Source organism: Carcharodon carcharias, chromosome 9 (genome assembly GCF_017639515.1).
Source record: "Carcharodon carcharias isolate sCarCar2 chromosome 9, sCarCar2.pri, whole genome shotgun sequence".
NCBI lineage: Eukaryota > Metazoa > Chordata > Chondrichthyes > Lamniformes > Lamnidae > Carcharodon > Carcharodon carcharias.
This window is the reverse complement of record NC_054475.1, coordinates 62662726-62734030: the sequence shown is the minus strand read 5'-3', so window position 1 is coordinate 62734030 and position 71305 is coordinate 62662726. Positions and strand designations below refer to the sequence as shown.

The 71305-nt window shown below is 43.6% G+C and overlaps 1 protein-coding gene across 1 annotated transcript; it reads right to left on the bottom strand.

The window, feature by feature from the left end:
- Positions 1-50165: 50165 nt before the first annotated feature.
- On the bottom strand, positions 50166-52537 carry LOC121282422 (protein SSUH2 homolog). Its single transcript, XM_041196137.1, has 2 exons — positions 52533-52537; positions 50166-51213 (listed from the first exon to the last, which is right to left on the bottom strand). The coding sequence occupies exons 1-2, from the start codon at positions 52535-52537 to the stop codon at positions 50166-50168; spliced, it is 1053 nt and encodes a 350-aa protein (XP_041052071.1).
- Between the last annotated feature and the right edge of the window lie 18768 nt (positions 52538-71305).

Below are 71305 nucleotides of genomic sequence, written 5' to 3'. Positions count from 1 at the left end.
ACTGACACTGGGCCATAGACTCTGCCTCACACTGACACTGGGCCATAGTCTCATCCCCACGCTGACATGAGGCCATAGACTCTACCCCACACTGACACTGGGCCATAGACTCTGCCCCATCCTGACATTGGGCCATAGACTTTGACCCACGCAGACAGTAGGGCAAAAACACAGCCCCACGTTGACAGTGGGCAATAGACTCTGCCCCACGCTGACAATGGGGCATAGACTCTGCCCCAGGCTGACAATGGGACATAGATTCTTTCCCACACTGACACTGGGTCATGGACTCTGCCCCACGCTGACACTGGGCCATAGACTCTACCCCACGATGACACTGGGCCATAGACTCTGCCCCAAGCTGACAGTGGGCCATAGACTCTGTCCCACACTGAGACGGAGCCATAGACTCAGCCCCATGCTGACACTGGGCCATAGCCTCTGTCCCACACTGACACTGGGCCATAGATTCTGTCCCACACTGACACTGGGCCATAGACTCAGCCCCACGCTGACACGAGGCCATAAACTCTAGCCCACACTGACAGTGGGCCATAGACTCTGGCCCACCCTGACATTGGGCCATAGCCTTTGCCCCACGCAGACACAAGGGCAAAAACAAAGCCTCACGTTGGCACTGGGCCATAGACTCTGCCCCACGCTGACAATGGAGCATAGACTCTGCCCCACGCTGACACTGTGCCATAGACTCAGCCCTACATTGACACTGGGCCTTAGACTCTGTGCCACACTGACACTGTGCCATAGACTCTGCCCCACCCTGACACTGGACCATAGATTCAGTCCCACACTGACACTGAGCCATAGACTCCAGCCCATGCTGAAACGGGGCCATAGACTGTACCCCACACTGGCTCTGGGCCATAGTCTCTGGCCGACGCTAGCACTGGGCCATAGACTCCGCCCCATTCTGACACAGGGCAATAGACTCTGCCCCACGCTGACATTGGGCTATAGACTCTGTCACACAGTGACACTGGGCCATAAACTCTGTACCACTCTGACACTGGGCCTTTGACTCTGTCCCACACTGACACGGGGCCATAGACTCTACCCCAAACTGTCACTGGGCCATAGACTCTGTATCATGCTGACACTGGGCCATAGACTCTACCCCATGCTGACACTGGGCCATAGAGTCCACCCCACACTGACGCTGGGCCATAGGCTCTGCCCCACACTGACACTGGGCCATAGAATGCGCCCCACACTGAAACTGGGCCATAGACTCCACCCCACACTGACACTGGGCCATAGACTCTGCCCCACACTGACACGAAGCAATTGACAGCCCCATGCTTACACTGGGCCATTGACTCTGTCCCACACTGACACTGGACCATAGACTCTACCCCACACTGACACTGGGCCATAGACTCTTCCCCACCCTGACATTGGGCCATAGACTTTGCCCCACGCAGACACTAGGTCAAAAACACAGCCCCACGTTGACAGTGGGCAATAGACTCTGCCCCATGCTGACAATGGGACATAGATTCTGTCCCACACTGACACTGGGCCATGGACTCTGCCCCACATTGACAATGGTCCATAGACTCTGCCCCATGCGGGCACTAGGGCATAGACTGGCCCCACGCTGACACTGGGCCATAGGCTTTGCCCCACGCAGACACGAGTGCACAGACTCTGCCCCCCGTTGACACTGGGCCATAGACTCAGCCCCACGCTGACACTGGGGCATATTCTCTGCCCTACACTGACACTGGTCCATAGAATCTGCCCCACGCAGACACTAGGGCATAGACTGACCCCACACTGACACTGGGCCATAGACTCCGCCCCACGCTAACACTAGGGCATAGACTCTGCACCACGCTGACACTGGGCCATAGACTTTGCCCCACGCAGACACGAGTGCATAGACTCTGCCCCCCATTGACGCTGGGCCATAGACTCTGCCCCATGCTGACACTGGGGCATATTCTCTGCCCTACACTGACACTGGTCCATAGACTCTGCCCCACGCAGACACTAGGGCATAGACTGGCCCCACTCTGACACTGGGCCATAGACTCCACCCCACGCTAACACTAGGGCATAGACTCTGCACCACGCTGACACTGGGGCATAGACTCCGCCCCACTCTGACACTCGGCCTTAGACTCTGCCACACACTGACACCCTGACATTGGCACTGGGATTTGGACTCTGCTTCCAACTCGCTCCCTGACAATGAGACTGCTCCATAGACTCTGCCTCCCACTCACTCCCTGACTTTGACACTGAGTCATAGATTCTGCGTCACGCACTCTCCCAGGCACAGACACTGGGCGATAGACTCTTCCTCCTACACCCTCTCTTTCATTCACACTGGGCCATAGACTCTGCTTGCCACAATCTCGCTGACATTGACACTGAGTCTTAGACTCTGCCTCCCAATTTGTCCTTGACAATGGCACTGGGCCATAGACAGTAGACGTGGGTACAGTCCTCAATTAAATTCACAATGGAAATAGATAACACAGGTATCGATATCAGGGTGGAGGAAATTAACATAGGGAGAATGGAGGTATTAGTGGGTTTAGCAGCCTTAAAAGTGGATAAATCTGCAGGCTGTTGAAATGTATCCCAGGCTGTTGAAGGAGGCAAGGGAACAGATATCAGGAGCCCTGGCAGTAATTTTCAAATCCTCTCTGGCCACAGGTGAGGTGCCAGACGACTGGAGGACTGCGAACGTTGTCCCATTATTAAAAAACAGAGGAAGGGATAAACCTGGAAATTACAGGCTAGTCAGTCTAACCTCGGTGGTGGGAAAGTTACTAGAAAGAATTCTGAGGGGCAGAATATATCTACATTTGGAGAGACACGGTTTAATCAGGGATAGTCAGCATGGATTGATTAAGGGAAGGTTGTGTTTGACAAATTTGATCGAATTTTTTGAGGAGGTAACCAGGAATGTTGATGAGGATAATGCATTTGATGTGGTCCACGTGGACTTTAGCAAGGCTTTTTATAAGAATCCTCATGGCAGAAAGTAAGAGTCCATGGGGTCCAAGGCAAAGTGGCACGTTGGATCCAAAATTGGCTGAAAGGCAGGAAGCAGAGGATGATGGTAAAGGGATGTTGCTGTGACTGGAAGTCTGTTTCCAGTGGGGTCCCGCAGGGCTTGGTGCTGGGGCCCTTGCTGTTTGTGGTGTACGTAAATGATTTGGACTTAAATGTAGGGGGTATGATCAAGAAGTTCGCAGATGACATGAAAATTGGTAGGGTGGTAAATAGTGAGGAGGATAGCCATATACTGCAGGAGGATATCAATGGCCTGGTCAGATGGGCAGAGCAGTAGCAAATGGAATTCAACCCAGATAAGTGTGAGGTAATGCACTTGGGGAGGGTTAACAAGGCAAGGGATTACACTATGACTGGTGGGACCCTGGAAAGTACTGAAGACCAGAGGGACCTTGGTGTGCTTATCCACAAATCCCTGGAGGTAGCAGGGCTGGTAAATGAAGTGGTTAAGAAGGCATATGGGAAACTTGCCTTTATTAGTTGAGGCATAGAATACAGACCAGGGAGGTTATGCTAGAACTGTATAAAATGCTGGTTAGGTCACAACTGGAGTACTGCGTGTAGTTCTGGTCACCACATTATAGGAAGGATGGGATTGCACTGGAGAGGGTGCAGAGGAGATTTACCAGGATGCTGCCTGGGCTGGAGGGTCTGAGCTATGAAGAACAATTGGATAGACTGGGGTTGTTTTCCTTGGAGCAGCAAAGATTGAGAGGGGACCTGATAAGATTATGAGGAGCATAAATGGGGTGGATAGGAAGGCACTTTTTCCATTAGTAAAGGGGTCAATAACCAGGGGGCATAGATTTAAGGAAACAAGTAGAAGGCTAAGAGGGGAGTGAGGAGAAAATTTTTCCCCCAGCAGATGGTGGGAGTCTGGAACTCACTGCCTGAGGTGGTTGAGTCAGAAACTCTGGTAACACTTAAGAAGTATTTAGATATTCACTTGCATTGCCATAGCCTCCAGGGCTATGGGCCAAGCGCTAGGAAATGGGATTAGTGTAGTCAGATTTTTGTTGACCGGCACAGACACGATAGGCTGAATGGCTGCCTTCTGTGTTGTAAACGTCTGTGAGTCAATGATTCTACTCAGCCTCCCATTCTTTTCCTGACACTGGGACATAAACTCTGCCTCCCATTCTCTCCCTGATACTGACACTGCTCCATAGACTGTACCCTCCACACTCTCCCTGACATGGATGCTGGGTTATAGACATTGTCTTGCACTTTCTCTCTGACACTGAAACGGGGACATAGTCTCTGCCTCCAACTCTCTACCTGACATTGACACTGGGTCTTAGACTCTGCCTCACGCTCTCTTCCAGACTCTGACAATGTGCCACAGAATCTGCCTCCCACACTCTCCATGACACCCACATTTGAACATGGACTCTGCTTCCAACTCTCTCCCTGACAATGACACTGGGCCATAGACTTGGCCATCCACTTTCTCTCTGAAATTTATCATAGGCCATAGACCCTGCCTCCCACACTCCTCCTGACACTGACACTGAGATATAGACTTTGCTTCCTACATGCTCCCTGACATTGACCCTGGGCCATAGACTCTGCCTCCCACTCTCTCCCTGAGTGTGACACTGGGCCTTGACACTGCCTCACACTCTCTCGCTCATGCTGACACTGTGTCATAGATTCTGTCTCACACACTGTCCCTGGCATTGACACTGGGGCATGGAATCTGCATCCCTTTATCTACCGAAACTGACACTGGGCCATAGAACCTGCCTTCCACTTTCTCCCTGACACTGATTCTGGGCCATAGAATCTGCCTCTCACTTTCTCCATGACACTGACACTGGGCCACAGACTCTGCATCCCACTCTCCCTCTGAGAGTGACACTGGGTCATTGTCACAGCCTCACGCTCTCTCTCCCTGATGTCAGCACTGTGTCTCAGACCCTGCCTCACACACTGTACCTGACATTGACACTGGGGCATGGAATCTGCGTTCCTTTATCTACCGACACTGACACTGGGCCATAGAACCTGCCTTCCACTTTCTCCATGACATTTTTATTTTATTCATTCATGGAATGTGGGTGTCGCTAGCTAGGCCAGCGTTTATTGCCCTTGTTCAGAGGGCATTTAAGAGTCAACCACATTGCTGTGGGTCTGGAGTCATGTGTAGGCCAGACCAGGTAAGGACAGTAGATTTCCTTCCCAAAGGACATCAGTGAACCAGATGGGATTTTACAACAATTGACAATGGTTTCACGGTCATCATTAGACTTTTATTTCCAGACTTTATTGAATTGAAATTCCATCACGGTGGGATTCGAATCCAGGTCCCTAGAGCATTACCCTGGGTCTCTGGATTACCAGTCCAGTCACAATATCACTACACCACTGCATCCCAAAATTGATACTGGATGATTGACTCTGGCTTCCACTTTTCTATGACATTGACACTGCGAGATAGACTCCACCTGACATTGATTCAGGGCCAAAGACTCTGCCTCCCACTCTCCCCCAACATTGAAACTTGGCCCTAGACTCTGCCTCCCACTCTCTCCCTGACAGTGACACATGACCTTGACACTGCCCCACACTATCTCACTGATGTTGACACTGTGTCACAGACGCTTCCACACACACTGTTCCTGACACTGATACTCGGACATAGACTCTACCTTCCACTCTCTCCCTGACACTCACACTGGGACATAGACTCTGTGTGGCACTCTCTCCCTGACACTCACGCTGGGACATAGACTCAGCCGCCCACTCTCTCCCTGACACTCACACTGGGACATAGACTCAGCCGCCCACTCTCTCCCTGACACTCACACTGGGACATAGACTCTGTGTGGCACTCTCTCCCTGACACTCACACTGGGACATAGACTCTGTGTGGCACTCTCTCCCTGACACTCACACTGGGACATAGAATCTGTGTGGCACTCTCTCCCTGACACTCACACTGGGACATAGAATCTGTGTGGCACTCTCTCCCTGACACTCACACTGGGACATAGACTCTGTGTGGCACTCTCTCCCTGACACTCACGCTGGGACATAGACTCAGCCGCCCACTCTCTCCCTGACACTCACACTGGGACATAGACTCTGTGTGGCACTCTCTCCCTGACACTCACACTGGGACACAGACTCTGTGTGGCACTCTCTCCCTGACACTCACGCTGGGACATAGACTCAGCCGCCCACTCTCTCCCTGACACTCACACTGGGACATAGACTCTGTGTGGCACTCTCTCCCTGACACTCACACTGGGACATAGACTCTGTGTGGCACTCTCTCCCTGACACTCACGCTGGGACATAGACTCAGCCGCCCACTCTCTCCCTGACACTCACACTGGGACATAGACTCTGTGTGGTACTCTCTCCCTGACACTCACACTGGGACATAGACTCAGCCGCCCACTCTCTCCCTGACACTCACGCTGGGACATAGACTCTGTGTGGCACTCTCTCCCTGACACTCACGCTGGGACATAGACTCAGCCGCCCACTCTCTCCCTGACACTCACACTGGGACATAGACTCTGTGTGGCATTCTCTCCCTGACGCTCACGCTGGGACATAGACTCTGTGTGGCACTCTCTCCCTGACACTCACACTGGGACATAGACTCAGCCGCCCACTCTCTCCCTGACACTCAAACTGGGACATAGACTCAGCCGCCCACTCTCTCCCTGACACTCACACTGGGACATAGACTCTGTGTGGCACTCTCTCCCTGACACTCACGCTGGGACAGACTCAGCCGCCCACTCTCTCCCTGACACTCACACTGGGACATAGAATCTGTGTGGCACTCTCTCCCTGACACTCACACTGGGACATAGACTCAGCCGCCCACTCTCTCCCTGACACTCACACTGGGACATAGACTCAGCCGCCCACTCTCTCCCTGACACTCACACTGGGACATAGACTCTGTGTGGCACTCTCTCCCTGACACTCACGCTGGGACATAGACTCAGCCGCCCACTCTCTCCCTGACACTCACACTGGGACATAGAATCTGTGTGGCACTCTCTCCCTGACACTCACACTGGGACATAGACTCTGTGTGGCACTCTCTCCCTGACACTCACGCTGGGACATAGACTCAGCCGCCCACTCTCTCCCTGACACTCACACTGGGACATAGACTCTGTGTGTTACTCTCTCCCTGACACTCACACTGGGACATAGACTCAGCCGCCCACTCTCTCCCTGACACGCACGCTGGGACATAGACTCTGTGTGGCACTCTCTCCCTGACACTCACACTGGGACATAGACTCAGCCGCCCACTCTCTCCCTGACACTCACACTGGGACATAGACTCTGTGTGGCACTCTCTCCCTGACGCTCACGCTGGGACATAGACTCTGTGTGGCACTCTCTCCCTGACACTCACACTGGGACATAGACTCAGCCGCCCACTCTCTCCCTGACACTCACACTGGGACATAGACTCAGCCGCCCACTCTCTCCCTGACACTCACACTGGGACATAGACTCTGTGTGGCACTCTCTCCCTGACACTCACGCTGGGACATAGACTCAGCCGCCCACTCTCTCCCTGACACTCACACTGGGACATAGAATCTGTGTGGCACTCTCTCCCTGACACTCACACTGGGACATAGACTCTGCCACCCACTCTCTCACTGACATTGCCTGAGACTGAGTCAGGCAGTTTTCACCCTTTGCCACATGTTTGACCGCAAGTTGAGCTTCTGACCCCTCTCCAAGACATCTTCTAACATTCAGGCTCCAGCCTCTGAAACTAAAGTTCAAGCCCATGAACTTGGCTGTTTATATTGAACTTTTCTATGAGTGTTTGATGGGGACAGTGTAAAGGGATCTTTATTCTGTACTTAACCCCATGCTGTACCTGTCCTGGGATTGTTTGATGAGGAGTGTGTAGTGGGATCTTTACTCAGTATCTAACCCCGTGCTGTATCTGTCCTATGAGTGTTTGATGGGGACAGTGTAGAGGGAGCTTTACTCTGCATCTAACCCCATGCTGTACCTGCCCTGGGGGTGTTTGATGGGAACAGTGTAGAGGGAGCTTTACTCTGTGTCTAACCCCTTGCTCTATCTGTCCTGGGAATGTTTGCTGGGGATGGTGTAGCGGGAGCTTTACTCTGTGTCTAACCCCGTGCTATGTCTGTCCTGGGAGTGTTTGCTGGGGATGGTGTAGAGGGAGCTTTACTCTGTATCTAACCCCTTGCTGTACCTGTCCTGGGAGTGTTTGATGTGGACAGTGCAGAGGGGGCTTTACTGTATCTAACCCAGTGCTGTACCTGTCCTGTGACTGTTTGATGGGCACAGTGTTGAGGGAGTTTTACTCTGTATCTAACCCTGTGCTGTACCTGTTCTGTGAGTGTTTGTTGGGGACAGTGTAGAGGGAGCTTTACTCTAACCTATGCTTTACTTTCAATAACAATCAGATAATTTGTGTTTATTTTGTGAATTAAATATGATAAATTGTCCAATGATCATTATGAAAGAAAGTTATAAAACAATGAGCCATTAAAGAGGTATTTGGGCCAAGGATGAAAGGCTTGATCAAAGAGGCTTGATTTAAAGAACCTCTCAATGGGATTAGAGAGGCAGAGATGTTTGTAGTCCAGAGCTTTGTGCCTTGACAGCTGAACATGAATTCACCACTGATGGAATTATTAAAGTAGGGCATGACTGTGATGTAGCTTGGCTGTTAGTGAGACGTGCCCTCTCTGCAAGAAGCTTTGTGCATGCCCAGAGACTCACCCGTTGTACACATTGCCTTTGGGTGGCTGTGGTGGGGAAGAGATTGTCCTTCACCTCCTCCTGGAAAGCACCTTTGCAAAGATGATCTGGAAAGAGGTGCAGTGGTTTTTGTCGAGGTTTATCCCAAGTGGTTCCTTGACGTGGGACTCTGATTCACACCAAGGTAATCATCAGCTGCTACTGGAGGGCCACCAACTTGGTGAAAGAAGCTCTTTGATCTACCCGACAGCTGTTGGTCTTCCAGGCAAAGAGTTGTCCATAACCGAGTGTTACAGACTGGAACATTCCAAAATCCGGGTCCACATGCAGAGGGACGCACTAAAGCTTGGGGCAGCCTCCGCAAAGGAGCAATGGGGAAAGGTCACCATCTAACGCCTTTCAGTCATAGCAACCGAGGAGCTGTAAACTGGGTAAAACTGTAGGCCTGACATGGAATGTGTATTGTAAATATCAAGAGTATTGCAATTGTGTTGAGATACCTGAAAGCAGAACATGCTGACTGGAGAAAGGTTGTACTCTATTGCACTTCCTGTAACATTCAATTTGAAATGTCTTGATTTGAACTTTTGAAAATTTTCTGAATAAAATACATTTTTGGAAATAAAGATCAGGCACAGTCAAAGAGACCAGGATTAAAGGAGCGCAGATATCTTGGAGGATTCTGGAGCTGGAGGAGAATATGGAGATGGAGAGCTAAAAAGTCATGGAGGGATTTGAAAACAATGATGAGCATTTTAAAATGGATCCCTTGTTTAACTGGGACCCAATATAAAAGCAAAATGCTGTGAAGTGTGGAAATCTGAAATAAAGAAAATGCTGGAAAAACTCAACAGGTGGCAGCATCTGCGGAGAGAGAAAAAAAGTTAATGTTTCAGGTTGTGATCTTTCATCTCAACCCAATTGATGAATGGAAGGGGAGGGGTGGAAAATTTAAGCAATGTGACAGAGGGGTAAGGCCATAAGACAAAGGGGCAGAAGTAGGACATTCAGCCCATCAATCTGCTCCACCATACAATGAGATCATGGCTGACCTGATAATCCTCAACTCCACTTTCCTGCCTTTTCCCATTAACCCTTGATTCAATTACTGATTAAAAATCTGTCTATCCCAGCCTTGAATATACTTAATGACCCAGACTCTACAGCCCTCTGTGGTAAAGAATTCCACAGATTCACTACCCTCTGAGAGAAGAAATTCCTCCTCAACTTTGTCTTAAATGGGTGACCCCTTACTCTGAGATTATGTCCTCTGGTCCTAGACTCTCCCCTAAGGGGAAACAACCTCTCAGCATCTACCCTGTCAAGCCCCCTAAGAATCTTATATATTTTAATTAGATCACCTCTCATTCTTCTAAATTCCAATGAGAAATGGCCCAACCTACTCAACCTCTCATCATAAGAAAATCCCTTCATACCCAGGATCAACCTAGTGAACCTTCTCTGGACTGCCTCCAGCGCCAGTATATCTTTCCTTAGATAAGGGGACCAAAACCATTGACGGTATTCTAGGTGTGGTCTAACTAGTGCCTTGTATATTTTTAGCAAGACGTCCCTATCTTTATACTCCATTCCCTTTGAAATAAAGGTCAACATCCAATTGTCTTCCCTATTAACTGTTGAACTTGTATGTTAGCTTTTTGGGATTCATGTATGAAGACCCAAATTCATCTCTGCTGCAGCTTTCTGCAGCCTTTCTCTATTTAGGCAGTCTTAATAAGAGATAAGAAATAGGAAGTCTTAATAAGGGCACAAATACATTGTTGCGAGCTTACCTTGGGGTCAGACATGAGACTGAGATTGAAAAGTATCTGACTCAGCCTCAGATAATTGCCTTGAAGTTGGGAGGTGGGGGGCAAGGCAATGTCTAGGGAACGGAGCTTGGAGCTTGGGCTGAAGACAACGGCTTCAGTCTTATCCATATTTATTTGGAGGAAATTTCTGCTCATCTAGCACTGGACAAACAGCCCAGCACTGGTTTTGGATGATGCTGCCAGGGGCTAGTAGGTAGATGAGAAATAGGAAGGGGATAAGGATAGATCCTGTGGAACTCCAGAATATTGGTGCAGGAGTGGAAGAGAAGACTTTGTAGGTGATTCGTTGGCTATGATTGGATACATAAGGATGGAACAAGGTGAGTGCAGTCCCATTAAGATGGACAATGGAGAAGGATGTTGTGGTCAAATGTTGGGAGTGCTTGCTGTGACAGCGCAGAGGGAGCATTACTGTGTAATATAACCCACGTTGTACCCCCAACTGGAATCTCTTGTGCCTCAACTGCAAAGTGCTCCATCATTCACTCTGCTACTTGAATGAACACCAAGTCCACAGTAGTAGAAAGCAGGAGAGAAAAAAGCAACAGCATCACATTTAACTGAGTCATATAAACAAAAATAGATTTAAACGTTCTTACTGGAAAGAGAAGCAGATCAGGCTGGAATTATCGTGAGCAGTTGGGCAAATGCTGCTTCAAAACTATCAAGGAGTAGGTCTCAAGAAGCTAACACAATGATCTGTGGGATGTTGCTGTGGCCTCATTGTGATTCATTTCAAACATGTGTGGCATTGTGAGGTCAGCAGCTGGCATGGATGCCCTGCAATGTTTTCTGGGAGTTGTGTCTGTCAGGTGACCCCAACAGCACGAGGAAAGCACCCGAAGAATTCTGCTGCACCCCCTCCTGCCTTTACTGTGTGCCTCAGCTCCCCATGGCTGCTCTCCTCCTGCCTCATGAGGACCATGCTCACATGTGACCCTCCCTCCCCCATCAATAACTTCGCTATCTGAATGTTTTAACATGATTTAAAAAGTCAGTCCTTTCTTTGTATCATTTTTTGTGGGAGAGTAATTGAGAGAGTAAGAGAACTCTTGATCTTGTCTACAGACACACAACAGGTATAGGGGTCATTCAGGTTAGCGATAAATATTTACTGTGCTATAGACTGAGCTTATAATACAGAGACAAAGGCTGATAAGCTGTATAGACACCTAAAAATATGGCCTCAGCTAAATGTACAAACTATGTTTGACATAAGCTCAGGTCAAGGTTGTATGTCAGGATGATAACTGAAGCAGGTCCCCTCTAACTTCACATCATTCTCAAGGGTCAGAGTAAATGGAGCCCCAAGGAGGGTCTGGAGGGCAGGAGCTGGGGGTCAGAAGTTGGTCATTCTTGTACTGGTCCGCTTTTTCTGTTATCAGAGTGTCTTTGATTATAGCTGCAGCAGCAGGTTGTATTCCTTACATGTCATTTATTATAAATAAAAAAATCAAATCAGCTACTGGAAAGGCTGTTATTACAAAAAAAAAATCTGTTTGAAAAAGCAGAGTTTATTGTAATCAGTGACAAAGAGGGGGGCTCTCATCTCTAACCTCGAAGAAAGCTGCTCACAAAGACTGAGTGATCTCTGTGTTGGGATGACCCCCAACTTTCCAGGCTGCAATTTAAATCTGGTACCAAGCCAATGGAATATCCTGCTGCAGGAGCAGTGATCACAGTAAGCTGCTGGGCAGCCAATCACATTGAAGTATTCACACAGATCAAACCAAGAGCTTAAAACAAATTGGGCCTAACAGTGGGATTGTCTTTTAGTTGAGGCTAACAGTGGAAGTTGTTGTTGTAGTTGGGGCTAACAGTGGAAGTTGTTGTTGTAGCTGGGGCTAACAGTGGAAGTTGCTGGGGCTAACAGTGGAAGTTGTTGTTGTAGTTGGGGCTAACAGTGGAAGTTGTTGTTGTAGTTGGGGCTAACAGTGGAAGTTGTTGTTGTAGTTGGGGCTAACAGTGGAAGTTGTTGTTGTAGTTGGGGCTAACAGTGGAAGACGTTTTTATCGTTGAGACAAAGAGTGGAAGTTGTGGTTTTAGTTGAGACTGACAGGGGCAGTTGTTGTAGTTGAGACTGACAGAAGAAGTTGTTGTTGCGGTTCAGACTGATATGAAGTTGTTGTTGTAGTTGAGGCTAACAGTAGAAGTTGTTGTTGCATTTGAGACACAAAATTGTTGTTGTAGTTGAGGCTAACAGTGGAAGTTCATGTGGTAGTTGAGGCTGACAGAGGAATTTGTTATTGTGGTTCAGACTGACGTGAAGCTGTTGTTGTAGTTGAGGCTCACAGTGTATGTTGTTGTTTTAAATAGACACAAAGTTGTAGTTGTAGTTGAGAATGACAGTGGAAGTTGTTGTAGTTGAGGCTAACAGTGGATGTTGTTGTTATAGTTGAGACACAAAGTTGTTGTTTTAGTTTAGAATAACAGTGTAAGTTGTTGTTGTAGTTGCAGCTAATAAAGCAAGTTGTTGTTCTAGTTGACACTAAAAGTGAAAGCTGTTGTAGTTGAGGCTAAAGGTTGGAAGTTGCTGTCGTAGTTGGGTCTAACAGTGGAAGTTGTTTTAGTTGAGGCTAAGAGTGGATATTGTTGTAGTTGAGGCTAACAGCGGAAGATGTTGTTGTAGTTGAAACTAACAATGAAAGTTGTTGTTGTAGCTGAGACGAACAGTGGAAGTGTTGTTCCAGTTGGGGCTAAAAGTGGAATTGTTGTTGTACTTGAGACGAACAGTGGCAGTTGTTGTTGTAGTTGCAGCTAACAGTGGAGGTGTTGTTGCAGTTGGGCCTAACAGTGGTGGTTTTTGTTGGAGTTGGGACAAACAGTGGAAGTTGATGTTGTAGTTGAGAACAATAGTGGCAGTTGTTGTTGTAGTCGCAGTTAACAGTGGAAATTGTTGTTGTTGTAGTTGGGGCTAACTGTGGACATTCTTGTTGTAGTTGAGACTGAGATGAAGTTGTTGTTGTAGTTGAGGCTAACAGTGGAAGTTGTTGTTGTAGTTGGGACTAATAGTGGAAGTTGTTGTTGTCGTTGGTGCTAACAGTGGAAGTTGTTGTTGTAGTTGAGACTGCCATGATGTTGTTGTTGTCGTTGGTGCTAACAGTGGAAGTTGTTGATGCAGTTGAGGCTAAAGGTTAGAAGTTGTTGTGGTAGCTGGGTCTACCAGTGGAAGTTGTTGTTGTAGTTGAGACGATCAGTGGAAGTTGTTGTTGTAGCTGTGGCTAACAGTGGAAGTTGTTGTTGGAGTTCAGGCTAACAGTGGAAGTTGTTGTTGTAGCTGAGACGATCAGTGGAAGTTGTTGTTGTAGCTGTGGCTAACAGTGGAAGTTGTTGTTGTAGCTGTGGCTAACAGTGGAAGTGTTGTTCCAGTTGGGGCTAAAAGTGGAAGTTGTTGTTGTAGTTGAGACAGACAGTGGCAGTTGTTGTAGTTGCAGCTAACAGTGGAGGTGTTGTTGCAGTTGGGCCTAACAGTGGTGGTTTTTGGTGGACTTGGGAGAAACAGTGGAAGTTGATGTTGTAGTTGAGAGCAACAGTGGCAGTTGTTGTTGTAGTCACAGTTAACAGTGGAAATTGTTGTTGTTGTAGTTGGGGCTAACTGTGGACATTCTTGTTGTAGTTGAGACTGAGATGAAGTTGTTGTTGTAGTTGAGGCTAACAGTGGAAGTTGTTGTTGTAGTTGGGACTAATAGTGGAAGTTGTTGTTGTCGTTGGTGCTAACAGTGGAAGTTGTTGTTGTAGTTGAGACTGCCATGATGTTGTTGTTGTCGTTGGTGCTAACAGTGGAAGTTGTTGATGCAGTTGAGGCTAAAGGTTAGAAGTTGTTGTGGTAGCTGGGTCTACCAGTGGAAGTTGTTGTTGTAGTTGAGACGATCAGTGGAAGTTGTTGTTGTAGCTGTGGCTAACAGTGGAAGTTGTTGTTGGAGTTCAGGCTAACAGTGGAAGTTGTTGTTGTAGCTGAGACGATCAGTGGAAGTTGTTGTTGTAGCTGTGGCTAACAGTGGAAGTTGTTGTTGTAGCTGTGGCTAACAGTGGAAGTGTTGTTCCAGTTGGGGCTAAAAGTGGAAGTTGTTGTTGTAGTTGAGACAGACAGTGGCAGTTGTTGTAGTTGCAGCTAACAGTGGAGGTGTTGTTGCAGTTGGGCCTAACAGTGGTGGTTTTTGGTGGACTTGGGAGAAACAGTGGAAGTTGATGTTGTAGTTGAGAGCAACAGTGGCAGTTGTTGTTGTAGTCACAGTTAACAGTGGAAATTGTTGTTGTAGTTGGAGCTAACTGTGGACGTTTTTGTAGTTGAGACTGAGATGAGGTTGTTGTTGTAGCTGGGACTGACATGAAGTTGTTGTTGTAGTTGGGGCTAACAGTGGAAGTTGTTGTTGTAGTTGAGTCACAAAGTTGTTGTTGTAGTTTAGGCTAACAGTGACAGTGCTCGTAGTTGCGGTTAACAGTGGAGATTGTTGTTATAGTTTGGAATAACAGTGGAAGTTGATGTTGTAGTTGAGACTAACAGCGTCAGATGTTGTTGTAGTCATGTCTAACAGTGGAGGTTGTTGTTGTAGATGCAGTGAACAGTGGAAATTGTTGTTGTAATTGGGCCTAACTTTGGAATTGTCTTTTACTTGAGGCTAACAGTGGAAGATGTTGTAGTTGGGGCTAACAGTGGAAGTTGTTTTTGTTATTGAGACTAACAGTGGAAGTTGTGGTTTTAGTTGAGACTGACAGGGGAAGTTGTTGTTGTAGCTGAGACTGACTGTGGAAGTTCATGTAATAGTTTAGGCTAACAGTGGAAGTTGAGACTGACAGAGGAATTTGTTATTGTGGTTCAGACTGACATGAAGCTGTTGTTGTAATTGAGGCTAAAGGTTGGAAGTTGTTGTCATAGTTGGGTCTAACAGTGGAAGTTGTTTTAGTTGAGGCTAACAGTGGATATTGTTGTAGAACAGCGCAAGATGTTGTTGTAGTTTAGGCCAACAGTGGAGGTTGTTGTTGTAGTTGAGTCGAACAGTGGAAGTTGTTGTTGTAGCTGAGACGAACAGTGGAAGTTGTTGTTGTAGGTGTGACTAACAGTGGAAGTGTTGTTCCAGTTGGGGCTAAAAGTGGAATTGTTGTAGTTGAGACGATCAGTGGAAGTTGTTGTAGTTGCATCTAATAGTGGAGGTGTTGTTGTAGTTGGGGCTAACAGTGGATATTGTTGTTGTAGTTGAGGCTAACAGTGGAAGATGTTGTTGTAGTTGAAACTAACAATGGAAGTTGTTGTTGTAGTTGAGTCGAACATTGGAAGTTGTTGTTGTAGCTGTGGCTAACAGTGGAAGTGTTGTTCCAGTTGGGGCTAACAGTGAAACTGTTTTGTAGTTGAGACGATCAGTGGAAGTTGTTGTTGTAGCTGTGGCTAACAGTGGAAGTGTTGTTCCAGTTGGGGCTAACAGTGAAACTGTTGTTGTAGTTGAGACGATCAGTGGAAGTTGTTATAGTTGCAGCTAATAGTGGAGGTGTAGTTGTAGTTGGGCCTAACAGTGGTGGTTTTTGTTGGAGTTGGGACAAACAGTGGAAGTTGATGTTGTAGTTGAGAAAAACAGTGGAAGTTATTGTTGTAGTCACGGTTAACAGTGGAAATTGTTGTTGTTGTAGTTGGGGCTAACTGTGGACATTCTTGTTGTAGTTGCGACTGAGATCAAGTTGTTGTTGGAGTTTGGGGCCAACAGTGGAAGTTGTTGATGCAGTTGAGGCTAAAGGTTGGAAGTTGTTGTAGTAGCTGGGTCTACCAGTGGAAGTTGTTGTTGTAGTTGAGGCTAACAGTGGAAGTTGCTGTTGTAGTTGAGATGAACAGTGGAAGTTGTTGTTGTAGTTTGGACAAACAGCAGAAGTTGTTGTAGTTGAGGCTAACAGTGACAGTTCTGGTAGTCGCGGCTAACAGTGGAAATTGTTGTTGTAGATCAAGCAAACAGTCGAAGTTGTTGTAGTTGGTGCTTATTGTGCAGGATTTTGTTGTAGTTTGGACTAACAGTGGAAGTTGATGTTGTCGTTGAGATTAACAATGGCAGATGTTGTTGTAGTCATGGCTAAAACTGGAGGTTGTTGTTGTAGTTGCCACGAACAGTGAAAATTGTTGTTGTAGTTAGAGACTAACAATGGAAGTTGCTGTTGTAGTTGAGACGAACAGTGGCAGTTGTTGTTGTAGTTTGGACAAACTGGAAGTGTTGTTGCAGCTGGGACTTACAGTGGAAGTTGTTGTTGTAGTAATTGGAACTGGCATGAAGTTGTTGTTGTAATTGGGCCTAACAGTGCAAGTTGTCTTTTAGTTGAGGCTAACAGTGAAAGTTGTTGTTGTAGCTGGGGCTAACAGTGGAAGTTCCTGTGATAGTTGAGACTGACAGAGGAATTTGTTGTTGTGGTTCAGACTGACATGAAGCTGTTGTTGTAGTTGGGGCTAACAGTGGATGTTGTTGTAATACAGACACAAAGTTGTTGTTGTAGTTGAGAATCAGTGGAAGTTCTTGTTTCAGTTGAGACTAACAGTGGAAGTTGTGTTTGTTGTTGAGAAAAACAGTGGAAGCTGTGGTTTTAGTTCAGACTGACAGGGGAAGTTGTTGTTGTAGTTGAGACTGACAGAAGAAGTTGTTGCTGTGGTTCAGACTGATATGAAGTTGTTGTTGCAGTTGAGATGCGTCGTTGTTGTTGTAGTTGGGGCTAACAGTGGAAGTTCTTGTGGTAGTTGAGACTGACAGAGGAATTTGTTTGTTGTGGTTCAGACTGATATAAAGCTGTTGTTGTAGTTGGGGCTAACAGTGGATGTTGTTGTATTTGAGACACAACGTTGTTGTTGTATTTGAGACTAACAGTGGAAGTTGTTGTTGTAATTTGAACTGACATGAAGTTGTTGTTGTGATTGGGCCTAACAGTGCAAGTTGTCTTTTAGTTGAGGCTAACAGTGAAAGTTGTTGTTGTAGTTGAGGATAACAGCGAAAGTTGTTGTCATAGTTGGGGCTAACAGTGGAGTTCCTGTGGTAGTTGAGACTGACAGAGGAATTTGTTGTTGTGGTTCAGACTGACATGAAGCTGTTGTTGTAGTTGGGGTTAACAGTGGATGTTGTTGTAATATAGACACACAGTTGTTGTTGTAGTTGAGAATCAGTGGAAGTTCTTGTTTCAGTTGAGACTAACAGTGGAAGTTGTTTTTGATGTTGAGACAAACAGTGGAAGCTGTGGTTTTTGTTCAGACTGACTGGGGAAGTTGATGTTGTAGTTGAGACTGACAGAAGAAGTTGTTGCTGTGGTTCAGACTGATATGAAGTTGTTGTTGTAGCTGTGGCGAACAGCGGAAGTTGTCTTTCAGTTGAGGCTAACTGTGGAAGTTGCTGTCATAGGTTGAGGTTAACAGCAGAAGATGTTGTTGTAGTTGAGACTGACATGAAGTTGTTGGACTTGGGCCTAACAGTGGAAGTTGTTGTAGTTGATACACAGTTGTTGTTGTATTATTTGAGATCAACAGTGGAAGTTGTTGTGGTTGGGGCTAACAGTGGAAATTGTTGTTGTAGTTGGGCCTAACAGTGGAACTTCTAGTTGTAGTTGAGACTAACAGTGGAAGTTGTTGTTTTAGTTTAGACAAATTGTGGAAGCTGTTGTTGTAGTTGAGACTAACAGTGGAAGTTGTTGTTGTAGTTGAGACTAACAGCAGAAGTTGTTTTAGTTGAAACTGACGGGTGAAGTTCTTGTTGTAATTGGGACTGACGTGAAGTTGTTGTTGTAATTGGGTCTAACAGTGGATGTTGTCTTTCAGTTGAGGCTAACTGTGGAAGTTGCTGTCGTCGGTTGAGGTTAATAGCAGACGATGTTGTTGTAGTTGAGACTGACATGAAGTTGTTGTTGGGGTTGGGGCTAACAGTGGAAGTTGTTGTAGTTGATAAACAAAGTTGCTGTTGTTGTATTTGATATGAACAGTGGAAGTTGTTGTTGCAGTTTGGACAAACAGTGGAAGTTGTTGCAGTTGGGGCTAACAGTGGAAATTGTGTTTGTGGTTGAGACTGACATGAAGTTGTTGTAGGAGTTGGGACTAACAGTGGAAGTTGTTGTTGTAGTGGAGACGGGCAGCGGATGTTTTTGTTTTAGTTGGTGCTAATAAAGGAAGTTGTTGTAGTTGACACTAATCGTGAATGTTGTTGCATTTGAGGATAAATTTGTAAGTTGTTGTTGCAGTTGGGGGTAACAGTGGAAGTTGTTGTTGCAGTTGGGGCGAACAGTGGAAGTTGTTGTTGAAGTTGGGCCGAACAGTGGAAGTTGATGTTGAAGTTGGGGCGAACAGTGGAAGTTGTCTTTTAGCTGAGGTTAACAGCGGAAGATATTGTTGTAGTTGAGAATGACATGAAGTTGTTGTTGTAGTTGAGACTGACATAAATTTGTTGTTGGGGTTGGGGCTAACAGTGGAAGTTGTTGTAGTTGATACACAAAGTTGCTGTTGATGTATTTGAGATGAATAATGGAAGTTATTGTTGCAGTTTGGACAAACAGTGGAAGTTGTTGCAGTTGGGGCTAACAGTGGAAATTGTAGTTGTAGTTGAGACTGACATGAAGTTTTTGTAGGAGTTGGGGCCAACAGTGGAAGTTGTTGTTGTAGTTGAGACGGGCAGTGGATGTTTTTGTTTCAGTTGGTGCTAATAAAGGAAGTTGTTGTAGTTGACACCAATAGTAAAAGTTGATGCATTTGAGGCTAAATGTGTAAGTTGTTGTTGCAGTTGGGGTAACAGTGGAAGTTGTTGTTGTAGTTGGGGCGAACAGTGGAAGTTGTTGTTGAAGTTGAGGCGAACAGTGGAAGTTGTTGTTGAAGTTGGGACGAACAGTGGACATTGTCTTTTAGCTGAGGTTAACAGCGGAAGATATTGTTGTAGTTGAGAATGACATGAAGTTGTTGTAGTTGAGACATACAGTGGAAATTGTTGCTGAAGTTGAGATGAGCAGTGGAAGTTGTTGTTGTAGTTTGGACAAACAGTGGAAGTGTTGTTGCAGTGGGGACTAACAGTGGAAGTCATTGTTGTAGTTGAGGCGAACAGTGGAAGTTGTTGTTTTAGTTGACACTGACAGGTGCATTCTTCTTGTAGTTGGGACTGACATGAAGTTATTGTTGTAATTGGGTCTAACACTGGAAGTTGTCTTTAAGTTGAGGCTAACTGGAAGTTGCTGTCGTTGGTTGAGGTTAACAGCAGAAGATGTTGTTGTAATTGAAACTGACAGGTGAAGTTCTTGTTGTAAGTGGGACTGACATGAAGTTGTTGTTGTAATTGGTTCTAACAGTGGAAGTTGTCTTTAGGTTGAGGTTTACAGTGGAATTTGCTGTCGTAGTTGAGGTTAGCAGCGGAAGATGTTGTTGTAGTTGAGGCAATCAGTGGAAGTTGTTGTTGTAGTTGAGACTGACATGAAGTTGTTGGAGTTGGGGCGAACTGTAGCAGTTGTTGTTGTAGTTGAGACTGACATAAAGGTGTTGTTGGGGTTGGGGCGAACAGTGGAATTTGTTGTTGTAGTTGAGACTGACAGAAGAAGTTGTTGCTGTGGTTCAGACTGATATAAAGTTGTTGTTGTAGTTGTGGCGAACAGTGGAAGTTGTCTTTTAGTTGAGGTTAACTGTGGAAGTTGCTGTCGTAGGTTGAGGTTAACAGCAGAAGATGTTGTTGTAGTTGAGACTGACATGAAGTTGTTGTTGTATTTGAGACTAACTGTGGAAGTTGTTGTTGTAGTTGTGACTGACATGAAGTTGTTGTTAGGGTTGCGGTTTACAGTGGAAGTTCTTCTTGTAGTTGAGATTGACATGAAGTTGTTGGAGTTGGGGCTAACAGTGGAAGTTGTTGTAGTTGATACACAAAGTTGTTGTTGTTGTATTATTTGAGACCAACAGTGGAAGTTGTTGTGGTTGGGGCTAACAGTGGAAATTGTTGTTGTATTTGGGCCTAACAGTATAACTTTTTGTTGTAGTTGAGACTAACAGTGGAATTTGTTGTTTTAGTTGAGATGAATTGTGGAAGTTGTTGTTGTAGTTGAGACTAACAGCAGAGGTTGTTGTTTTAGTTGAAACAGATAGGTGAAGTTGTTGTTGTAATTGGGTCTAACAGTGGAAGTTGTCTTTTAGTTGAGGCTAACTGTGGAAGTTGCTGTTGTCGCTTGAGGTTAACAGCAGAAGTTGTTGTTGTAGTTGAGACTGACATGAAGTTGTTGTTGGGGTTGGGTCTAACAGTGGAAGTTGTTGTAGTTGATACACAAAGTTGCTGTTGTTGTATTTGATATGAACAGTGGAAGTTGTTGTTGCAGTTTGGACAAACAGTGGAAGTTGTTGCAGTTGGGGCTAACAGTTGAAATTGTAGTTGTAGTTGAGACAGGCAGTGGATGTTTTTTTTTCAGCTGGTGCGAAGAAAGGAAGTTGTTGTAGTTGACACTAATCGTGAAAGTTGTTGCATTTGAGGCTAAATGTGTAAGTTGTTGTTGCAGTTGGGGCGAACAGCGGAAGTTGTTGTTGAAGTTGGGCCGAACAGTGGAAGTTGTTGTTGAAGTTGGGCCGAAGAGTGGAAGTTGTCATTTAGCTGAGGTTAACAGCGGAAGATATTGTTGTAATTGAAAATGACATGAAGTTGTTGTTGTAGTTGAGACATACAGTGGAAGTCGTTGTTGTAGTTGAGGCGAACAGTGGAAGTTGTTGTTTTAGTTGAGACTGACAGGTGCATTCTTGTTGTAGTTGGGACTGACATGAAGTTGTTGTTGTAATTAGTTCTAACAGTGGAAGTTGTCTTTTGGTTGAGGTTAACATTTGAATTTGCTGTCGTAGTTGAGGTTAACAGCAGAAGATGTTGTTGTAGGTGAGGCGATCAGTGGAAGTTGTTGTTGTAGTTGAGACTGACATAAATTTGTTGTTGGGGTTGGGGCTAACAGTGGAAGTTGTTGTAGTTGATACACAAAGTTGCTGTTGTTGTATTTGAGATGAATAATGGAAGTTATTGTTGCAGTTTGGACAAACAGTGGAATTTGTTGCAGTTGGGGCTAGCATTGGAAATTGTAGTTGTAGTTGGGACTGACATGAAGTTATTGTTGTAATTGGGTCTAACACTGGAAGTTGTCTTTAAGTTGAGGCTAACTGGAAGTTGCTGTCGTTGGTTGAGGTTAACAGCAGAAGATGTTGTTGTAATTGAAACTGACAGGTGAAGTTCTTGTTGTAAGTGGGACTGACATGAAGTTGTTGTTGTAATTGGTTCTAACAGTGGAAGTTGTCTTTAGGTTGAGGTTTACAGTGGAATTTGCTGTCGTAGTTGAGGTTAGCAGCGGAAGATGTTGTTGTGGTTGAGGCAATCAGTGGAAGTTGTTGTTGTAGTTGAGACTGACATGAAGTTGTTGGAGTTGGGGCGAACTGTAGCAGTTGTTGTTGTAGTTGAGACTGACATAAAGGTGTTGTTGGGGTTGGGGCGAACAGTGGAATTTGTTGTTGTAGTTGAGACTGACAGAAGAAGTTGTTGCTGTGGTTCAGACTGATATGAAGTTGTTGTTGTAGTTGTGGCGAACAGTGGAAGTTGTCTTTTAGTTGAGGTTAACTGTGGAAGTTGCTGTCGTAGGTTGAGGTTAACAGCAGAAGATGTTGTTGTAGTTGAGACAGACATGAAGTTGTTGTTGTATTTAAGACTAACTGTGGAAGTTGTTGTTGTAGTTGTGACTGACATGAAGTTGTTGTTAGGGTTGCGGTTTACAGTGGAAGTTCTTCTTGTAGTTGAGATAGACATGAAGTTGTTGGAGTTGGGGCTAACAGTGGAAGTTGTTGTAGTTGATACACAAAGTTGTTGTTGTTGTATTATTTGAGACCAACAGTGGAAGTTGTTGTGGTTGGGGCTAACAGTGGAAATTGTTGTTGTATTTGGGCCTAACAGTATAACTTTTTGTTGTAGTTGAGACTAACAGTGGAATTTGTTGTTTTAGTTGAGATGAATTGTGGAAGTTGTTGTTGTAGTTGAGACTAACAGCAGAGGTTGTTGTTTTAGTTGAAACAGATAGGAGAAGTTGTTGTTGTAATTGGGACTGACATTAAGTTGTTGTTGTAATTGGGTCTAACAGTGGAAGTTGTCTTTTAGTTGAGGCTAACTGTGGAAGTTGCTGTTGTCGCTTGTGGTTAACAGCAGAAGTTGTTGTTGTAGTTGAGACTGACATGAAGTTGTTGTTGGGGTTGGGTCTAACAGTGGAAGTTGTTGTAGTTGATACACAAAGTTGCTGTTGTTGTATTTGATATGAACAATGGAAGTTGTTGTTGCAGTTTGGACAAACAGTGGAAGTTGTTGCAGTTGGGGCTAACAGTTGAAATTGTAGTTGTAGTTGAGACAGGCAGTGGATGTTTTTTTTTCAGCTGGTGCGAAGAAAGGAAGTTGTTGTAGTTGACATTAATCGTGAAAGTTGTTGCATTTGAGGCTAAATGTGTAAGTTGTTGTTGCAGTTGGGGGTAACAGTGGAAGTTGTTGTTGAAGTTGGGGCGAACAGCGGAAGTTGTTGTTGAAGTTGGGCCGAACAGTGGAAGTTGTTGTTGAAGTTGGGCCGAAGAGTGGAAGTTGTCATTTAGCTGAGGTTAACAGCGGAAGATATTGTTGTAATTGAAAATGACATGAAGTTGTTGTTGTAGTTGAGACATACAGTGGAAGTCGTTGTTGTAGTTGAGGCGAACAGTGGAAGTTGTTGTTTTAGTTGAGACTGACAGGTGCATTCTTGTTGTAGTTGGGACTGACATGAAGTTGTTGTTGTAATTAGATCTAACAGTGGAAGTTGTCTTTTGGTTGAGGTTAACATTTGAATTTGCTGTCGTAGTTGAGGTTAACAGCAGAAGATGTTGTTGTAGGTGAGGCGATCAGTGGAAGTTGTTGTTGTAGTTGAGACTGACATAAATTTGTTGTTGGGGTTGGGGCTAGCAGTGGAAGTTGTTGTAGTTGATACACAAAGTTGCTGTTGTTGTATTTGAGATGAATAATGGAAGTTATTGTTGCAGTTTGGACAAACAGTGGAATTTGTTGCAGTTGGGGTTAACAGTGGAAATTGTAGTTGTAGTTGAGACTGACATGAAGTTGTTGTTGGAGTTGGGGCTAACAGTGGAAGTTGTTGTTGTACTTTGGACAAACAGTGGAAGTGTTGTTGCAGTGGGGACTAACAGTGGAAGTTGTTGCAGTTGGGGCTAACAGTGGAAATTGTAGTTGTAGTTGAGACTGACATGAAGTTGTTGTTGGAGTTGGGGCTAACAGTGGAAGTTGTTGTTGTAGCTGAGATGAGCAGTGGAAGTTGTTGTTGTAGTTTGGACAAACAGTGGAAGTGTTGTTGCAGTGGGGACTAACAGTGGAAGTCATTGTTGTAGTTGAGGTGAACAGTAGAAATTGTTGTTTTAGTTGATCCTGACAGGTGCATTCTTGTTGTAGTTGGGTCTGACATGAAGTTGTTGTTGTAATTAGGTCTAACAGTGGAAGTTGTCTTTTAGTTGAGGTTAACAGTGGAATTTGCTGTCGTAGTTGAGGTTAGCAGCGGAAGATGTTGTTGTAGTTGAGGCAATCAGTGGAAGTTGTTGTTGTAGTTGAGACTGACATGAAGTTGTTGGAGTTGGGGCGAACTGTGGCAGTTGTTGTTGTAGCTGAGACTGACATAAAGTTGTTGTTGGGGTTGGGGCCGAAAGTGGAATTTGTTGTTGTAGTTGAGACTGACAGAAGAAGTTGTTGCTGTGGTTCAGACTGATATGAAGTTGTTGTTGTAGTTGTGGCGAACAGTGGAAGTTGTCTTTTAGTTGAGGCTAACTGTGGAAGTTGCTGTCGTAGGTTGAGGTTAACAGCAGAAGGTGTTGTTGTAGTTGAGACTGACATGAAGTTGTTGTTGTATTTGAGACTAACTGTGGAAGTTGTTGTTGTAATTGTGACTGACATGAAGTTGTTGTTGGGGTTGCGGTTTACAGTGGAAGTTGTTCTTGTAGTTGAGATTGACATGAAGTTGTTGGAGTTGGGGCTAACAGTGGAAGTTGTTTTAGTTGATACGCAAAGTTGTTGTTCTATTATTTGAGACCAACAGTGGAAGTTGTTGTGGTTGGGGCTAACAGTGGAAATTGTTGTTGTAGTTGGGCCTAACAGTGGAACTTCTTGTTGTAGTTGAGACTAACAGTGGAATTTGTTGTTTTAGTTGAGATGAATTGTGGAAGTTGTTGTTGTAGTTGAGACTAACAGCAGAAGTTGTTGTTTTAGTTGAAACTGATAGGTGAAGTTGTTGTTGTAATTGGGACTGACATGAAGTTGTTGTTGTAATTGGGTCTAACAGTGGAAGTTGTCTTTTAGTTGAGGCTAACTGTGGAAGTTGCTGTTGTCGCTTGAGGTTAACAGCAGAAGATGTTGTTGTAGTTGAGACTGACATGAAGTTGTTGTTGGGGTTGGGTCTAACAGTGGAAGTTGTTGTAGTTGATACACAAAGTTGCTGTTGTTGTATTTGATATGAACAGTGGAAGTTGTTGTTGCAGTTTGGACAAACAGTGGAAGTTGTTGCAGTTGGGGCTAACAGTTGAAATTGTAGTTGTAGTTGAGACGGGCAGTGGATGTTTTTTTTTAGTTGGTGCGAATAAAGGAATTTGTTGTAGTTGACACTAATCGTGAAAGTTGTTGCATTTGAGGCTAAATGTGTAAGTTGTTGTTGCAGTTGGGGGTAACAGTGGAAGTTGTTGTTGCAGTTGGGCCGAACAGTGGAAGTTGTTGTTGAAGTTGGGCCGAACAGTGGAAGTTGTTGTTGAAGTTGGGACGAACAGTGGACGTTGTCTTTTAGCTGAGGTTAACAGCGGAAGATATTGTTGTGATTGAGAATGACATGAAGTTGTTGTTGTAGTTGAGACATACAGTGGAAATTGTTGCTGAAGTTGAGATGAGCAGTGGAAGTTGTTGTTGTACTTTGGACAAACAGTGGAAGTGTTGTTGCAGTGGGGACTAACAGTGGAAGTTGTTGCAGTTGGGGCTAACAGTGGAAATTGTAGTTGTAGTTGAGACTGACATGAAGTTGTTGTTGGAGTTGGGGCTAACAGTGGAAGTTGTTGTTGTAGTTGAGATGAGCAGTGGAAGTTGTTGTTGTAGTTTGGACAAACAGTGGAAGTGTTGTTGCAGTGGGGACTAACAGTGGAAGTCATTGTTGTAGTTGAGGTGAACAGTAGAAATTGTTGTTTTAGTTGATCCTGACAGGTGCATTCTTGTTGTAGTTGGGTCTGACATGAAGTTGTTGTTGTAATTAGGTCTAACAGTGGAAGTTGTCTTTTAGTTGAGGTTAACAGTGGAATTTGCTGTCGTAGTTGAGGTTAGCAGCGGAAGATGTTGTTGTAGTTGAGACTGACATGAAGTTGTTGGAGTTGGGGCGAACTGTGGCAGTTGTTGTTGTAGCTGAGACGGACATAAAGTTGTTGTTGGGGTTGGGGCCAACAGTGGAATTTGTTGTTGTAGTTGAGACTGACAGAAGAAGTTGTTGCTGTGGTTCAGACTGATATGAAGTTGTTGTTGTAGTTGTGGCGAACAGTGGAAGTTTTCTTTTAGTTGAGGCTAACTGTGGAAGTTGCTGTCGTAGGTTGAGGTTAACAGCAGAAGATGTTGTAGTTGAGACTGACATGAAGTTGTTGTTGTATTTGAGACTAACTGTGGAAGTTGTTGTTGTAATTGTGACTGACATGAAGTTGTTGTTGGGGTTGTGGCTTACAGTGGAAGTTGTTCTTGTAGTTGAGATTGACATGAAGTTGTTGGAGTTGGGTCTAACAGTGGAAGTTGTTGTAGTTGATACACAAAGTTGCTGTTGTTGTATTTGATATGAACAGTGGAAGTTGTTGTTGCAGTTTGGACAAACAGTGGAAGTTGTTGCAGTTGGGGCTAACAGTTGAAATTGTAGTTGTAGTTGAGACGGGCAGTGGATGTTTTTTTTTAGTTGGTGCGAATAAAGGAATTTGTTGTAGTTGACACTAATCGTGAAAGTTGTTGCATTTGAGGCTAAATGTGTAAGTTGTTGTTGCAGTTGGGGGTAACAGTGGAAGTTGTTGTTGCAGTTGGGCCGAACAGTGGAAGTTGTTGTTGAAGTTGGGCCGAACAGTGGAAGTTGTTGTTGAAGTTGGGACGAACAGTGGACGTTGTCTTTTAGCTGAGGTTAACAGCGGAAGATATTGTTGTGATTGAGAATGACATGAAGTTGTTGTTGTAGTTGAGACATACAGTGGAAATTGTTGCTGAAGTTGAGATGAGCAGTGGAAGTTGTTGTTGTACTTTGGACAAACAGTGGAAGTGTTGTTGCAGTGGGGACTAACAGTGGAAGTTGTTGCAGTTGGGGCTAACAGTGGAAATTGTAGTTGTAGTTGAGACTGACATGAAGTTGTTGTTGGAGTTGGGGCTAACAGTGGAAGTTGTTGTTGTAGCTGAGATGAGCAGTGGAAGTTGTTGTTGTAGTTTGGACAAACAGTGGAAGTGTTGTTGCAGTGGGGACTAACAGTGGAAGTCATTGTTGTAGTTGAGGTGAACAGTAGAAATTGTTGTTTTAGTTGATCCTGACAGGTGCATTCTTGTTGTAGTTGGGTCTGACATGAAGTTGTTGTTGTAATTAGGTCTAACAGTGGAAGTTGTCTTTTAGTTGAGGTTAACAGTGGAATTTGCTGTCGTAGTTGAGGTTAGCAGCGGAAGATGTTGTTGTAGTTGAGACTGACATGAAGTTGTTGGAGTTGGGGCGAACTGTGGCAGTTGTTGTTGTAGCTGAGACGGACATAAAGTTGTTGTTGGGGTTGGGGCCAACAGTGGAATTTGTTGTTGTAGTTGAGACTGACAGAAGAAGTTGTTGCTGTGGTTCAGACTGATATGAAGTTGTTGTTGTAGTTGTGGCGAACAGTGGAAGTTTTCTTTTAGTTGAGGCTAACTGTGGAAGTTGCTGTCGTAGGTTGAGGTTAACAGCAGAAGATGTTGTAGTTGAGACTGACATGAAGTTGTTGTTGTATTTGAGACTAACTGTGGAAGTTGTTGTTGTAATTGTGACTGACATGAAGTTGTTGTTGGGGTTGTGGCTTACAGTGGAAGTTGTTCTTGTAGTTGAGATTGACATGAAGTTGTTGGAGTTGGGGCTAACAGTGGAAGTTGTTGTAGTTGATACACAAAGTTGTTGTTGTATTATTTGAGACCAACAGTGGAAGTTGTTGTAATTAGGTCTAACAGTGGAATTTGTCTTTTAGTTGAGGTTAACAGTGGAATTTGCTGTCGTAGTTGAGGTTAACAGCCGAAGATGTTGTTGTAGTTGAGGCGATCAGTGGAAGTTGTTGTTGTAGTTGAGATTGACATAAATTTGTTGTTGGGGTTGGTGCTAACAGTGGAAGTTGCTGTAGTTGATACACAAAGTTGCTGTTTTTGTATTTGAGATGAACAATGGAAGTTATTGTTGCAGTTTGGACAAACAGTGGAAGTTGTTGCAGCTGGGGCTAACTGTGGAAATTGTAGTTGTAGTTGAGACTGACATGAAGTTGTTGTAGGAGTTGGGGCCAACAATGGAAGTTGTTGTTGTAGTTGAGACGAGCAGTGGATGTTTTTGTTTCAGATGGTGCTAATAAAGGAAGTTGTTGTAGTTGACACTAATAGTAAAAGTTGTTGCATTTGAGGCTAAATGTGTAAGTTGTTGTTGCAGTTGGGGGTAACAGTGGAAGTTGTTGTTGCAGTTGGGGCGAACAGTGGAAGTTGTTGTTGAAGTTGGGCCGAACAGTGGAAGTTGTTGTTGAAGTTGGGCCGAACAGTGGAAGTTGTCATTTAGCTGAGGTTATCAGCGGAAGATATTGTTGTAATTGAAAATGACATGAAGTTGTTGTTGTAGTTGAGACATACAGTGGAAGTCGTTGTTGTAGTTGAGGCGAACAGTGGAAGTTATTGTTTTAGTTGAGATGAGCAGTGGAAGTTGTTGTTGTAGTTTGGACAAACAGTGGAGGTGTTGTTGCAGTGGGGACTAACAGTGGAAGTCATTGTTGTAGTTGAGGTGAACAGTAGAAATTGTTGTTTTAGTTGATCCTGACAGGTGCATTCTTGTTGTAGTTGGGTCTGACATGAAGTTGTTGTTGTAATTAGGTCTAACAGTGGAAGTTGTCTTTTAGTTGAGGTTAACAGTGGAATTTGCTGTCGTAGTTGAGGTTAGCAGCGGAAGATGTTGTTGTAGTTGAGGCAATCAGTGGAAGTTGTTGTTGTAGTTGAGACTGACATGAAGTTGTTGGAGTTGGGGCCAAATGTGGCAGTTGTTGTAGTTGAGACTGACATAAAGTTGTTGTTGGGGTTGGGGCCAACAGTGGAATTTGTTGTTGTAGTTGAGACTGACAGAAGTTGTTGCTGTGGTTCAGACTGATATGAAGTTGTTGTTGTAGTTGTGGCGAACAGTGGAAGTTGTCTTTTAGTTGAGGCTAACTGTGGAAGTTGCTGTCGTAGGTTGAGGTTAACAGCAGAAGATGTTGTAGTTGAGACAGACATGAAGTTGTTGTTGTATTTGAGACTAACTGTGGAAGTTGATGTTGTAATGGTGACTGACATGAAGTTGTTGTTGGGGTTGCGGCTTACAGTGGAAGTTGTTCTTGTAGTTGAGATTGACATGAAGTTGTTGGAGTTGGGGCTAACAGTGGAAGTTGTTGTAGTTGATACGCAAAGTTGTTGTTGTTGTATTATTTGAGACCAACAGTGGAAGTTGTTGTGGTTGGGGCTAACAGTGGAAATTGTTGTTGTAGCTGGGCATAACAGTGGAACTTCTAGTTGTAGTTGAGACTAAAAGTGGAATTTGTTGTTTTAGTTGAGATGAATTGTGGAAGTTGTTGTTGTAGTTTGGACTAACAGCAGAAGTTGTTGTTTTAGTTGAAACTAATAGGTGAAGTTGTTGTTGTAATTGGGACTGACATGAAGTTGTTGTTGTATTTGTGTCTAACAGTGGAAGTTGTCTTTTAGTTGAGGCTAACTGTGGAAGTTGCTGTTGTCGGTTGAGGTTAACAGCAGAAGATGTTGTTGTAGTTAAGATTGACATGAAGTTGTTGTTGGGGTTGGGTCTAACAGTGGAAGTTGTTGTAGCTGATACACAAAGTTGCTGTTGTTGTATTTGAGATGAACAGTGGAAGTTGTTGTGGTTGGGGCTAACAGTGGAAATTGTAGTTGTATTTGAGACTGACATGAAGTTGTTGTAGGAGTTGGGGCTAACAGTGGAAGTTGTTGTTGTAGTTGAGACGGGCAGTGGATGTTTTTGTTTCAGTTGGTGCTAATAAAGGAAGTTGTTGTAATTGACACTAATAGTAAAAGTTGTTGCATTTGAGGCTAAAAGTGTAAGTTGTTGCTGCAGTTGAGGGTAACAGTGGAAGTTGTTGTTGCAGTTGGGGCGAACAGTGGAAGTTGTTGTTGAAGTTGTGGCGAACTGTGGAAGTTGTTGTTGAAGTTGGGACGAACAGTGGAAGTTGTCTTTTAGCTGAGGTTAACAGCAGAAGATATTGTTGTAATTGAGAATGACATGAAGTTGTTGTTGTAGTTGAGACATACAGTGGAAATTGTTGCTGAAGTTGAGATGAGCAGTGGAAGTTGTTGTTGCAGTTTGGACAAACAGTGGAAGTTGTTGCAGTTGGGGCTAACGGTTGAAATTGTAGTTGTAGTTGAGATGGGCAGTGGATTTTTTTTTTTAGTTGGTGCGAATAAAGGAAGTTGTTGTAGTTGACACTAATCGTGAAAGTTGTTGCATTTGAGGCTAAATGTGTAAGTTGTTGTTGCAGTTGGGGGTAACAGTGGAAGTTGTTGTTGCAGTTGGGCCGAACAGTGGAAGTTGTTGTTGAAGTTGGGCCGAACAGTGGAAGTTGTTGTTGAAGTTGGGTCGAACAGCGGAAGTTGTCATTTAGCTGAGGTTAACAGTGGAAGATATTGTTGTAGTTGAGAATGACATGAAGTTGTTGTTGTAGTTGAGACATACAGTGGAAGTCGTTGTTGTAGTTGAGGCGAACAGTGGAATTTGTTGTTTTAGTTGAGACTGACAGGTGCATTCTTTTTGTAGTTGGGACTGACTTGAAGTTGTTGTAATTAGGTCTAACAGTGGAAGTTGTCTTTTCGTTGAGGTTAACAGTGGGATTTGCTTTCGTAGTTGAGTTTAACAGCAGAAGATGTTGTTGTAGTTGAGGCGATCAGTGGAAGTTGTTGTTGTAGTTGAGACTGACATAAATTTGTTGTTGGGGTTGGGGCTAACATTGGAAGTTGTTGTAGTTGATACACAAAATTGCTGTTGTTGTATTTGAGATGAAACATGGAAGTTATTGTTGCTGTTTGGACAAACAGTGGAAGTTGTTGCAGTTGGGGCTAACAGTGGAAATTGTAGTTGTAGTTGAGACTGACATGAAGTTATTGTTGTAATTGGGTCTAACACTGGAAGTTGTCTTTTAGTTGAGGCTAACTGGAATTTGCTGTCGTCGGTTGTGGTTAACAGCAGAAGATGTTGTTGTAATTGAAGCTGACAGGTGAAGTTCTTGTTGTAATTGGGACTGACATGAAGTTGTTGTTGTAATTGGTTCTAACAGTGGAAGTTGTCTTTTAGTTGAGGCTAACTGGAAGTTGCAGTCGTTGGTTGAGGTTAACAGCAGAAGATGTTGTTGTAGTTGAGACTGACATGAAGTTGTTGTTGGGGTTGGGGCTAACAGTGGAAGTTGTTGCAGCTTATACACAAAGTTGCCGTTGTTGTATTTGAGATGAACAGTGGAAGTTGTTGTTGCAGTTTGGACAAACAGTGGAAGTTGTTGCAGTTGGAGCTAACAGTGGAAATTGTAGTTGTAGTTGAGACTGACATGAAGTTGTTGTAGGAGTTGGGGCTAACAGTGGAAGTTGTTGTTGTAGCTGAGATGAGCAGTGGAAGTTGTTGTTGTAGTTTGGACAAACAGTGGAAGTGTTGTTGCAGTGGGGACTAACAGTGGAAGTCATTGTTGTAGTTGAGGTGAGCAGTAGAAATTGTTGTTTTAGTTGATCCTGACAGGTGCATTCTTGTTGTAGTTGGGACTGACATGAAGTTGTTGTTGTAATTAGGTCTTACAGTGGTAGTTGTCTTTTAGTTGTGGTTAAGAGTGGAATTTGCTGTCGTAGTTGAGGTTAGTAGCGGACGATGTTGTTGTAGTTGAGGCAATCAGTGGAAGTTGTTGTTGTTCTCGTTGAGACTGACATGAAGTTGTTGTAATTGGGGCGAACTGTGGCAGTTGTTGTTGTAGTTGAGAATGACATAAATTTGTTGTTGGGTTGGGGCAAACAGTGGAATTTTTTGTTGTAGTTGAGACTGACAGAAGAAGTTGTTGCTGTGGTTCAGACTGATATGAAGTTGTTGTTGTAGTTGTGGTGAACAGTGGAAGTTGTCTTTTAGTTGAGGCTAACTGTGGAAGTTGCTGTCGTAGGTTGAGTTTAACAGCAGAAGATGTTGTTGTAGTTGAGACTGACATGAAGTTGTTGTTGTATTTGAGACTAACTGTGGAAGTTGTTGTTGTAGTTGTGACTGACATGAAGTTGTTGGAGTTGGGGCTAACAGTGGAAGTTGTTGTAGTTGATACACAAAGTTGTTGTTGTATTATTTGAGACCAACAGTGGAATTTGTTGTGGTTGGGGCTAACAGTGGAAATTGTTGTTGTAGTTGGGCCTAACAGTGGAACTTCTAGTTGTAGTTGGGACTAACAGTGGAATTTGTTGTTTTAGTTGAGATGAATTGTGGAAGTTGTTGTTGTAGTTGAGACTAACAGCAAAAATTGTTGTTTTAGTTGAAACTGATAGGTGAAGTTGTTGTTGTAATTGGGTCTGACATGAAGTTGTTGTTGTATTTGGGTTTAACAGTGGAAGTTGTCTTTTAGTTGAGGCTAACTGTGGAAGTTGCTGTTGTCGGTTGAGGTTAACAGCAGAAGATGTTGTAGTTAAGACTGACATGAAGTTTTTGTTGGTGTTGGGTCTAACAGTGGACGTTGTTGTAGTTGATACACAAAGTTACTGTTGTTGTATTTGATATGAACAGTGGAAGTTGTTGTTGCAGTTTGGACAAACAGTGGAAGATGTTGCAGTTGGGGCTAACAGTTGAAATTGGAGTTTTATTTGAGACGGGCAGTGGATGTTTTTTTTTTAGTTGGTGCGAATAACGGAAGCTGTTGTATTTGCCACTAATTGTGAAAGTTGTTGCATTTGAGGCTAAAAGTGTAAGTTTTTGTTGCAGTTGGGGCGAACAGTGGAAGTTGTTGTTGAAGTTGTGGCGAACAGTGGAAGTTGTTGTTGAAGTTGGGACGAACAGTGGAAGTTGTCTTTTAGCTGAGGTTAACAGCGGAAGATATTGTTGTAGTTGAGAATGACTTGAAGTTGTTGTTGTAGTTCAGACATACAGTGGAAATTGTTGCTGTAGTTGAGATGAGCAGTGGAAGTTGTTGCTGTAGTTTGGACAAACAGTGGAAGTGTTGTTGCAGTGCGGATTAACAGTGGTAGTCATTGTTGCAGTTGAGGCGAACAGTGGAAGTTGTTGTTTTAGTTGAGACTGACAGGTGCATTCTTGTTGTAGTTGGGACTGACATGAAGTTGTTGTTGTAATTAGGTCTAACAGTGGAAGTTGTCTTTTAGTTGAGGTTAACAGCGGAATTTGCTGTCGTAATTGAGGTTAACAGCGGAAGATGTTGTTGTAGTTGAGGCGATCAGTGGAAGTTGTTGTTGTAGTTGAGACTGACATGAAGTTGTTGTTGGGGTTGGGTCTAACAGTGGAAGTTGTTGTAGCTGATACACAAAGTTGCTGTTGTTGTATTTGAGATGAACAGTGGAAGTTGTTGTTGTAGTTTGGACAAACAGTGGAAGTGTTGTTGCAGTGGGGACTAACAGTGGAAGTCATTGTTGTAGTTGAGGCGAACAGTGGAAGTTGTTGTTTTAGTTTACACTGACAGGTGCATTCTTGTTGTAATTGGTACTGACATGAAGTTGTTGTTGTAATTGGTTCTAACAGTCGAAGTTGTCTTTTAGTTGAGGCTAACTGTGGAATTTGCTGTCGTCGGTTGAGGTTAACAGCAGAAGATGTTGTTGTAGTTGGGACTGACATGAAGTTGTTGTTGGGGTTGGGTCTAACAGTGGAAGTTGTTGTAGCTGATACACAAAGTTGCTGTTGTTGTATTTGAGATGAACAGTGGAAGTTGTTGTTGCAGTTTGGACAAACAGTGGAAGTTGTTGCAGTTGGGGCTAACAGTGGAAATTGTAGTTGTAGTTGAGACTGACATGAAGTTGTTGTAGGAGTTGGGGCTAACAGTGGAAGTTGTTGTTGTAGTTGAGACGGGCAGTGGATGTTTTGTTTGTGGTGCTAATATAGGAAGTTGGTGCAGTTGACACTAATAGTAAAAGTTGTTGCATTTGAGGCTAAATGTGTAAGATGTTGTTGCAGTTGGGGGTAACAGTGGAAGTTGTTGTTTAAGTTGGGGTGAACAGTGGAAGTTGTTGTTGAAGTTGGGGCGAACAGTGGAAGTTGTTGTTGAAGTTGGAGCGAACAGTGGAAGTTGTTGTTGAAGTTGGGACGAACAGTGGAAGTTGTCATTTAGCTGAGGTTATCAGCGGAAGATATTGTTGTAATTGAAAATGACATGAAGTTGTTGTTGTAGTTGAGACATACAGTGGAAGTCGTTGTTGTAGTTGAGGCGAACAGTGGAAGTTATTGTTTTAGTTGAGATGAGCAGTGGAAGTTGTTGTTGTAGTTTGGACAAACAGTGGAAGTGTTGTTGCATTGGGGACTAACAGTGGACGTCATTGTTGTAGTTGAGGTGAACAGTAGAAATTGTTGTTTTAGTTGATCCTGACAGGTGCATTCTTGTTGTAGTTGGGTCTGACATGAAGTTGTTGTTGTAATTAGGTCTAACAGTGGAAGTTGTCTTTTAGTTGAGGTTAAGAGTGGAATTTGCTGTCGTAGTTGAGGTTAACAGCGGAAGATGTTGCTGTAGTTGAGGCAATCAGTGGAAGTTGTTGTTGTAGTTGAGACTGACAGAAGAAGTTGTTGGAGTTGGGGCGAACTGTGGAATTTGTTATTGTTGTTGAGACTGACAGAAGAAGTTGTTGCTGTGGTTTAGACTGATATGAAGTTGTTGTTGTAGTTGTGGCAAACAGTGGAAGTTGTCTTTTAGTTGAGGCTAACTGTGGAAGTTGCTGTCGTAGGTTGAGGTTAACAGCAGAAGATGATGTTGTAGTTGAGACTGACATGAAGTTGTTGTTGTATTTGAGACTAACTGTGGAAGTTGTTGTTGTAGTTGTGACTGACATGAAGTTGTTGTTGGGGTTGGGGCTTACAGTGGAAGTTCTTTTTGTAGTTGAGATTGACATGAAGTTGTTGGAGTTGGGGCTAACAGTGGAAGTTGTTGTAGCTGATACACAAAGTTGTTGTTGTATTATTTGAGACCAACAGTGGAAGTTGTTGTGGTTGGGGCTAACAGTGGAAATTGTTGTTGTAGTTGGGCCTAACAGTGTAACTTCTTGTTGTAGTTGAGACTAACAGTGAATTTGTTGTTTTCGTTGAGACGAATTGTGGAAGTTGTTGTTGTAGTTGAGACTAACAGCAGAAGTTGTTGTTTTAGTTGAAACTGATAGGTGAAGTTGTTGTTGTAATTGTGACTGACATGAAGTTGTTGTTGTATTTGGGTCTAACAGTGGAAGTTGTCTTTTAGTTGAGGCTAACTGTGGAAGTTGCTGTTGTCGGTTGAGGTTAACAGCAGAAGATGTTGTTGTAGTTGGGACTGACATGAAGTTGTTGTTGGGGTTGGGTCTAACAGTGGAAGTTGTTGTAGCTGATACACAAAGTTGCTGTTGTTGTATTTGAGATGAACAGTGGAAGTTGTTGTTGCAGTTTGGACAAACAGTGGAAGTTGTTGCAGTTGGGGCTAACAGTGGAAATTGTAGTTGTAGTTGAGACTGACATGAAGTTGTTGTAGGAGTTGGGGCTAACAGTGGAAGTTGTTGTTGTAGTTGAGACGGGCAGTGGATGTTTTGTTTGTGGTGCTAATATAGGAAGTTGGTGCAGTTGACACTAATAGTAAAAGTTGTTGCATTTGAGGCTAAATGTGTAAGATGTTGTTGCAGTTGGGGGTAACAGTGGAAGTTGTTGTTTAAGTTGGGGTGAACAGTGGAAGTTGTTGTTGAAGTTGGGGCGAACAGTGGAAGTTGTTGTTGAAGTTGGAGCGAACAGTGGAAGTTGTTGTTGAAGTTGGGACGAACAGTGGAAGTTGTCATTTAGCTGAGGTTATCAGCGGAAGATATTGTTGTAATTGAAAATGACATGAAGTTGTTGTTGTAGTTGAGACATACAGTGGAAGTCGTTGTTGTAGTTGAGGCGAACAGTGGAAGTTATTGTTTTAGTTGAGATGAGCAGTGGAAGTTGTTGTTGTAGTTTGGACAAACAGTGGAAGTGTTGTTGCATTGGGGACTAACAGTGGACGTCATTGTTGTAGTTGAGGTGAACAGTAGAAATTGTTGTTTTAGTTGATCCTGACAGGTGCATTCTTGTTGTAGTTGGGTCTGACATGAAGTTGTTGTTGTAATTAGGTCTAACAGTGGAAGTTGTCTTTTAGTTGAGGTTAAGAGTGGAATTTGCTGTCGTAGTTGAGGTTAACAGCGGAAGATGTTGCTGTAGTTGAGGCAATCAGTGGAAGTTGTTGTTGTAGTTGAGACTGACAGAAGAAGTTGTTGGAGTTGGGGCGAACTGTGGAATTTGTTATTGTTGTTGAGACTGACAGAAGAAGTTGTTGCTGTGGTTTAGACTGATATGAAGTTGTTGTTGTAGTTGTGGCAAACAGTGGAAGTTGTCTTTTAGTTGAGGCTAACTGTGGAAGTTGCTGTCGTAGGTTGAGGTTAACAGCAGAAGATGATGTTGTAGTTGAGACTGACATGAAGTTGTTGTTGTATTTGAGACTAACTGTGGAAGTTGTTGTTGTAGTTGTGACTGACATGAAGTTGTTGTTGGGGTTGGGGCTTACAGTGGAAGTTCTTTTTGTAGTTGAGATTGACATGAAGTTGTTGGAGTTGGGGCTAACAGTGGAAGTTGTTGTAGCTGATACACAAAGTTGTTGTTGTATTATTTGAGACCAACAGTGGAAGTTGTTGTGGTTGGGGCTAACAGTGGAAATTGTTGTTGTAGTTGGGCCTAACAGTGTAACTTCTTGTTGTAGTTGAGACTAACAGTGAATTTGTTGTTTTCGTTGAGACGAATTGTGGAAGTTGTTGTTGTAGTTGAGACTAACAGCAGAAGTTGTTGTTTTAGTTGAAACTGATAGGTGAAGTTGTTGTTGTAATTGTGACTGACATGAAGTTGTTGTTGTATTTGGGTCTAACAGTGGAAGTTGTCTTTTAGTTGAGGCTAACTGTGGAAGTTGCTGTTGTCGGTTGAGGTTAACAGCAGAAGATGTTGTTGTAGTTAAGACTGACATGAAGTTGTTGTTGGGGTTGGGTCTAACAGTGGACGTTGTTGTAGTTGATACAAAAAGTTGCTGTTGTTGTATTTGATATGAACAGTGGAAGTTGTTGTTGCAGTTTGGACAAACAGTGGAAGTTGTTGCAGTTGGGGCTAACAGTTGAAATTGGAGTTGTAGTTGAGACGAGCAGTGGATGTTTTTTTTTTAGTTGGTGCGAAGAAAGGAAGTTGTTGTAGTTGACACTAATCGTGAAAGTTGTTGCATTTGAGGCTAAATGTGTAAGTTGTTGTTGCAGTTGGGGGTAACAGTGGAAGTTGTTGTTGCAGTTGGGCTGAACAGTGGAAGTTGTTGTTGAAGTTGGGCCGAACAGTGGAAGTTGTCATTTAGCTGAGGTTAACAGTGGAAGATATTGTTGTAGTTGAGAATGACATGAAGTTGTTGTTGTAGTTGAGACATACAGTGGAAGTCGTTGTTGTAGTTGAGGCGAACAGTGGAAGTAGTTGTTTTAGTTGAGAATGACAGGTGCATTCTTGTTGTAGTTGGGACTGACTTGAAGTTGTTGTTGTAATTAGGTCTAACAGTGGAAGTTGTCTTTTAGTTGAGGTTGACAGTGGAATTTGCTGTCGTAATTGAGTTTAACAGCAGAAAATGTTGTTGTAGTTGAGGCGATCAGTGGAAGTTGTTGTTGTAGTTGAGACTGACATAAATTTGTTGTTGGGGTTGGGGCTAACAGTGGAAGTTGTTGTAGTTGATACACAAAGTTGCTGTTGTTGTATTTGAGATGAACAATGGAAGTTATTGTTGCAGTTTGGACAAACAGTGGAAGTTGTTGCAGTTGGGGCTAACAGTGGAAATTGTAGTTGTAGTTGAGACTGACATGAAGTTGTTGTAGGAGTTGGGGCCAACAGTGGAAGTTGTTGTTGTAGTTGAGACGGGCAGTGGATGTTGTTTTTTTAGTTGGTGCTAATAAAGGAAGTTGTTGTAGTTGACACTAATCGTGAAAGTTGTTGCATTTGAGGCTAAAAGTGTAAGTTGTTGCTGAAGTTATGGCGAACAGTGGAAGTTGTTGTTGAAGTTGGGACGAACAGTGGAAGTTGTCTTTTAGCTGAGGTTAACAGCGGAAGATATTGTTGTAGTTGAGAATGACATGAAGTTGTTGTTGTAGTTGAGACATACAGTGGAAATTGTTGCTGTAGTTGAGATGAGCAGTGGAAGTTGTTGTTGTAGTTTGGACAAACATTGGAAGTGTTGTTGCAGTGGGGACTAACAGTGGAAGTCATTGTTGTAGTTGAGGCGAACAGTGGAAGTTGTTGTTTTAGTTGAGACTGACAGTTGCATTCTTGTTGTAGTTGGGACTGACATGACGTTGTTGTTGTACTTAGGTCTAACAGTGGAAGTTGTCTTTTAGTTGAGGTTAACAGTGGAATTTGCTGTCGTAATTGAGGTTAACAGCGGAAGATATTGTTGTAATTAAGGCGATCAGTGGATGTTGTTGTTGTATTTGAGACTGACATGAAGTTATTGTTGTAATTGGGTCTAACACTGGAAGTTGTCTTTTAGTTGAGGCTAACTGGAAGTTGCTGTCATCAGTTGAGGTTAACAGCAGAAGATTTTGTTGTAATTGAAACTGACAGGTGAAGTTCTTGTTGTAATTGGGACTGACCTGAAGTTGTTGTTGTAATTGGTTCTAACTGTGGAAGTTGTCTTTTAGTTGAGGCTAACTGTGGAAGTTGCTGTCGTCGGTTGAGGTTAACAGCAGAAGATGTTGTTGTAGTTGAGACTGACATGAAGTTGTTGTTGGGGTTGGGTCTAACAGTGGAAGTTGTTGTAGCTGATACACAAAGTTGCTGTTGTTGTATTTGAGATGAACAGTGGAAGTTGTTGTTGCAGTTTGGACAAACAGTGGAAGTTGTTGCAGTTGGGGCTAACAGTGGAAATTGTAGTTGTAGTTGAGACTGACATGAAGTTGTTGTAGGAGTTGCAGGAAACAGTGGAAGTTGTTGTTTTAGTTGAGAGGGGCAGTGGATGTTTTTGTTTCAGTTGGTGCTAATAAAGGAAGTTGTTGTAGTTGACACTAATAGTAAAAGTTGTTGCATTTGAGGCTAAATGTGTAAGTTGTTGCTGCAGTTGGGGCGAACAGTGGAAGTTGTTGGTGAAGTTGGGGTGAACAGTGGAAGTTGTTGTTGAAGTAGGGACGAACAGTGGAAGTTGTCTTTTAGCTGAGGTTAACAGCGGAAGATATTGTTGTAATTGAGAATGACATGAAGTTGTTGTTGTAGTTGAGACATACAGTGGAAATTGTTGCTGAAGTTGAGATGAGCAGTGGAAGTTGTTGTTGTAGTTTGGACAAACATTGGAAGTGTTGTTGCAGTGGGGACTAACAGTGGAAGTCATTGTTGTAGTTGAGGCGAACAGTGGAAGTTGTTGTTTTAGTTGATCCTGACAGGTGCATTCTTGTTGTAGTTGGGACTGACATGAAGTTGTTGTTGTTATTAGGTCTAACAGTGGAAGTTGTCTTTTAGTTGAGGTTAACAGTGGAATTTGCTGTCGTAGTTGAGGTTAGCAGCGGAAGATGTTGTTGTAGTTGAGGCAATCAGTGGAAGCTGTTGTTATAGTTGAGACTGACATGAAGTTGTTGGAGTTGGGGCGAACTGTGGAATTTGTTGTTTTAGTTGAGACTGACGGAAGAAGTTGTTGCTGTGGTTCAGACTGATATGACGTTGTTGTTGTAGTTGTGGCGAACAGTGGAAGTTGTCTTTTAGTTGAGGCTAACTGTGGAAGTTGCTGTCGTAGGTTGAGGTTAACAGCAGAAGATGTTGTTGTAGTTGAGACTGACATGAAGTCGTTGTTGTATTTGAGACTAACTATGGAAGTTGTTGTTGTAGTTGTGACTGACATGAAGTTGTTGTTGGGGTTGGGGCTTACAGTGGAAGTTGTTCTTGTAGCTGAGATTGACATGAATTTGTTGGAGTTGGGGCTAACAGTGGAAGTTGTTGTAGTTGAAACACAAAGTTGTTGTTGTATTATCTGAGACCAACAGTGGAAGTTGTTGTGGTTGGGGCTAACAGTGGAAACTGTTGTTGTAGTTGGGCCTAGCAGTGGAACCTCTTGTTGTAATTGAGACTAACAGTGGAATTTGTTGTTTTCGTTGAGACGAATTGTGGAAGTTGTTGTTGTAGTTGAGACGAATTGTGGAAGTTGTTGTTGTAGTTGAGATAACAGCGGAAGTTGTTGTTTTAGTTGAAACAGATAGGTGAAGTTGTTGTTGTAATTGGGACTGACATGAAGTTGTTGTTGTAATTGGTTCTAACTGTGGAAGTTGTCTTTTAGTTGAGGCTAACTGTGGAAGTTGCTGTTGTCGGTTGAGGTTAACAGCAGAAGATGTTGTTGTACTTGAGACTGACATAAAGTTGTTGTTGGGGTTGGGTCTAACAGTGGAAGTTGTTGTAGTTGATACACAAAGTTGCTGTTGTTGTATTTGAGATGAACAGTGGAAGTTGTTGTTGCAGTTTGGACAAACAGTGGAATTTGTTGCAGTTGGGGCTAACAGTGGAAATTGTAGTTGTAGTTGAGACGGGCAGTGGATGTTTTTTTTTTAAAACAAAAACAGAATTACCTGGAAAAACTCAGCAGGTCTGGCAGCATCGGCGGAGAAGAAAAGAGTTGACGTTTCGAGTCCTCATGACCCTTCGACAGAACTTCGACAGATGTTTTTTTTTTAGTTGGTGCGAATAAAGGAAGTTGTTGTAGTTGACACTAATCATGAAAGTTGTTGCCCAAACACTCCTTTCAAGTGAAGCAGCATTTCACTTGCATTTCCCCCAACTTAGTCTACTGCATTCGTTGCTCCCAATGTGGTCTCCTCTACATTGGAGAGACCAAACGTAAACTGGGCGACCGCTTTGCAGAACACCTGCGGTCTGTCCGCAAGAATGACCCAAACCTCCCTGTCGCTTGCCATTTCAACACTCCACCCTGCTCTCTTGCCCACATGTCTGTCCTTGGCTTGCTGCATTGTTCCAGTGAAGCCCAACGCAAACTGGAGGAACAACACCTCATCTTCCGACTAGGGACTTTACAGCCTTCCGGACTGAATATTGAATTCAACAACTTTAGGTCGTAAGTTCCCTCCCCCATCCCCACCCCCTTTCTGTTTCCCCCTTCCCTTTTTTTTCCAATAAGTTATAAAGATTTTCCTTTTCCCACCTATTTCCATTATATAAAAAAAAACCCACTAGAGCTATACCTTGAGTGCCCTACCATCCATTCTTAATTAGCACATTCGTTTAGATAATATCACCAACTTTAATTTTAACACCTAGGTGTTCTATTGTACTATTGTCGTTGACATCTTTTGATGATCTGCTTCTATCACTGCTTGTTTGTCCCTACAACCACACCTCCCCCCCCCCCCACCTCTTTGTCTCTCTATCTCTCCGCCCCCCACACACACACCTTAAACCAGCTTATATTTCAACTCTTTCTTGGACTTGAACGCAAGTTCTGTCGAAGGGTCATGAGGACTCGAAACGTCAACTCTTTTCTTCTCCGCCGATGCTGCCAGACCTGCTGAGTTTTTCCAGGTAATTCTGTTTTTGTTTTGCATTTGAGGCTAAATGTGTAAGTTGTTGTTGCAGTTGGGGGTATCAGTGGAAGTTATTGTTGCAGTTGGGCCGAACAGTGGAAGTTGTTGTTGAAGTTGGGCCGAACAGTGGAAGTTGTCATTTAGCTGAGGTTAACAGCGGAACATATTGTTGTAGTTGAGAATGACATTAAATTGTTGTTGTAGTTGAGACATACAGTGGAAGTCGTTGCTGTAGTTGTGGCGAACAGTGGAAGTTGTTGTTTTAGTTGAGACTGACATAAATTTTTTGTTGGAGTTGGGGCGAACAGTGGAAGTTGTTGTTGTTGTTGAGACTGACATGAAGTTGTTGGAGTTGGTTCTAACAGTGGAAGTTGTTGTAGTTGAGATTGACATGAAGTTTTCGGAGTTCGGGCTAACAGTGGAAGTTGTTGTAGTTGATACACAAAGTTGTTGTTTTATTATTTGAGATCAACAGTGGAAGTTGTTGTGGTTGGGGCTAACAGTGGAAATTGTTGTTGTAGTTGGGCCTAACAGTGGAACCTCTTGTTGTAGTTGAGACTAACAGTGGAAGTTATTGTTTTAGTTGAGACAAATTGTGGAAGCTGTTGTTGTAGTTGAGACTAACAGCAGAAGTTGTTGTTTTAGTTGAGACTGACAGGCGAAGTTCTTGTTGTAATTGGGACTGACATGAAGTTATTGTTGTAATTGGGTCTAACAGTGGAAGTTGTCTTTTAGTTGAGGCTAGCTGGAAGTTGCTGTCATCGATTGAGGTTAACAGCAGATGATGTTGTTGTACTTGAGACTGACTTGAAGTTGTTGGGGTTGGGTCTAACAGTGGAAGTTGTTGTAGCTGATACACAAAGTTGCTGTTGTTGTATTTGAGATGAACAGTGGAAGTTGTTGTTGCAGTTTGGACAAACAGTGGAAGTTGTTGCAGTTGGGGCTAACAGTGGAAATTGTAGTTGTAGTTGAGACTGACATGAAGTTGTTGTAGGAGTTGGGGCTAACAGTGGAAGTTGTTGTTGTAGTTGAGATGGGCAGTGGATGTTTTTGTTTTAGTTGGTGCTAATAAAGGAAGTTGTTGTAGTTGACACTAATCGTGAAAGTTGTTGCATTTGAGGCTAAATGTGTAAGTCGTTGTTGCAGTTGGGAGCAACAGTGGAAGTTGTTGTTGAGGTTGGGCTGAACAGTGCAAGTTATTGTTGAAGTTGGGGCGAACAGTGGAAGTTGTTGTTGAATTTGGGACGAAAAGTGGAAGTTGTCTTTTAGCTGAGGTTAACAGCGGAAGATATTGTTGTAATTGAGAATGACATGAAGTTGTTGTTGTATTTGAGATGAGCAGTGGAATTTGTTGTTGTAGTTTGGACAAACAGTGGAAGTGTTGTTGCAGTGGGGACTAACAGTGGAAGTCATTGTTGTAGTTGAGGTGAACAGTAGAAATTGTTGTTTTAGTTGAGAGTGACAGGTGCATTCTTGTTGTAGTTGGGACTGACATGAAGTTGTTGTTGTAATTAGGTCTAACAGTGGAAGTTGTCTTTTAGTTGAGGTTAACAGTGGAAGTTGCTGTCGTAGTTGAGGTTAACAGCGGAAGATGTTGTTGTAGTTGAGGCAATCAGTGGAAGTTGTTGTTGTATTTGAGACTGACATAAAGTTGTTGTTGGAGCTGGGGCGAACTGTGGAAGTTGTTGTTGTAGTTGTGACTCACAAAAAGTTGTTGGAGTTGGGGCGAACTGTTGAATTTGTAGTTGTAGTTGAGACTGACATAAAGTTGTTGTTGGGGTTGGGGTGAACAGTGGCATTTTTTGTTGTAGTTGAGAATGACAGAAGAAGTTGTTGCTGTGGTTCAGACTGATATGAAGTTGTTGTTGTAGTTGTGGCGAACAGTGGAAGTTGTCTTTTAGTTGAGGCTAACTGTGGAAGTTGCTGTCGTAGGTTGAGGTTAACAGCAGAAGATGTTGTTGTAGTTGAGGCAATCAGTGGAAGTTGTTGTTGTATTTGAGACTGACATAAAGTTGTTGTTGGAGTTGGGGCGAACTGTGGAAGTTGTTGTTGTAGTTGAGACTCACAAAAAGTTGTTGTTGGAGTTGGGGTGAACTGGGGAATTTGTAGTTGTAGTTGAGACTGACATAAAGTTGTTGTTGGGGTTGGGGTGAACAGTGGCATTTTTTGTTGTAGTTGAGACTGACAGAAGAAGTTGTTGCTGTGGTTCAGACTGATATGAAGTTGTTGTTGTAGTTTTGGCGAACAGTGGAAGTTGTCTTTTAGTTGAGGCTAACTGTGGATTTTGCTGTCGTAGGTTGAGGTTAACAGCAGAAGATGTTGTTGTAGTTGAGACTGACATGAAGTTGTTGTTGTATTTGAGACAAACTGTGGAAGTTGTTGTTGTAGTTGTGACTGACATGAAGTTGTTGTTGGAGTTGGGACTAACAGTGGAAGTTGTTGTAGTTGATACACAAAGTTGTTGTTGTATTATTTGAGACCAACAGTGGAAGTTGTTGTAGTTGGGCCTAACAGTGGAACTTATAGTTGTAGTTGAGACTAACAGTGGAATTTGTTGTTTTCGTTGAGACGAATTGTGGAAGTTGTTGTAGTTGAGACTAACAGCGGAAGTTGTTGTTTTAGTTGAAACTGATAGGTGAAGTTGTTGTTGTAATTGGGACTGACATGAAGGTGTTTTTGTAATTGGGTCTAACAGTGGAAGTTGTCTTTTAGTTGAGGCTAACTTTGGAAGTTGCTGTCGTCGGTTGAGGTTAACAGCAGAAGATGTTGTAGTTGAGACTGACATAAAGTTGTTGTTGGGGTTGGGTCTAACAGTGGAAGTTGTTGTAGCTGATACACAAAGTTGCTGTTGTTGTATTTGAGATGAACAGTGGAAATTATTATTGCAGTTTGGACAAACAGTGGAAGTTGTTGCAGTTGGGGCTAACAGTGGCAATTGTAGTTGTAGTTGAGACTGACAAGAAGTTGTTGTAGAAGCTGGGGCTAACAGTGGAAGTTATTGTTGTTGTTGTAGTTGAGACGGGCAGTGGATATTTTTTTTAGTTGGTGCTAATAAAGGAAGTTGTTGTAGTTGACACTAATCGTGAAATTTGTTGCATTTGAGGCTAAATGTGTAAGTTGTTGTTGCAGTTGGGGGTAACATTGGAAGTTGTTGTTGCAGTTGGGGCGAACAGTGGAAGTTGTCATTTAGCTGAGGTTAACAGCGGAAGATATTGTTGTAGTTGAGAATGACATGAAGTTGTTGTTGTAATTATGTCTAACAGTGGAAGTTGTCTTTTAGTTGAGGCTAACTGTGGAAGTTGCTGTCGTAGGTTGAGGTTAACAGCAGAAGATGTTTTTGTAGTTGAGACTGACATAAAGTTGTTGTTGGGGTTGGGGCGAACAGTGGAATTTGTTGTTGTAGTTGCGACTGACAGAAGAAGTTGTTGCTGTGGTTCAGACTGATATGAAGTTGTTGTATTTGAGACTAACTGTGGAAGTTGTTGTTGTAGTTGTGACTGACATGAAGTTGTTGTTGGGGTTGGGGCTTACAGTGGAAGTTGTTCTTGTAGTTGAGATTGACATGAAGTTGTTGGAGTTGGGGTTAACAGTGGAAGTTGTTGTAGTTGATACACAAAGTTGTTGTTGTATTATTTGAGACCAACAGTGGAAGTTGTTGTGGTTGGGGCTAACAGTGGAAATTGTTGTTCTAGTTGAGACTAACAGCGGAAGTTGTTGTTTTAGTTGAAACTGATAGGTGAAGTTGTTGTTGTAATTGGGACTGACATGAAGTTGTTGTTGTAATTGGGTCTAACAATGGAAGTTGTCTTTTAGTTGAGGCTAACTGTGGAAGTTGCTGTCGTCGGTTGAGGTTAACAGCAGAAGGTGTTGTTGTAGTTGAGACTGACATGAAGTTGTTGTTGGGGTTGGGGCTAACAGTGGAAGTTGTTGTAGTTGAGACTAACAGTGGCAGTTGTTGTTGTAGTCATGGCTAACAGTAGAAATTGTTGTTGTTGTATTTGGGCCTAACAGTGGAACTTCTTGTTGTAGTTGAGACTAACAGTGGAAGTTGTTGTTGTAGTTGAGACTGACAGGGGAAGTTCTTGTTGTAGTTGGGACTGACATGAAGTTGTTGTTCTAATTGTGTCTAACAGTGGAAGTTGTCTTTTAGTTGAGGCTAACTGTGGAAGTTATTGTTGTATTTGAGACTATTAGTGGAATTTGTTGATGTATTTGGGACTAACAGTGGAAGTTGTTCTTGTAGTTGGGTTTAATATTGGAAGTTGTTGTTGTAGTTGAGGTACCATTGGAAGTTGTTGTTGTAGTTGAGACTATTAGTGGAATTTGTTGTTGTAGTTGGGACTAATAGTGGAAGATGTTGCTGTCGTTGGTGCTAATAGTGGAAGTTGTTGTTGTAGTTGGGCAGGTATTTGAAGTTGTTGTAGTTTGGGATTACAGTGGAAGTTGTTGTTGTAGTTGAGTCGAACTGTGCAAGTTGTTGTCTTAATTGTTCCTTACAGTGGATGTTGTAGTTGTTGTTGTAGTTGGGACAAAATGTGGACATTGTTGGTGTAGTTGGGGTAAACACTGTTGCAGTTGGAGCAATCAAAGGAAGTTATTGGTATAGTTGGGGCTATCAGTGGAAGTTGTTGTTGTAGTAGTTGGGAGTGAGCTAGGGAAGTTGTTGGTGCAGTTAGGGTTAACAGTGGAAGTTGTTGTTGTAGTTGGGTCCTACACTGGAAGTTGTTGTTGTAGTTGGGGCTAATACTGGAAGTTGTTGTTGTAGTTGGGGCTTACATTGGAATTTGTTGTAATTGGGTCTAACAGTGGATGCTGTTGTCATAGTTGAGGCTAATAGTGGTAGTTGTTGTTGTAAACACGGCTAACACTGCAGCTTGTTGTTGTAGCTTCAGCTAACAGTAGATTTTGGGCTGAACAGTGGAACTTGTTGTTGTAGTTGAGACTGACATGAAGTTGTTGTTGGAGTTGGGGCTAATAATGGAAGTTGTTGTAGCTGAGACAAACAATGGAAGTTGTTGTTGTAGTTTGGGCAAATATGGCAGTTGTTGTTGTCGTCATGACAAACAGTGGAGATTGTTGTTGTAGTTGCAGCCAACAGTAGAAATTGTTGTATTGAGGCCTAACAGTGGAAGTTGTTGTTGTAGTTGAGACTAACAGTGGAAGTTGTTGCTGTAGTTGAAATGAGCAGTGGAAGTTGTTGTTGTAGCTTGGACAAACAGTGGAGGTGTTGTTGCAGTGGGGACTAACAGTGGAAGTTGATGTTGTAGTTGAGACTAACAGTGGCTGTTGTTGTCGTAGTCATGGCTAACAGTGGAGATTGTCGTTGTTGTAGTTACAGCTAACAGTAGAAATTGTTGTTGTTGTATTTGGGCCTAACAGTGGAACTTCTTGTTGTAGTTGAGGCTAACAGTGGAAATTGCTGTCGTAGTTGAGGCGAACAGTTGAAATTGTTGTTTTAGTTGAGACTGACAGGGGAAGTTCTTGTTGTAGTTGGGACTGCAATGAAGTTGTTGTTGTAATTGTGTCTAACAGCGGAAGTTGTCTTTTAGTTGAGGCTAACAGTGGAAGTTGTTGTTGTAGTTGGGGCTAAAATTGGAAGTTGTTGTTGTAGTTGGGGTAACATTGGAAGTTGTTGTTGTAGTTGAGACTATTAGTGGAATTTTTTGTTGTAGTTGGGACTAATAGTGGAAGTTGTTGTTGTCATTGGTGCTAATAGTGAAAGTTGTTGTTGTTGTAGTTGGGCAGGTAGTTGAAGTTGTTGTTGTAGTTTGGGCTTACAGTGGAAGTTGTTGTTGTAGTTGGGTCGAACTGTGCAAGTTATTGTCTTAATTGTTCCTTACAGTGGATGTTGTAGTTGTTGTTGTAGTTGGGACGAAATGTGGACGTTGTTGGTGTAGTTGGGGTAAACACTGGAAGTTGTTGCATTTGGAGCAAACAAAGGAAGTTATTGGTGTAGTTGTGGCTATCAGTGGAAGTTGTTGTTGTAGTTGGGAGTGAGCAAGGGAAGTTGTTGGTGCAGTTAGGGTTAACAATGAATGTTGTTGTTGTAGTTGGGGTCAATAGTGGAAGTTTTTTTTGTAGTTGGGGGTCAATAGTGGAAGTTGTTGTTGTAGTTGGGGTCAATAGTGGAAGTTGTTGTTGTAGTTGGGGCTAACAGTGGCAGTTGTTGTTGTAGTTGGGGCTAACAGTGGAAGTTGTTGGTGCAGTTAGGGTTAACAATGGATGTTGTTGTTGTAGTTGGGGTTAATAGTGGGAGTTGTTGTAGTTGGGGCTAACAGTGGAAGTTGTTCTTGTAGTTGGGGTTAACAGTGGCAGATGTTATTGTAGTTTGGCTAACAGTGGGAGTTGTAGTTGGTGCTAACATTGGAAGTTGTTGTTGTATTTGAGGCTAATAGTGGAAGTTGTTGTTGGAGTGAGGCTTGTAGTGGAAGTTGTTGTTGTAGTTAGGCAGGCAGTGGAAGTTGTTGTTGTAGTTAGGGCTTACTGTGGGACTTGTTGTAGTTGTGGTTAACTGTGGAAGTTGGTATTGTAATTGGGGATAAAATGGTTGTTGGTGTAGTTGGGTAAACACGAAGTTGTTGCAGTTGGAGCAAGCAAAGGAAGTTATTGGTGTATTTGGGGTATAAGTGGAAATTGTTGTTGTAGTGGGGGCTAGCAGTGGAAGTTGTTGTTGTAGTTGAGGCTAACAGTAGAAGTTGTTGTTGTAATTGGGTAGGCAGTGGCAGTTGTTGTTGTAGTTAAGGCTGACAGTGGAAGTTGTTGTTGTAGCTGGTGCTAACAGTGGCAGTTGTTGTAGTTGGGGCTAACTGTGGCAGTTGTTGTTGTAGTTGTGGCTAACAGTGGCAGATGTTGTTGTAGTTGGGTAGGCAGTGTCAGTTGTTGTTGTAGTTGGGGTTAACAGTGGAAGTTATTGGTATAGTTGGGGCTCTCAGTGGAAGTTGTTGCTATGGTTGGGAGCAAGCAAGGGAAGTTGTTGGTGCAGTTAGGGTTAACAATGGAAGTTGTTTTTGTTGTTGGGGCTAACAGTGGCAGGTGTTGTTGTAGTTGCGGCTAACAGTGGAAGTTGTTGTAGCTGGTGCTAACAGTGGCAGATATTGTTGTAGTTGTGGCTAACAGAAGAAGTTGTTGTTGTAGCTGGTGCTAACAGCAGGAGTTGTTGTTGTAGTTGTGGCTAACAGTGGGAGTTGTTGTTGTAGTTGGTGCTAACAGTGGGAGTTGTTGTTATAGTTGGTGCTAACAGTGGGAGTTGTTGTTGTAGTTGGGGCTAACAGTGGGAGTTGTTGTTGTAGTTGGGGCTAACAGTGGGAGTTGTTGTTGTATTTGGGGCTAACAGTGGCATTTGTTGTTGTAGTTGGGGCTATCAGTGGCAGATATGGTTGTAGTTGGGGCTAACAGTGGAAGTTGTTGTAGTTGGGGCTATCAGTGGCAGATGTGGTTGTAGTTGGGGCTAACAGTGGAAATTGTTGTAGTTAGGGCTATCAGTGGCAGATGTTGTTGTAGTTGGGGCTAACAGTGGATTGTACCAATATGATTTCAATCCATTTGATTTGCCATGTATTTTTTTGGGGGGTTGCCACAATAGCACCTCATTCTAAAGATGTCCAGAATCACTGACTGCATCTTTTGGGTCTCCACATGATTCTGCACATATGTGGATTCCGGGGTTTGCTGTCAGTTTCCAAAATGATGGAATGCTGACAGTTTCACTGTCATTACCATGGCCAAATCCAGCCTATTGGTTGTGCTGGTATCCATGCCAAGATGTGGTAACATTAGCTAATCCTTTCACTGAGGGGCTCTGAGAATTTGTCACTTCTGTCCCCTGGACAATGCACGGGGAGTCTTTCTACAAGGATCTGTGCTCCTGTGAGACACACAAACACTGGCAAACCACAGTTACAGTACAAGACATGTGTAGGAAAGCAGATTTGTACATTTTTTTTGCTGATCCATCTTGCCCCATGAACTCATACCTCCCTTTGATGCTAACCACAGTTGGTCTATATACTTTCCAAGTTGAATTTCACAGAACAAATACACCGGCACTCTGTCTCAATTCTGGCTAATCTCCTGCTCACTCTAAGGCCAGTGCTGAATAAACTCCAAACTGGATTGATTCAACTTCTAGCACGCAGACAGATCAGGTTCTGTCACACTACTGGGGAATCATTAATAATCCTGACATAGTCCTGGGATCCCCTGTGAAGAATTACATATTTCTGGGCATTGCCCACAAATCCTGGCACACATCAAGGCTCCCCTGCCAACACTGACCCACTCCTGGGGCCCCTTTTAAATCATCATCCCCTTTCCTGAGGGCTCCATTCCCAAAGCTCAGAGCCAATGAAATTCAAAGAAGGCAAACCTTACTAAGGACTAAGGTGAGCCAGGGTTTGGATAGCCTCAACTTGATCCATTCCAAATCCATGGCTCTCTCTCTCTCTTTTACTATCAGAAAGTAGAACATATCGAAAACACAGGTACATTGTGGTCCCTTTGCATTTCCTTTTTATTGCTCAGCCTCATTGTCCTTTGCATTCGGGAGAGCCGTTAAAACATTGGTTTATTGGTCCCTCACGCATTAAGGCCAGCAAGTCTTCCTCAGTGGGTAGTTTTTGAAATAAATCTGCCGCTTGGTGCCATAGATCCAGAAGTAGCCGTTCAGTCCCTCCCAGGTGAAGAGGACCTTACTGACAGGGATAGCCTTCAGGCTATGTTGCTGTTGGACAATTCGCGAATCGGGCCAGGCAAAGTGTGACTCCTCCACCAGGACCTGAGATGCGATGTTGACCTCCTCCTCGCTGCAGGTGCTGATGGGCGTGAGTAGCTCCGCGGTATGGTCATGCAAGACCAGCCCATGGGCCTTCTGCACTGCTGAGGTGGGGAAGTCCTCGTCAGCGATCAGTTTGTACTTCCGGTGGGTCAGGTACTCAACCTTCAGATTGGTGAAGTACCAGACCTTGCCCTTGCCGCTGCACCGGAGGCACTGAATGTGGCCGATGGCTGAGCATTTCTCGCAGTCGGCAGTGTTGTTCCCCGTGCACTCTGGGCACAGGCTCAGCATCCTGCCCCTCCCGTTGGAATAAGCCTTCCTGCAGTCAATTTCACCTGAGCCCCAGCACGTGGCACAAAGGACAAGGCCTCGCCCATAGCAGCTGATACACATTCCTTTCTTGTCACTGTTGGGCATGTGAAAATACTTGGTTTCATCTTGAAAGCTCTTGACAGGAAAACACTGTACCTCCCAAGCTTTCAATTTCCTATTGGGTGGGAGTGCTGTTCCAATGACTGGATTTTCCTGATAGGAGAATTTCAAAGCCCTTTGCTCAATGAAAGTATCCAGAACATAGTAAAATATTATAGATGGCATGATTTCCGTAATCTCCATTTCTCGAACCAATTCATTTTTATAGCGTAGCTTTCGTCTCACCCAGCCCATCAAGGTTTTCCTTACTTCCTCCTTACTCAGGATCTCTGGTGTTACTGTGTGCACAGGGTTCTGCAGCTCATAGTTGTCGGGCTTTTTGACCGCTCTTGGAGCAGGAATATAGGTCCAATCATGAGTATTTCCACAGGACGGATCATTGAGCTCCTTTTCGAGATGGGAATCCTCTGACCACCTGAATATCCTTTAAAGGAGAAAGTAGATTGAGCTAGAGTCTACAGTACAGAAACAAACCATTTAGACTAAGTGCTCAATGCCAACATTTATACTCTAAATGAGCCACATCCCACTCCTCTTCACCTCACCCTATCAGCATTATCCTTTGAATACTTCCAACTCCATATGCTTAATTAACTCCCCATGAAATGCACCAGTGCTATTAGTCTCCTTGTGACAGACTGTTCCACATTCTTACCACATTTTTCCCAGTCATCAAGCACTTCCGAACATCTTGGAAGATTCTCTGACATATCTTGGCCTCAAAAGAACGCAAAGCATCTTTCTACTGGCTGGGAACATTGTGGACCTGAGGTTGTGCTGACTCAGCAGATTATGATGTCACACAGTTCATCATCTACTACACAACGTGACATCAAGTTGGCACTGTGATGATGCCAACCACACTGTTTGTTACTCTATATATTAACAGCTGCCATTCCAATCACCCAGTCTGCCCAGTGATGGGTGCCAGTGTCTGCTGTCTTCTCCTTGGACCCAACCCTTTAGCAAACCCATCAGCCAAGAAGGCTTTGGGAGCAAAGAGTGGGTGAGACAGTCACAATCATTCCCAGAAACCCAGAAATTCAATGAAATATTTCCAATCATGGACAGAATTCCAAGTGGAACTTCCAAATAGTGAATACAGCAGTACTGAAGACTACAGGCTAAATACACCAGCCTTAATGGTCATGAGGGTTGGGGTGGGGGGGCAGTGCGGTGGCTGGCAGGGGCTGGGGGGAGGGGTAAATACACCAGCCTTAATGGTCTGGGGTGGGATGGTGGGTAAATACACCAGCCCTAATTGTCTGATGATAAATACGCCAGCTTTGTTGGTCTGGGAGGTAAATATATCAGCCCTAATGGTCTAGGGGGTAAATACACCAGCCCTAATTGTCTGATGGTAAATATACCAGCCTTGTTGGTCTGGGGAGTGGGGCAGTAAATACACCAGCCCTAATGGTCTAGGGGGTAAATACACCAGCCTTAATGGCAAAGGATGGATGCTGCTGATGGATTACTTTATAGATCCCCTAACAGTAGCTATACTGTAGGACAGAGTATACATCAATACATAGTGGGGACTTATAAGGAGCAGACTGCAATAATTGTATGCAATTTTAATATTCATATTGATTGGATGAATTTAATTCACAATGGTAGCCTAGGAAATGAGTTCATGAAGCATATTCGGGACAGTTTATTGGAACAATACATTCTGGAACCAACTAGAGAATAGGCTACTTTAGACCTGGTAATGTATAATGAACAGGATTAATTAATTACCTCATGGTAAAGGATCTTCTGGTATGAGTGATCATAACATGATAGAATTTCACATTCAGTTTAAGGGTGAGAAGTGTGGGTCTAAAACCAGTGCTATAAATGTAAAGGCAATTGCAAGGGAATGAAGACAGAGTTGCCTACAATGGAAGGGGAAATTAGGTTAAAAGGACACAGTCAAAGGTTAATCAAGAATACATTAAAAAATAATAAAGTAGAGAAGCAAGCTGGCAGATCACGGAATCACACAGTGCCGAAGAGGCCCTTCGGCCCATGAAGACTGCACCGACATGTGAGAAACATCTGACCTACCTACCTAACCCCATTTACCAGCACTTGGCCCATAGCCTTGAATGTTATGACATGCCAAGTGCTCATTCAAGTACTTTTTCAAAGATGTGAGGGAACCAGCCTCCACCACCCTCCCAGGCAGCGCATTCCAGACCATCACCACCCTGTGGGTAAAAAAGTTTTTCCTCACATCCCCCCTAAACCTCCTGCCCCTCACCTTGAACTTGTGTCCCCTCATGACTGACCCTTCAACTAAGGGGAACAGCTGCTCCCTATCCACCCTGTCCATGTCCATCATAATCTTGTACATCTTGATCAGGTCGCCCCTCAGTCTTCTCTGCTCCAACAAAAACAATCCAACTCTATCCAACCTTTCTTCATAACTTAAATGTTTCATCCCAGGCAACATCCTGGTGAATCTCCTCTGCACCCCCTCCAATGCAACACATCCTTCCTATAGTGTGGTGACCAGAACTGCATACAGTACTCCAGCTGTGGCCTCACCAAGGTTCTATACAACTCCAACATGATCTCCCTACTTTTGTAATCTATGCCTCGATTGATAAAGGCAAGTGTCTCATATGCCTTTTTCACCACCCCACTAACATGCCCCTCCGCCTTCAGAGATCTATGGACACACACGCCAAGGTCCCTTTGTTCCTCAGAATTTCCTAGTGTCATGCCGTTCATTGAATACTTCCTTGTCAAATTGCTCCTTCCAAAGTGTATCACCTCACACTTTTCAGGGTTAAATTCCATCTGCCACTTATCTGCCCATTTGACCATACTGTTTATATCTTCTTGTAGCCCAAGACACTCAACCTCACTGTTAACCACCTGGCCAATTTTTGTGTCATCCACAAACTTATTAATCCTACCGCCAACATAGTCATCAATGTCGTTTATATAAATGACGAATAATAGGGGACTGAGCACAGATCCCTGTGGTATGCCACTGGACACTGGCTTCCAGCCACTAAAGCATCCTTCTGTCATCAACCTCTACCTCCTACAACTAAGCCAATTTTGAATCCACCTTATCAAATTACCATGCTGGCTATCCCTGATCAAACCTTGCCTCTCCAAGTGGAGATAGATTCTCTCTTTCAGAATTTTCTCCAATAGTTTCCCTACCACTGATGTGAGACTCACTAGTCTGTAGTTCCCTGGCTTATCTCTACAACCCTTCTTAAATAGCGAAACCACGTTCTCCAGTCCTCTGCCACCTCCCTCATGGCCAGAGAGGAATTAAAAATTTGAGTCAGAGCCCCTGCGATCTCCTCCCTTGCTTCCCTCAGCAGTCTGGGACACAAATCATCTGGACCTGGAGATTTGTCCACTTTTAAGTCTGCCAACACCTCTAATACCTTGTCACTCCCTATATCAATTTGCTCAAGAACCTCGCAGTCTCTCTCCACGAGTTTGATACCTTCATCCTCATTCTCTTGGGTGAAGACGGATGTGAAGGAGATATTTCATAACTCTTAAAAAATATATGGGCCAGGATTCTATGGCCCTTCCAGCCTGGTGGGATATCACAGTCCCGCTGAACTGAATGGAGATCTAAATGGATCGCTGCATCTGCCGGGGGTAGATATGCCACAGTATGGCCGGAAAATCCTGGCCATATTCTTACAATGATGCATGATGCACCTCCTGCCACTAACTAAGGAGAGTAAGGATGAAAGAAAAGGCTTACAATGCTGCAAAGATTAGTGGTAGCCCATAATATTGGGAAAGAAATATAAAACAGACAGTAAAAACTTCTGCAAGTATCTAAAAAGGAAAAAGCTGCTAAAGTAAGTATTGGCCCCCAGAGGACGAGAAATTAATTTTTTAATGATTTATTCATGGGATGTGGGCTTCGCTGGCTGGGCCAGCATTTATTACCCTTCCCTAGTTGGCCTTGAGAAGGTGGTAGCGAATTCCCCAGGCTCACCACCCTCATCAATTTCCCGAGCATCATTTCCCTACTAACACTGATTTGTTTCACTTCCTCCCTCTCATTAAACCCTGTGTTCCCCAATATTTCTGGTATGTTATTTGTGTCCTCCTTTGTGAAGACAGAACCAAAGTATGTATTTAGTTGGTCAGCCATTTCTTTGTCCCCATTATAAATTCCCCTGTTTCTGACTGTAAGGGACCTACATTTGTTTTCACCAATCTTTTTCTCTTCACATACCTATAGGAACTTTTATAGTCAGTTTTTATGTTCCCTGCAAGCTTACTTTCATCCTCTATTTTACCCTTCTTAATCAATCCCTTTGCTGAATTTTAAACTGCTCCCAATCCTCAGGTTTGTTGTTTTTTCTGGCCAATTTGTATGTCTCTTCCTTGGATCTAATAATATTCCTAATTTCCCTTGTAAGCCATGGTTTGACCACCTTTCCTGTTTTGCTTTTGTGCCAATTGTTGCAGTTCACCCATGCGCTCTTTGAATGTTTGCCATTGCTATCCACTGTCATCCCTTTAAGTAACATTTCCCAATCCATCATAGCCAACTCGTGCCTCATACCATCGTAGTTTCCTTTATTAAGATTCAGGACCCTAGTCTCAGAATCAACGACATCACTTTCCAAAACAAAAACAGAATTACCTGGAAAAACTCAGCAGGTCTGGCAGCATCGGTGGAGAAGAAAAGAGTTGACGTTTCGAGTCCTCATGACCCTTCAACAGAACTGAGTGAACATAAGGAGAGGGGTGAAATATAAGCTGGTTTAAGGTGGCGGGGGTGGGTGGGTGGGTGGTGGGGGAGGGGAGTGGTGGGGGTGGTGTAGTTGTAGGGACAAGCAAGCAGTGATAGGAGCAGATAATCAAAAGATGTCACAGACAAAAGAACAAAGAGGTGTTGAAGGTGGTGATATTATCTAAACGAATGTGCTAATTAAGAATGGATGGTAGGGCACTCAAGGTACAGCTCTAGTGGGGGTGGGGTGGAAAGGCTAGAAGGGCATAAAAGATTTAAAAATAATGGAAATAGGTGGGAAAAGAAAAATCTATATAAATTATTGGAACAAACAAAAGGAAGGGGGAAGAAACAGAAAGGGGGTGGGGATGGAGGAGGGAGTTCAAGATCAAGATCAACAACTTTAGATCTTGAACTCCCTCCTTCATCCCCACCCCTTTTCTGTTTCTTCCCCCTTCCTTTTGTTTTTTCCAATAATTTATACAGATTTTTCTTTTCCCACCTATTTCCATTATTTTTAAATATTTTATGCCCTGCTAGTCTTTCCACCCCAGCATCCGCAGTTTTTTGTTTTTATTTTTGACATCACTTTCCATGGTGATGAAGAATTCTACCATATTATGGTCTCTTATCCCCAAGGGGCCTCGCACAACTAGATTGCCAATTATTCCTTTCTCATTACACAATACCCAGTTTAGGATGGCCTGTTCTCCAGTTGGTAATGGCCCAGAAAACCATCCCATATACATTCCAGGAATTCCTCCTCTACAGTATTGTTACTAATTTGATTTGCCCAATCTATATGTAGATTAAAGTCACCCATTTATTACATGCATCTCTAATTTCCTGGCTAATGCCATTCCCAACATCACCATTACATTTTGGGGGCCTATATACAACCCCAACTAATGTATTTTGCCCCTTAGTGTTTCTCAGCTCTACCCATACAGATTCCACATCGTTGGAGCTAATATTTTTCCTCACTATTGTGTTAATTTCCTCTTTAACCAGCAATGCAACTCCACCACCTTTTCCTTTTTGTCTGTCCTTCCTAAATACTGAATACCCCTGGATGTTCAGTTCCCATCCCTGGTCACCCTGCAGCCATGTCTCGGTAATCCCAACTATATCATACCTGTTTACATCTATTTGCGCGGTTAATTCATCCACTTTATTGTGAATCCTCCTCGCGTTAAGGCACAAAGCCTTAAGGCTTGTCTTTTTAACATTACGTGTCCCATTCCCACTATTTTTCACTGAGGCCCTGTTTGATTCTTGCCCCTGATTTCTCTGCCTATCACTTTTCTTATTCCCCTTTCTGTCTTTTATTCTTGTCCTTGATCCCCCCTCCTTTGACTCCTTGCATAGGTCCCCATCCCCCTGCTATTTTAGTTTAAACCCTCCCCAACCACTTGAGCAAATGTCCCCCTGGGACATCAGTCCTTGTCCTGCCCTGGTGTAACCCGTCCAGTTTGTACTGTCCCACCTCCCCCAGAACCGGTCTCTATGTCCCAGGAATCTGAAACTCTCCCCCTCACACCATCTCTTCAGCCACGTATTCATCCAATTTATCCTGCTATTTCTACTCTGACTAGCACGTGGCACTGGTAGTAATCCTGAGATCACTACCTTTGAGGTCCTACTTTTCAACTTACTTCCTAACTTCCTATATTCTGCTTTTAGGACCTCAACCTTTTTTTTTTAACCTATGTCATTTGTATCAATGTGTATCACGACAACTGGCTGTTCACCCTCCCCTTTCAGAATGTCCTGTAGCCGCTCTGAGACATCCTTGACCTTAGCACCAGGGAGCACCATCCAGGAGTCTTGTTTATGGCCACAGAAATGCCTATCTATTTCCCTTACAATTGAATCCCCTTTAACTATTGCATTCCCACAATTTTACTCCTCCCCTGTGCAGCAGAACCAACTGTGGTGCAACGAATTTGGCTTTTGCTACTTTCCCCTGATAGGCCATTCCCCTCAACAGTATCCAATGTGGTATTTCTGTTTTGCAGCAGAATAGCCACAGAAGATTTCTGCATTGCCTGCCTAGTCCTCTTGCTCTGTCTGGTGGTCACTCATTCCCATCCTGCCTGTGGACTCTTAGCCTGTGGTGTGACCACCTCTCTATAACATGCTATCCATGATACTCTCTGCCTTGTGGATGATCCACAGTGTCCCCAACCGCCACTCCAGCTCCAAAACCAGGGCTTCCAGGAGCAGCAGCTGAAGACACTTCCTGCACACATACTGGCCCCGGGCCATTGAAATGTTCCTGGCTTCCCACATAGAGCAGGAGGAGCACACCACGGCATTGAGCTCTCCTGCCATGACTTACCTTTTTAAATTAAACTAAACCTTTTGGAAGATACTTAATATCAAATAATATCAATTTCTCTGGGGCCCTTCTTCCCTGCTCCTCGTTGTTACAGAATACAGCCCTTACAAACGATGAACCACAAAATAAGACCTTAAAAACTATAAGTGATAAAAGTAGTAAATACTTAAATGACCATACTCAAAGCACTCACAGTATTCAAAGGATCACCTTGTTCCCTCCTCACCAAACTCCCTCAGTCACCTCTGATCTCCCAGCTCCTTTTCAACTCCGGGCTCCTCTCGCGCTCCTTTTTAACTCCCGACTCCTCTCGCATTTCTCTTCAACTCTCGGCTCCTCTCGTGCTTCTCTTCAACTCCTGGCTCCTCTCGCTCTCTTTTTCAAGTCCTGACTCCTGTCGTGCTCCTTTTCAACTTCTGGCTCCACACGCGCTTCTCATCAACTCTCACGCACCTTTTCCAGAGAGTGAGACTGGAAACGTTGATGGTGAAACTGGAAATGTAGAGAGTGAGACTGGGATTGTAGAGAATGCAGATCAGAAAGGAAAGAGTGAGACTGGTAATGTAAAGAGTGAGACTGGAAATGTAAAGAGTGAGACTGGAAATGTAAAGCATAAGACTGGTAATGTAGAGAACGATACTTAAAGTGTAGAGACTGATGTTGAAAACGTAGAGAGTGAGATGGGAAATGAAGAGAGTGAGACAGGAAATGTAGGGAATGACACTGAAAGTATAGAGAGTGAGACTGGAAATGCAGAGCGTGGGACTGGGAATGTAGAGAGTGAGACTGGAAATGCAGAGCGTGGGACTGGGAATGTAGAGAGTGAGACTGGAAATGCAGAGCGTGGGACTGGGAATGTAGAGAGTGAGACTGGAAATGTGGTGAATGAGACTGGAAATGAGGTGAACGAGACTGGAAATGTAGAGAGTGAGGCTGGAAATGTGCAGATTGAGCCTGGGAATGTAGAGAGTGACACTGGGAATGTAGTGAGTGAGACTGGGAATGTAAAGAGTGAGACTGGAAATGCAGAGCGTGGGACTGGGAATGTAGAGAGTGAGACTGGAAATGTGGTGAATGAGACTGGAAATGAGGTGAGCGAGACTGGAAATGTAGAGAGTGAGGCTGGAAATGTGCAGATTGAGCCTGGGAATGTAGAGAGTGACACTGGGAATGTAGTGAGTGAGACTGGGAATGTAAAAGTGAGACTGGAAATGCAGAGCGTGGGACTGGCAATGTAGAGAGTGAGATTGGAAATCGAGAGAAAGATACTGGGGCAATAGAGAGTGAGAACAGAAAAGTAGAGGGTAAAACTGGAAATGTAGTGGGTGAGGCTGAAAATTTAGAGCATGTCACTGGAAGTGTAGTGAGTGAGACACAAAATGTAGAGAATGAGACAGGAAATGTAGAGAGTGAGACTGAGAATGTGGTGAGTGAGACTGGAAATGTAGAGAATGAGACAGGAAATGTAGAGAGTGAAACTGAGAATGTGGTGAGTGAGACTGGAAATGTAGAGAATGAGACAGGAAATGTAGAGAGTGAAACTGAGAATGTGGTGAGTGAGACTGGAAATGTAGAGAGTGAGACTGGAAATGTTGAGGGTAAAACTGGAAGTGCAGATGGTGAGACTGAAAATGTAGCGAGTGATACTGAAAATTCAGAGAATGATACTGGAAGTGTAGCAGGTGAGGCTGGAAATGCAGAGCGTGGGACTGGGAATGTAGAGAGTGAGACTGGAAATGTGGTGAATGAGACTGGAAATGAGGTGAGCGAGACTGGAAATGTAGAGAGTGAGGCTGGAAATGTGCAGATTGAGCCTGGGAATGTAGAGAGTGACACTGGGAATGTGGTGAGTGAGACTGGGAATGTAAAAGTGAGACTGGAAATGCAGAGCGTGGGACTGGCAATGTAGAGAGTGAGATTGGAAATCGAGAGAAAGATACTGGGGCAATAGAGAGTGAGAACAGAAAAGTAGAGGGTAAAACTGGAAATGTAGTGGGTGAGGCTGAAAATTTAGAGCATGTCACTGGAAGTGTAGTGAGTGAAACACAAAATGTAGAGAATGAGACAGGAAATGTAGAGAGTGAGACTGAGAATGTGGTGAGTGAGACTGGAAATGTAGAGAATGAGACAGGAAATGTAGAGAGTGAAACTGAGAATGTGGTGAGTGAGACTGGAAATGTAGAGAGTGAGACTGGAAATGTTGAGGGTAAAACTGGAAGTACAGATGGTGAGACTGAAAATGTAGCGAGTGATACTGAAAATTCAGAGAATGATACTGGAAGTGTAGCAGGTGAGGCTGGAAATGTAGAGAGTGAGCCTGGAAATGTAGAGAGTGAGCCTGGAAATGTAGAGAGTGAGACCGGAAATGTAGAGAGTGAGACCGGAAATGTAGAGAGTGAGACTGGAAATGTAGAGAATGAGACTGGGAATGGAGAGAGTGCAGATGAGAAAGGAAAGAGTGAGACTGGGAATGTAGAGAGTGAGGCTGGACATGTAGAAAGTGAGACTGAGAATGCAGAGATGGGGACTGGAAATGTAGAAAGTGAGACTAGAAATATAGAGAGTGAGACTGCTGATGTAGAGTGTGAGACTGGAAATGTAGAGAATGAGACTAGGAATGTAGTGAGTGACAGTAGTAATTTAGAGAGTGTCGTTGAGAAAGGAAAGAATGATAATGTGAACGCAGAGTGCGAGACTGTTCATGTGAAGAGACAGACAGACTGTAGAGATTGAGACCGGGAATGTAGAGAGTGAGATTGGGAATGTAGAGAGTGAGACTGGGAATGTAGAGGGTGAAACGGGTAATGTAGAGAGTGAGACTGGGAAGGTAGAGAGTGCAGATGAAAATGGAAAGTGTGAGACTGGTAATGTAGAGAATGAGAGTGGGAATGTAGTGAGTGAGAGTGAGAATGTGGAGAGTGACGTTGAGAAAGGAGAGAGTGATAATGCGAATTTAGTGTGTGAGACTGTGCATGGAGAGAGACAGATTGAGAATGTAGAGAGTGAGAGTGAGAATGAAGAGAGTGAGGCTGGAAATGTAGAATCTGAGACTGGAAATGGAGAGATTGAGACTGGGAATGTAGGGCGTGAGATTGAGAAAGGAGAGAGTGATGCTGTGAATGTAGAGTGTGAGACTGTGCATGTAGAGAGACAGGCTGAGAATGTAGTGAGTGAGACTGAGAATGTAGAGATTGAGACGGGAAACGTAGAGAGTGAGACTGGTGATGTAGAGACTAATACTGGGAATGTAGGGTGTGAGATTGAGAAAGGAGAGAGTGATACTGTGAATGTAGAGAGCGAGACTGGGCATGTAGAGAATGAGATTGGAAATATAGAAAGCGAGACGGGGAATGTCGTGAGTGACACTGGAAATGTAATGTGTAAGACTGGTGATGTGGAGAGTGAGACTGATGATGTAGAGAGTAAAACTGGATGTGTAGTTGGTGAGGCTGAAAATGTAGAGAGTGATACTGAAAATTGAGAGAATGATACTGGAAGTGTAGCAAGTGATACTGGGAATGTCGTGAGTGACACTGGAAATGTAGAGTGTAAGATTGGTGATGTAGAAAGTGAGACTGGTGATGTAGAGAGTGAGACTGCAAGCGTAGAGAGTGAGACTGGAAACGTAGAGAGTGAGACTGGAAGCATAGAGAGTGAGACTGGAAAAGTAGAGAGTGTGACTGGTGATGTAGAGTGTGGCACTGGCAAAATATAGAATGAGACGAGGAATGTAGTGAGTGAGATTGAGAATGTAGAGATTGAGGCTGGAAATGTAGAGAGTGAGACTGGGCATGTAGATAGTGAGAGTGGAAATGTAGAGAGCGAGACTGGGAATGTCATGAGTGATATAAAACGTAGGGCATCAGATTGGTGATGTACAGAGTGAGACTGGTAATGTAGAGAGTGATACTGGAAGCATAGAGAGTGGGACTGGAAATATTGAGAGTAAAACTGGAAGTGTAGATGGTGAGAATGAAAATGTCGGGAGTGATAGTGAAAATTGAGAGAATGACATTGGAAGTGTAGGAAGTGAGACTGGAAATGTTGAGAGTCAAACTGGAAGTGTAGATGGTGAAACTGAAAATGTAGAGAGTGATACTGAAAATTGAGAGAATTATATTGGAAGTGTAGCAAGTGAGACTGGAAATGTAGAGAATGAGACTGGGAATGTAGGGGGTGAGACTGGAAATGTAAAGCATAAGACTGGTGATGTAGAGAGTGAGACTGGTAATGTAGAGAATGAGAGTGGGAATGTAGTGAGTGAGAGTGGGAATGTAGAGAGTGACTTTGAGAAAAGAGAGAGTGATAATGTGAATTTAGTGTGTGACTGCATGGAGAGAGACAGGGTGTGAAAGTATATTTGAAAAAGGGTACGGCCCTTCCACAACTCTTTCTCCGGTACATCGATGATTATTTCGGTGCTGCTTCATGCTCTCGTCAGGACTTGGAAAAATTTATTAATTTTGCTTCCAATCTCCACCCCTCCATCATTTTCACGTGGTCCATCTCTGACACTTCCCTTCCCTTCCTTGACCTCTCTGTCTCAATCTCTGGTGATAGACTGTCCACCAATATCCATTACAAACCCACCGACACCCACAGCTATCTCGACTACAGCTCCTCACACCCCACTTCCTGTAAGGACTCCATCCCATTCTCTCAGTTCCTTCGCCTCCGTCGCATCTGTTCCGATGATGCTACATTCAAAAACAGTTCCTCTGACATGTCCTCCTTCTTCCTTAACCGAGGTTTTCCACCCACGGTCGTTGACAGGGCCCTCAACCGTGTCCGGCCCATCTCCCGCGCATCCGCCCTCACTCCTTCTCCTCCCTCCCAGAAACATGATAGGGTCCCCCTTGTCCTCACTTATCACCCCACCAGCCTCCGCATTCAAAGGATCATCCTCCGCCATTTCCGCCAACTCCAGCATGATGCCACTACCAAACACATCTTCCCTTCACCCCCCTTATCGGCATTCCGTAGGGATCGCTCCCTCCGGGACACCCTGGTCCACTCCTCCATCACCCCCTACTCCTCAACCCCCTCCTATGGCACAACCCCTTGCCCACGCAAAAGATGCAACACCTGCCCCTTCACTTCCTCTCTCCTCACCGTCCAAGGACCCAAACACTCCTTTCAAGTGAAGCAGCATTTCACTTGCATTTCCCCCAACTTAGTCTACTGCATTCGTTGCTCCCAATGTGGTCTCCTCTACATTGGAGAGACCAAACGTAAACTGGGCGACCGCTTTGCAGAACACCTGCGGTCTGTCCGCAAGAATGACCCAAACCTCCCTGTCGCTTGCCATTTTAACACTCCACCCTGCTCTCTTGCCCACATGTCTGTCCTTGGCTTGCTGCATTGTTCCAGTGAAGCCCAACGCAAACTGGAGGAACAACACCTCATCTTCCGACTAGGGACTTTACAGCCTTCCGGACTGAATATTGAATTCAACAACTTTAGGTCGTGAGTCCCCTCCCCCATCCCCACCCCCTTTCTGTTACCCCCTTCTTTTTTTTTCCCAATAAATTATAAAGATTTTCCTTTTCCCACCTATTTCCATTATATAAAATATAAAAAAAAAACCCACTAGAGCTATACCTTGAGTGCCCTACCATCCATTCTTAATTAGCACATTCGTTTAGATAATATCACCAACTTTAACTTTAACACCTATGTGTTCTATTGTACTATTGTTGTTGACATCTTTTGATGATCTGCTTCTATCACTGCTTGTTTGTCGCTACAACCACACCAACCCCCTCCACCTCTCTGTCTCTCTATCTCTCCGCCCCCCACACACACACCTTAAACCAGCTTATATTTCAGCTCTTTCCTGGACTCGAACTCAAGTTCTGTCGAAGGGTCATGAGGACTCGAAACGTCAACTCTTTTCTTCTCCGCCGATGCTGCCAGACCTGCTGAGTTTTTCCAGGTAATTCTGTTTTTGTTTTGGAGAGAGACAGACTGAGAATGTAGAGAGTGGGAGTGAGAATGTAGAGAGTGAGGCTGGAAATGTAGAGTCTGAGACTGGAAATGGAGAGATTGAGACTGGGAATGTAGGGCGTGAGATTGAGAAAGGAGAGAGTGATGCTGTGAATGTAGATTGTGAGACTGTGCATGTGGAGAGACAGGCTGAGAATGTAGAGAGTGAGACTGGGAATGTAGAGAGTGAGACTGGAATGGCGAGAGTGAGACTGGGAATGTAGAGTGTGCAGATGAAAAAGGAAAGTGTGAGACTGGGAATGTAGGGCGTGAGACTGGAAATGTAAAGCATTAGAGTGGTGATGTAGAGAGTGAGACTGGTAATGTAGAGAATGAGAGTGGCAATGTAGTGAGTGAGAGTGGGAATGTTAAGAGTGACGTTGAGAAAGGAGAGAGTGATAATACGAATTTAGTGTGTGAGACTCTGCATGGAGAGAGACAGACTGAGAATATAGAGAGTGAGATTGAGAATGTAGAGAGTGAGGCTGGAAATGTACACAGTGAGACTGAGAATGGAGAGATTGAGACTGGGAATGTAGAAAGTGAGATTGAGAAAGGAGTGAGTGATGCTGTGAATGTAGAGAGTGAGACTGGGCATGTAGAGAATGAGATTGGAAATATAGAGAGCGAGACTGGGAATGTCATGAGTGACACTAGAAATATAACGCATAAGACTGGTGATGTGGAGAGTGAGACCGGTGATCTAGAGAGTGCTACAGGTAAAGTGAAGAGTGAGGCTGGAAATGCAGAGAGTGAGACTGGGCATGTAGATAGTGAGAGTGGAAATATAGAGAGCTGTCTGGGAATGTCATGAGTGACAGTAAAATGTAGGGTGTCAGATTGGTGATGTACAGGGTGAGACTGGTAATTTAGAGAGTGATACTGGAAGTGTAGAGAGTGAGACTGGAAATGTCGAGAGTAAAACTGGAAGTGTAGATGGTGAGACTGAAAATGTAGGGAGTGATAGTGAAAATTGAGAGAATGACATTGGAAGTGTAGGAAGTGAGACTGGAAATGTAAAGAGTGAGGCTGGAAATATAGAGAGTGAGATTGCAAATGTAGATGGTGAGACTGGAAATGTAGATGGTGAGACTGGAAATGTAGATGGTGAGACTGGTAATGTAGAGAGTGAGACTGGGAAGGTAGAGAGTGCAGATGATAAAGGAAAGTGTGAGACTGGTAATGCAGGGAGTGAGACCGGAAATGTAAAGCATAAGACTGGTGATGTAAAGAGTGAGATTGGTAATGTAGAGAATGAGAATAGGAATGTAGTGAGTGAGAGTGGGAATGTAGAGAGTGACGTTGAGAAAGGAGAGAGTGATAATGCAAATTTAGTGTGTGAGACTCTGCATGGAGAGAGACAGACTGAGAATGTAAAGAGTGGGAATGTAGAGGGTGAGGTTGGAAATGTAGAGACTGAGACTGGGACTGTAGTGCGTGAGATTAAGAGAGTGTAATACTGCAAATGTCGAGAGTCAAACTGGTAATGTAGATGGTGAAACTGAAAATGTAGTGAATGATACTGAAAATTGAGAGAATTAAATTGGAAGCATAGCAAGTGAGACTGGAAATGTATACAGTGTGGCTGGAAATGTAGAGTCTGAGACTGGAAATGTAGAGATTGATACTGGGAATGTAGGGCGTGAGATTGAGAAAGGAGAGAGTGATGCTGTGAATGTAGAGTGTGAGACTGTGCATGTGGAGAGACAGGCTGAGAATGTAGAGAGTGAGACTGGGAATGTAGAGATTGAGACTGGAAATGTAAAGAGTGAGACTGGTGATATAGAGACTAATACTGGGAATGTAGTGTGTGAGATTGAGAAAGGAGAGAGTGATACTGTGAATGTAGAGAGTGAGACTGGGCATGTAGAGAATGAGATTGGAAATATAGAGAGTGAGACTGGGAATGTCATGAGTGACACTAGAAATGTAATGCTTAAGACTAGTGATGTGGAGAGTGACACTGGTGATGTAGAGAGAAGAACAGGAAGTGTAGTTGGTGAGGCTGAAAATGTGGAGAGTGATACTGAAAATTGAGAATGATACTGGAAGTGTAGCATGTGAGACTGGCAATGTCGTGAGTGACACTGGAAATGTAGAGTGTAAGGTTGGTGATGTAGAAAGTGAGACTGGTGATGTAGAGAGTGAGACTGGAAGCATAGAGAGTGAGACTGCAAGCGTAGAGAGTGTGACTTGTGATGTAGAATGTGGCACTGGCAAAATATAGAATGAGATGAGGAATGTAGTGAGTGAGATTGAGAATGTAGAGATTGAGGCTGGAAATGTAGAGAGTGAGACTAGAAATATAGAGAGTGAGGCAGGAAATGTATAGATTTAGCCTGCAAATGTAGAGTGTGAGACTGGTGATGTAGAGAGTGCTAAAGGTAAAGTACAGATTGAGGCTGGAAATCCAGAGAGTGAGACTGGGCATGTAGATAGTGAGAGTGGAAATGTAGAGAGTGAGACTGGGAATGTCATGAGTGACATCAAAACGTAGGCCGTCAGACTGGTGATGTACAGAGTGAGATTGGTAATGTAGAGATTGATACTGGAAGTGTAGAGAGTGAGACTGGAAATGTCGAGAGTAAAACTGGAAGCGTAGATGGTGAGACTGAAAGTGTAGGGACTGATAGTGAAAATTGAGAGAATGACATTGGAAGTGTAGGAAGTGAGACTGGAAAAGTAAAGAGTGAGGCTGGAAATATAGAGAGTGAGATTGCGAATGTAGATGGTGAGACTAGAAATGTAGAGGGAGAGACTGGGAATGTAGGGAGTGAGACCAGATATGTAAAGCATAAGGCTGGTGATGTAAAGAGTGAGACTGCTAATGTAGAGAATGAGAATAGGAATGTAGTGAGTGAGAGTGGGAATGTAGAGAGTGACGTTGAGAAAGGAGAGGATGATAATGCAAATTTAGTGTTTGACACTCTGCATGGAGTGTGACAGACTGAGAATACAGAGAGTGAGATTGAGAAAGGACAGAGTGATGCTGTGAACGTAGAGAGTGAGACTGTGCATGTGGAGAGACATGCTGACAATGTAGAGAGTGAGACGGGTGATGTTGAGACTGAGACTCTAGGGTATGAGATTGAGAAAGGAGAGAGTGATACTGTGAATGTAGAGAGTGAGACTGGGCATGTAGAGAATGAGATTGGAAATATAGAGAGCGAGACTGGGAATGTCGTGGGTGACACTGGAAATGTAATGCGTAAGACTGGTGATGTGGATAGTGAGACTGGTGATGTAGAGAGTGAGACTGGAAGCGTAGAGCGTGAGATTGGAAATGTCGAGAGTAAAACTGGAAATGTAGATGGTGAGACTGAAATTGTAGAGATTGAGACTGAAATTTGAGAGAATTATATTGGAAGTGTAGCAAATGAGACTGGAAATGTAGAGAGTGAGGCTGGAAATATGGAGTGAAAAAGCAAATGTAGAGTGAGACTGAGAATGTAGAGAGTGAGACTGGGAATGTAGAGAGTGAGACTGGAAATGTAGAGAGTGAGGCTGGAAATGTAGGGAGTGAGGCTGGAAATATAGAGAGTGAGACTGGGAATGTAGAGAATGAGACTGGGTATGTAGGGAGTGAGACTGGAAATGTAAAGCATAAGACTGGTGATGTAGAGAGTGAGACTGGTAATGTAGAGAATGAGAGTGGTAATGTAGTGAGTGAGAGTGGGAATGTAGAGAATGACATTGAGAAAGGAGAGAGTGATAATGCGAATTTAGTGTGTGAGACTCTGCATGGAGAGAGACAGACTGAGAATGTAAAGAGTGAGTGTGCGCATGTAGAGAGTGAGGCTGGAAACGTAGAGAGTGAGACTGGGAATGTAGAGATTGAGACTGGAAATGTAGAGATTGAGACTGGGCATGAAGAGAATGAGATTGGAAGTATAGAGAGCAAAACTGGGAATGTCGTGAGTGACACTGGAAATGTAATGCGTAAGACTGGTGTTGTGGAGAGTGAGACTGGTGATGTAGAGACTAATACTGGGAATGTAGGGTATGAGATTGAGAAAGGAGAGAGTGATACTGTGAATGTAGAGAGTGAGACTGGGCATGTAGAGAATGAGATTGGAAATATAGAAAGCGAGACTGGGAAAGTCATGAGTGACACTGGAAATGTAATGCATAAGACTGGTGATGTGGATAGGGAGACTGGTGATGTAGAGAGTGAGACTGGAAGTGTAGTTAGTGAGGCTGAAAATGTAGAGAGTGATACTGAAAATTGAGAGAATGATACTGGAAGTGTAGCAAGTGATACTGGGAATGTTGTGAGTGACACTGGAAATGTAGAGCGTAAGATTGGTGATGCAAAAAGTGAGACTGGTGATGTAGAGTGGGACCGGAAGCGTAGAGAGTGAGATTGGAAATGTAGACAGTGAGGCTGGAAATGTAGAGAATGAGACTGGGAATGTAGGGAGTGAGACTGGAAATGTAAAGCATAAGACTGGTGATGTAGGGAGTGAGACTGGTAATGTAGAGAATGAGAGTGGGAATGTAGTGAGTGAGATTGAGAAAGGAGAGAGTGATGCTGTGAATGTAGATTGTGAGTCTGTGCATGTGGAGAGACAGACTGAGAATATAGAGAGTGAGACTGGGAATGCAGAGATTGAGACTGGAAATGGAGAGAGTGAGACTGGGAATGTAGACAGTGAGACTGGGAATGTAGAGAGTGCAGATGAAAAAGGAAAGTGAGACTGGGAATGTAGGGTGTGAGACTGGAAATGTAAAGCATAAGAGTGGTGAAGTAGAGAGTGAGACTGCTAATGTAGAGAATGAGAATGGGAATGTAGTGAGCGAGAGTGGGAATGTAGAGAGTGATGTTGAGAAAGGAGAGAGTGATAATACAAATTTAGTGTGTGAGACTCTGCATGGAGAGAGACAGACTGAGAATGTTGAGAGTGAGAGTGAGAATGTAGAGAGTGCGGCTGGAAATGTAGAGAGTGAGAATGAGAATGGAGAGAGTGAGGCTGTGAATGTAGAGAGTGAGACTGGACATGTAGAGAATGAGATTGGAAATATAGAGAGCGAGACTGGGAATGTCATGAGTGACACTGGAAATGTAAAGCATAAGACTGGTAATGTGGAGAGTGGGACTGGTGATGTGAAGAGTGTTACAGGTAAAGTACAGAGTGAGCCTGGAAATGCAGAGAGTGAGACTGGGCATGTAGATAGTGAGATTGGAAATGTAGAGAACTGACTGGGAATGTCATGAGTGACATTAAAATGTAGGGCGTCAGATTGGTGATGACAGAGTGAGACTGGTAATGTAGAGAGTGATACTGGAAGTGTAGAGAGTGAGACTGGAAATGTCGAGAGTAAAACTGGAAGTGTAGACGGTGAGACTGAAAATGTAGGGAGTGACAGTGAAAACTGAGAGAATGACATTGGAAGTGTAGGAAGTGAGACTGGAAATGTAAAGAGCGAGGCTGGAAATATAGAGAGTGAGATTGCAAATGTAGATGGTGAGACTGGAAATGTAGATGGTGAGACTGGAAATGTAGATGGTGAGACTGGTAATGTAGAGAGTGAGACTGGGAAGGTAGAGAGTGCAGATGATAAAGGAAAGTGTGAGACTGGTAATGTAGGGAGTGAGACCAGAAATGTAAAGCATAAGACTGGTGATGTAAAGAGTGAGACTGGTAATGTAGAGAATGAGAATAGGAATGTAGTGAGTGAGAGTGGGAATGTAGAGAGTGACGTTGAGAAAGGAGAGAGTGATAATGCAAATTTAGTGTGTGAGACTCTGCATGGAGAGAGACAGACTGAGAATGTAAAGAGTGAGAATGTAAAGGGTGTGGTTGGAAATGTAGAGACTGAGACTGGGACTGTAGTGCGTGAGAGTAAGAAAGGAGAGAGTAATACTGCAAATGTCGTGAGTCAAACTGGAAATGTAGATGGTGAAACTGAAAACGTAGTGAATGATAATGAAAATTGAGAGAATTATATTAGAAGTGTAGCAAGTGAGACTGGAAATGTAGAGAATGAGACTGGGAATGTAGGGGGTGAGACTGGATATGTAAAGCATAAGACTGGTGATATAGAGAGTGAGACTGGTAATGTAGAGAATGAGAGTGGGAATTTAGTGAGTGAGAGTGGGAATGTAGAGAGTGACGTTGAGAAAGGAGAGAGTGATAATGCGAATTTAGTGTGTGAGACTGCATGGAGAGAGACAGACTGAGAATGTAGAGAGTGAGAGTGAGAATGTAGAGAGTGAGGCTGGAAATGTAGAGTTTGAGACTGGAAATGGTGAGATTGAGACTGGGAATGTAGGGCGTGAGATTGAGAAAGGAGAGAGTGATGCTGTGAATGTAGAGTGTGAGACTGTGCATGTGGAGAGATAGGCTGAGAATGTAGAGAGTGAGACTGGGAATGTAGACGGTGAGACTGGGTATGTAGAGATTGAGACTGGAAATGTAAAGAGTGATACTGGTGATGTAGAGACTAATACTGGGAATGTAGTGTGTGAGATTGAGAAAGGAGAGAGTGAAAATGTGAATGTAGAGAGTGAGACTGGGCATGTAGAGAATGAGATTGGAAATATAGAGAGCGAGACTGGGAATGTCGTGAGTGACACTGGAAATGTAATGCTTAAGACTGTTGATTTGGAGAGTGAGACTGGTGATGTCGAGAGAAAAACAGGAAGTTTAGCTGGTGAGGCTGAAAATGTGGAGAGTGATACTGAAAATTGAGAGAATGACACTGGAAGTCTACCGAGTGAGACTGGGAATGTCATGAGTGACACTGGAAATGTAGAGCGTTAGATTGGTGATGTAGAGAGTGAGACTGGAAGCCTAGAGAGTGATACTGCAAGCGTAGAGAGTGAGACTGCAAGCGTAGAGAGTGAGACTGGAAAAGTAGAGAGTGTGACTGGTGATATAGAGTGTGGCACTAGCAAAATAGAGAATGAGATGAGGAATGTAGTGAGTGAGATTGAGAATGTAGAGATTGATGCTGGAAATGTAGAGTGTGAGACTAGAAATATAGAGAGTGAGGCAGGAAATATACAGATTTGGCCTGCGAATGTAGAATGTGAGACTGGTGATGTAGAGAGTGCTACAGGTAAAGTACAGAGTGAGGCTGGAAATGCAGAGAGTGAGACTGGGCATGTAGATGGTGAGAGTGGAAATGTAGAGAGCGAGACTGGGAATGTCATGAGTGACCTCAAAACGTAGGCCGTCAGACTGGTGATGTATAGAGTGAGACTGGTAATGCAGAGAGTGATACTGGAAGCGTAGAGAGTGAGACTGGAAATGTCGAGAGTAAAACTGGAAGTGTAGATGGTGAGACTGAAAATGTAGGGAGAGATACTGAAAATTGAGAGAATGACATTGGAAGTGTAGGAAGTGAGACTGGAAAAGTAAAGAGTGAGGCTGGAAATATAGAGAGTGAGATTGCGAATGTAGATGGTGAGACTGGAAATGTAGAGGGTGAGACTGCTAATGTAGAGAGTGAGACTGGGAAATTAGAGAG